At 38.3% G+C, this 72089-nt stretch overlaps 2 protein-coding genes and 1 pseudogene across 2 annotated transcripts; 1 reads left to right on the top strand and 2 right to left on the bottom strand.

Annotated features, from left to right (window-relative positions):
- Positions 1–4466: 4466 nt before the first annotated feature.
- Positions 4467–5009, bottom strand: LOC108170386 (uncharacterized). Its single transcript, XM_017325252.1, has one exon. It carries the CDS (start codon positions 5007–5009, stop codon positions 4467–4469), a length of 543 nt encoding a protein of 180 aa, XP_017180741.1.
- A 43693-nt stretch (positions 5010–48702) lies between these two features.
- Positions 48703–52331, top strand: LOC103436490 (abscisic acid 8'-hydroxylase 4). The gene is made up of 9 exons (XM_008374924.4): positions 48703–49209; positions 49352–49682; positions 50125–50274; positions 50361–50609; positions 50701–50790; positions 51005–51083; positions 51194–51300; positions 51462–51580; positions 51991–52331. Exons 1-9 carry the CDS (start codon positions 49010–49012, stop codon positions 52112–52114), a joined length of 1449 nt encoding a protein of 482 aa, XP_008373146.1. The 5' UTR covers positions 48703–49009; the 3' UTR covers positions 52115–52331.
- A 7983-nt stretch (positions 52332–60314) lies between these two features.
- On the bottom strand, positions 60315–61731 carry LOC139196097 (protein ALP1-like; annotated as a pseudogene).
- Between the last annotated feature and the right edge of the window lie 10358 nt (positions 61732–72089).

Below are 72089 nucleotides of genomic sequence, written 5' to 3'. Positions count from 1 at the left end.
TGTCCCAAAGGTTTGAGGTTCAGATTTTTGGGTTTTAGTTTGGTTGAAAATGGAGTGGGTGGTGGTGGTTTCCTTCTTGGCGTTGGAGGGATAAAAGAGAGTGTAAAGAGAGAGCGGACAGGGAAAGGGAAGAAAGAGATGACTAAGAGGGAAGATATAAGAGACTCAGAGGGAACAAAAAAAACAGGGGTGGGCCCCTTGGGCTCACCAATTAAAAACTAAAAACCATTTTTAAATAAAATGGGGGTAAGGTGTAACAATCTACCCCCTTACAGAAGTTTCTTCCTCGAAATTGCGAATTTACACGAAAAGAAAGGAATATTAGTTCCGCATTGATTCCTCTGTTTCCCAAGTAGCTTCTTCAATTGCATGGTTCCTTCATAGTACCTTCATCAAAGGCATAACTTTGTTCTGCAACACCTTATCCTGTTTGTCAAGGAGAGCCATTGGTTCTTTTATATAGCTAGCATCTGGATTTACTTCCAATGGCTATAACTGGATGATATGAGAGGGATCTGGTACATATTTTCGAAGCATGGAAACATGGAAAACATTATGGATCAGTGACAACTCCGGTGGTAGCTCCAACCTATAAGCAATTACACCAATTCTCTCAGATAAGGACCGACGTAACGAGGACTCAGTTTTCCTTGCTTACCAAAATGAACAACACCCTTCCAGGGAGACAACTTCAAGAATACAAAGTTGCCCACTGTAAACTCACGATCCTTGAAGTGTTTGTCCGCAATGCTTTTCTGTCGGTCATATGCTGCTTTCAAATTCACCTTAATTAGTTGGATATTAGCGTTGGTGGTATCCACAATCTCTGGTGCCACCAACGACCTTTCTCATGCTTCTGTCTAACATAATGGCGTCCTACACGCATTTCTGTAAAATGCTTCAAAAGGCGCCATACCAATACTCGAGTGATATCTATTATTGTAAGCAAACTCCACCAATGGTAAATAGTTATCCCAGCTACCTTTCCACTGTAACACCGACATTCTCAACATGTCCTCTAAAGTCTGAATCGTCTGCTCGGACTGACCATCAGTTTGTGGATGATAAGCAGTGCTGAACAGTAATTGAGTACCCATAGCGGCATTAAAGGTTTTCCAAAACCTGGAAGTAAATGATCTCTGTCTGACATAATGGAGATGGGTACACCATGAAGACGAACAATATTATCGACGAATAATTTCGCCAATTTCTCCAATGAATAGGTCTTTGAACTGGTAAGAAATGAGCGGTCTTGGTAAACTCATCGAGAATTACCCAAATACCATCATACCTTGACGGTGTTCTAGGCAGTCCAAAGTGGTATTGAAAGATTCTGCATAGTCCCCCAGGTCTTTGTTTGTCTGTTTTAACTTGTTGACAGATTAAACATCTACTCACATACTTTGCTACGTCCTGTTTCATCCCTTCCCAGTAATAGAAAGGATAAATGGTCCAATACAATTTAGTACTTCCTGGATGCATAGCATAAGCTGAAGTATGAGCCTCATCCAAAATTTCTTTTTTAACAGCTTCATTATCTTTAGGCACGAACAAACGGTTCCTTTTCAATAACGCTCCGTCCTTACGGATGACAAATTTCTCATTCTCCCCGTTCAACACTTGTTCCTTTAATTCGGCGCATTCCGGATCAAGTTCCTGAGCTTCTCTGACCATGTCTACAAAGATAGGTCTAATCTAAAAATGTGCTAGCCAAGCTCCGTGCTCACCTGGTTCCAAATTAACACCAGTTTCCCGAAGAGAAAATAGTAATGGAACGTGTACAGCTTGAAGTGATGCAAGCTGCTCGTGATGTTTCTGACTAAGAGCATCAGTCATGGCATTAGCATGCCCAGGATGGTACTCGATCGAACAGTCATAATCACTGATAAGCTCCATCCACATTCTTTGTCTCAAATTCATCTCCTTCGTGTGAACACATACTTAAGACTCTTATGATCCGTAAAAAATAGGACATTTCTCTCCATATATGTAGTGCCTTCAAATCTTCAAAGCAAAAATCACTGCTCCTAACTCTAAATCATGAGTAGGATAATTTCTTTCATGGGTTATGAGTTGTCTGGAAGCATAGGCGATAACTTTTCCATGTTGCATCAGTACACACCCAAAATCTGATAGAGAAGCATCAGTATACACCTCAAATTCACCACTGTAATCTAGAAGAGCAAGAACAGGGGCCTGAGTGAGACGTCGCTTAAGCTCCTGAAAACTTTGTTCACAATTTTCATCCCACATAAACTGGACACCTTTACAAGTTAATTTAGTAAGAGGTAGAGCAATTGCAAAAAAAATATAAATAAAGCTTCGATAATACCCTGCCAAACCCAGAAAACTTCTTACTTCGGTGACATTAATCGATTGTTCCTAGTTAGACACTATTGACAACTTTTGGGGATCCACACTAATTCTTTCAGCAGAAACCATGTGTCCAAGAAAACCAACCTGAGTTAACCAAAACTGGCACTTACTGAACTTGGCATAAAGCTGGTTATCCCTTAGCTGTTCTAGCATTAGTCTCAAATGCTTCTTGTGCTTATTAACACTTCTAAAATAAACTAGAATGTCATCAATGAACACAATCACAAACCAAACCAGATATGGTCTAAAGACTCTGTTCATCAAATTCATGAACGTTGCAGGTGCATTTGTTAATCCGAAAGGCATGACACGAAATTCATAATGCCCATACCTCGTACGGAAAGCAATTTTCGGGACATCATCCTCGCAAATCCTCAATTGATGGTAACCCGATCGAAGATCAATTTTGGAAAATACCTGAGCACCTTTCAATTAATCAAACAAATCATCGATCCAAGGCAGAGGGTAACGATTCTTTACCATCACCTGATTCAGTTGCCTATAATCGATACAAAGGCTCATTGATCTATCCTTCTTTCTAATAAAAAGAATAGGAGCTCCCCACGAGGATGTACTCGGCTGGATGTAACCTTTGTCTACCAATTCCTGGAGTTGGATCTTCAATTCTTTCAACTCCGCTGGCGCCATTCGATAAGGTGCCAAGGAAATAGAATTTGTACCTGGGAGTAAATCGATAGTAAACTCAATTGCCCTCGCAAGTGGCAACCCCAGTAAATCATCAGGAAACACATCGATGAAGTTCCTTACAACTGGCACCTCTTCTGGATGTAAAGAAGGTTCATCATTCACAACTACGTGGGCTAAAAGCCCTACACAACCCTTATTCAACAACCTAGTTGCTCGAATGGCAGAAATAATACTATTGGGGAGGACACGTCGTTCACCCATAAATGTAACTGATGGAAGTCCTGGTCGATTGAACGTCATAATTTTCTCCCAACATGCAACATTCTCTTGGTGCTTAGATAACCAATCCATTCCCAGAATGACATCAAACTCCGCCAGTTTGAAAGGAATTAAGTCAATCTCTAAGTTTTCCCCTTCAACAATAACTGGACAATTCCGATATTGCCATTGAGCACAAAACAATTCACCACTTATCATTTGAATTAGCATATCAAAAACTAGTGGCTGAGGTTGAGAAGGTATAACCCGAGCAAAAGATGAAGAAACAAAAGACTGTGTAGCACCCCGATCAATTAAAACTCTAGCCCAAGTATTACAGACAAGTAACATACTGGTGATAACTCGAGGATCCTGATCAACCTTCTGTTGAGTCATGGCGTTCATACGTCCATGAACCTGATATCCCACATTATTGTTCCAACCGCCACGACCTCTAGAACCACGTCTTGCTCTGTTCCCTTTATTACTATTACCAGAAGATGTTCTAGCTTACTGCTAGGTCAAAAATTGAGCATTCCGGTTGTCATTTCCTCTAAAACTTTGGCTACCTCTGCCACCAAACTGTAGACCTTTGTTACACCCGTAGTTCTGATTAGTACCGCTACCATAACTCCGACTACTATTGCCACTGCTATCATAGTTCTGTCGAGCACCAAAATTTTGAACTATCTGATATCCATTGTAGCCTGAGCTAGAGGCAAAATCACCATGTGGTGGCGCTGAAGGACAATCACGAACAAAATGCCCAGTGCCACCGCACATATGACAAAATACAGCAGTTATCCCACAACTCCCTCGATGACGTAACCCACATTGATTACAGACCAGATAACTCGAAGTGCAATGACTGAAATATCGTCTCGCCGACTCGTTGCCTGAGCTTTCATTGGACGACCCTGAACCCCGACCTGGTCGTTTAAAGGAAAAAAATGTTTGGGACCTACAGAATTGGAGTGGCCCACAGATTTTCTGGTACTCCGTGATCAGAAATTCCGACTCCTCTGATTTTGATTCCGCTATCTATTATGTCTCTAGGACTGGCTCCAAATCTGAGGTTGATCCTGCATCTCTGTATCCCACTTAGACTGTTCTATACTCAGACTTATCTCGATTACTTCTTCATAAGTTATGGGTTTCTGAGCAGCTACTAGTGTACAATACTCTTAGTTCAGTGCAAGCATCGCCTGATCTATCTGCGCTTGTGGATTATCATAAGTCCCATCATGATACTTAGCCAAGCGCCTGAAGGTACTGTCAAATTCTGTGATGCTGAGGTCACCCTGTCGAAACTCTAAATATTCATGCCTCTTCCTCAATCTGTAACTGGGGCTTAGAAAGTAAGTAATAAAACATTTCCTGAAGGCAGACCATGTCATCCAAGAACTAGGTGGACAAGATTCCTTCATTGATTTCCACCAACTCCTAGCATCACCCTTAATGAAAAAAGTTACAGTGTTTGCCCACTCATTTAGTGGACACTTTATAGCCTCCAGAGTATCTTCCATTTTCTCTAACCACTGCTTAACCTCTTCACAATTTCCCACAGATTTCAACTCAGTAACTTCATGACTTCTAACGATTTCAATATACGTCCAATTCAACCTATGACCCGAAAGAACATTCATTAATGCAGAGGTAAACTGTTGGATTCCCCCAATTATAGAAGAACAAGGTTGTTGAGGCACATTCCCACCAGGATTAGCCATGATTCTGACAAGGACAACAAGATTTAGAAAGGCTGAAATTTACCAAATTGGTGGAAAGAAACCCTAACCATGCTCTGATACCAATCTGACATGTCCCCACCTCGATATTCCCCGAATACCAAGATAGGCACGTGCTGGTCAACACCTGATGGTGACGAAAGCCATTTATTGAATACAAGAGTAATGATTAGGAGGAAATAAGCATGAATAATCATTAGAATCTAAAGGTAATAAACAAAGTTTAAGGAAATGTTTAGAGTGCACAGAAAACATCCTAATTCAAGATCACAAAAGGAAAGATCATTACAAGATATCACACAAGTGAGTGATAGACTGCTAATGGTAGGGGAATGCCTCGTACATTGTCATAGTCCTCGTTTCTAAAACCTGAATGGGGGTGCAAAACAAAGGTGAGTGGACCAAGTTCATATATACAATAATAATAAAACAGTTATCAAGATACTAACCCTCATAGTTTATATAAAGAAAACTACTAGCATAATAAGTGATTAGTTTATTGAAAACCCTAGCATGCCAAAAATATCTCAAAAGACATATCATGGAAAACAAAATATTAAACATCTCACATATCGTCTCGTAGCGCGATGTACTGCTAGTAAGATCACTGAATAAATATAACTCTAGGCCCTATGCCAGCACCGTGGTCTCTTACCAACTCCAGGCCCAATGCCTGCTCCATGTCCCTCAGCCCGTAGCTAGGGATTATTTCTCTCGGCCTATCTACCAACACCAGATCCTCGTCCTAGGCGACATAGTGTCCACTAGGTACGCATAAATAGTTACGCCTCTCATAAATAACCACTTTATAGTATAAAGTCATCCATCGTCTATATTATAAATAAGGGTTTCTAAAACATGTTCTAGCATCCTATCGTCATCCATCAGATAGTCTACCAGTTCATGGTTTTTATAGAAAAATACGATATATTAAAATATAGCTCAATATAGGCCAACAATTAATTCCTCACAAAAAACGAGACGATAAACAACATTTCAATAAACATGCTTCACATAAAATCAGTTCATAAACTCTTAAGGCATGCATTTCATTTATGCAAATAAACTATAAAATTATGCAAATTTTAGAAGGGGTCCACTCACAGATACTCCGTAGCAGCAGAGTTGTGCGGAAAATGATTAAGGAAATCCCCACTAGCAACTTCACCTTAGAACAAAAATGTACAATTTATCAAACTACCCAACTATAGAATTTCAAGAAATGGAAATGGGTCTTAGGTTTGGATCCGGATTAGGGTTTAGGTTTAGGTTAAATAAGGTTATGACCTATTGGGTTTTGGGTTTGAATAGTTAGGAACAAATGGGGTAGTTTGGGCTTCAGCCTAAACCCACAAAACACACACACACACGCTAGCACGCACACACACACACATGTATGCATGCATGCACAACACACATGCACACACATATACGCACACACAATACACTCACACACCCACACGCACGCACGGCACAACACACATATACACACGGGCACCACACACACTCACACATGCACAACACATGAACACACACATGCACAACACATACACACACGTACAACACACACATACATACACAACACAACATACACCCACACTTACGGCACCTTACACACCCATGAACATTGCATAGCACACACCCACGAACACTGCATAACACACACCCATGAACTCGCCAGAGTTCATCTTCGGAACCGAACATGCATGCACATATTCAAAACAGGGTTTAAACCCTTATATTTTTTTATATAAACACGCATCATAGGCCAGATTATAACCCACACTAATCAAGAGAGGGATTAAACCATACCTGAGATGGAGTTTGAGAGAGCTCAAGCTCTCTGCGTTAATGGCAGAGCATATAGAGGTGCTTTGATGACACCTGCAAGGCTACAGGTGGATTCGCCATGATTCGCCATGTCCCAAAGGTTTGAGGTTTAGATTTTTGGGTTTTTGGTTTGGTTGAAAATAGAATGGGTGGTGGTGGTTTCCTTTTCGGCGCTGGAGAGATAAAAGAAAGTGTAGAGAGAGGGCACAAGGAAAGGGAAGAAAAAGAGGACTGAGATGGAAGAGATAAGAGACTCGGGGGAACAAAAAAAATCAAGGGTGGGCCCCTTGGGCTCACCAATTAAAAACTAAAAACCATTTTTAAATAAAATGGGGGTAGGGTGTAACACGTCCACTGGCTTATTTTCGATCAAACATTTATTTGACTTGGTACAAACAATAAATTTGTTGTATAAGTCGAATAGGAAGGATTCATGTTCCCCTTTCCAAAGGTTTTCCTCCCCTCGACCAACAAAGTGGTGGATGAGAGTGTTGTAGTTGAAGAAGTTCTTGTGCAGCTTTTGGACTTCTTCTTTTGAGGGTTCTTGGTCTTTCTTCTTTAGGGCCTCGACGACACACTCGTCGAATAAAGATTTAAGGTCTAAGTCGAATTGATACCCAAAAAGAATGGTATTAACTGGAAAACTAGATGGAAAAGTGCTAAGGACGGCCGATATGTTGAGCACGGTTGAGCCAATAAGGTCGATGGGGAGTACTGTTGTGTTGGTGGCTGAGCACCAAAAACTCAAGGTTGCCGTGAGAAGTTCCTGGTCCATTACAATCTCAATAGTTGAGAGCTTGATATCATCATAAATGTCAAGAGTTTTCCACTCTGTGCTGAAGAATTTTTCCATTCGTTCAACCCAAGCTACTCAGGATGTAGGGGTCAAGGGCCAAGCTCCTTGAGGCCTGGCCAATTCCCACCTCAACCAATCATACCCTTGGAGCAAGGGTTATAATCAGTGAACCTTGAGCATTTCGGTGATGGCCTTTGGGACAACATCTTTGAAAAGTGGTCCCAAGATTTGGTGGGTAGCATTTGATAACACTTCGGTTGATGAAGTCCTTGCACTTGGTGCACTCCTTAGAAAGCTTGGTAATAAAGGTGTTGGAATCAAGGGATTTTCTAGGTTTGAGATTCTCTGGGTTATGAGAACAAATGGCAAGAGATTCAAGAGTTCGGAAAATGTAAAATATGAATGAAGAAGAGTCGGGTATTTATAGGCATTATGGGCAGAAGATCAACCGTTTGATTTTTAAATAGGGGGTAAAATCGACTAGTGAATCTGATAATCATGATGGGTAGTCAAAAAATCTAGGTGAAATGACCGAAGATTTCTTGGTTTAAGGATGCCTGTTTGCGTGTGATGGCAGATTTAATGGAGAAGAGACGTTTCGTTGGTCACACGTTTCGAGGGTCATTATTAAAGGAAGATGAGTAAGCTGAGGAATTGCCACATGGTAGGGCATCTCACAAAATTAAGATCTGCATCTGAGTGGATGGAATATCGAGACTTTTCGTTGTTTTTCAATGATATACTAAGGGTTTGATTTCACTTCTTCAAGGTCGAGGTTCGGCCAGGTGTTTTCTAGGTCGAAGACCTTAGAAGCGAGGGGGCAATGTTTGGACCCAAAATGTTATTTTGGGCCGAGCTCAGAAATATGCTCAGTCCAAAGGTGTGTTTAGAATCTTGTCATAGACCGGCCCTATCAAGGTTGGTCGAATCCTGATACGAAGAGGATTATTTTGAATAAAGGTGAAGTCGAGACATAGTATGATAAAGAGTCCTAGGGATGCTGGGACTTGGAAGATGAATTTGGCTCATTTAAAAGGTGGGTTCAAAGTCCTAGTTGAATTAGAATTGGCTGAGTCCTAGTTAGATTAAGTTAAGGAGTCCTAATTCGAGTGTGGTTCTAGCTCGGCCATGAGAGAGTTTATTGTTATAAATAGAGAAGGTGTGCATCATTGAAGCCCCTTCCAATTCAACACACAAACTCTCACTCTACGCGAAACCTCTCAACAACCTTGAGGTTTTTATTTTCTTTTTCCCGCCGACACATCTTCAGTTTGGATAAACAGCATTGTAAAGGCAACTAGCAATATCTTCAGTTTGGATAAACATCATTGGAGCCGTATAATCAGTCGATTAAGGAGCACCTTCAGTTTGGATAAACAACACTGCTTCTCGACCGATTGATTACCTATCCAAGTCTCGGTCGACAAGGATTTTTAAGTCCTTGTTGGTAGAGGTCATCCCATTAGCCTTCTCGGCGAAGTGAGGTTGTTACCAGGTTACTACATTCGGCACATTAAAAGCCGAATCTGATATTGAACTATCAACCTTGTCTTCAGACTTTAGAACTCGAAGGCTAAGACGTGTTCCTTCCTCGACTGCAATCATAAGACCAAGAAGTTAGGAGCGTGCTTAATGTAACATCAACACATTTTACTCCCCGACCGAGCTCAGTCGACGAGTTGGCACGCCCCGCACATAACTATAGGACGTAGTTAGTTTATTAATTACTCGGCTTGCGCGCCACGTAGGTTTGGTAGTTTTTAGAATCAACAATTACATATGCACTTTGTCGATATAGGACAAGACTACTATTTACCTTTAACTAATATGTGTGTGTGTGTGTGCGCCCGTGTGTGTGTAACTCTTAACACTTCCTATCAAGTTGGAGCGAAGATATCAAGCATGCCCAACTTGTTAAACGAGTTGGAAACACACTACTAGACACAACCTTAGTGAGCACATCATCGAGTTGATGATCAAATCCCATAAACGGAAAAGCAATAGCTCCAACATCCAATTTTTCCTTGGTGAAATGCTGATCCATCTTTGATTTTTTGTAAGATCATGTTGTATTAGATTATGAGTAATCTCAATAGTAGTCTTGTTATCACAATGGAGTTTCATAGAACTCTTGGTTTCAAACCCAAGATCTCTCAGCAATTTCTTCAACCACAATAACTCACATACACCATGAGACATACCACAAAACTCAGCTTCTCCACTTGACTTAGTAACAACTTTCTGTTTCTAGCTTCTCCAAGTAACGAGATTACCATCCACAAAAGTAAAGTATCCAAATGTGGATCGTCGATCGAAGATAGAACTTGCCTAATTTGCATCTGCATACCCTTTGTGGATACAAAAAGAATCCAAAAAATTTTGGAGCTGACACGTGAACTTTTATTGTCAACTGACTAGAATGCTCTTATTAAACTGGCAAGGTCCATATTTATTACACGATCAATTCAACCCTCTTGAAGACCTAAGTGCTCTGCTGGCCAATGGCAAGGAGATAAGACAAGGGAATTAAAGGGAGGATTAATAACTAATCCTTATCTTTAAGCTTTTCTAATTGAAGATCAACATAATCAAGTAAGAACTCATAACCATATCCAATCAAAGATACTGCATGATAATCCCCAAGTTACTATTTAATTAACAATATCTTATTTTCTCCATCCAATAGATGATATAACTTGACCAACTGAATAACGACACATGGCATGAAAAACATACACATGTGGCCGGCCTTGGCTCAAGAAAATAGTATAAAGAATAAGATTAGAGAAAATAAAGGAAAACTTTAAGGATACAATTAGGCATGAAAAACAAACGAGGAAATTATGTGACTTGCTGTTATGGAAGAGTAGACTGACTTTTAACATATACACCTTTGTATGTAGACTGCAGCTACATATAGAAGGGAAAACATTTACAGTATAATGATGGCAGATAAATTCCTAGAAACATGGACACAACCAAAGCATTAAGGGTGCGTTTGTTTGGCCTCGTTAACCCTCACTGGATTGGACTGGACTACACATTAGTGTAGTCCTGTGTTTGTTACTTACACAGACTAAGTTTAATGGGATAAAGTCAGACTCGTGTGGACTATCTCCGTTACTAGGAGGTCTTAGCGAGACCCCCTAAATACCATGGGATTGCTAAGACCTCGCCTGCTCGCTTTGCCAACATCACCTACACTCACCAACCCAGAACTGCAGAGAACCTAGAATCCAGAATCAAGTCATGTCATTTTGAATCATGGAGAACCCAGAATCGCCAGATCTTCGTCTACTCATTTCGAATTACAGAGAACCCAAAGCCCAGAACCCAGATCTTCGTCTGATGAGCTTGGCTGTTCCATTCTCTCTCTAGAAATTGACGGTTTCTCTCTCTCCCTCACCACCAACACTACCCCTTTCTTTCTTACTCGCACTCGTCTTCTTCCTTCACTTTCTTGCACAACCCAAAATTTCCCTTTGAGGCTCAAGAAATGGGTTGTTTTCAGTTCCAAGGAGGAGCCAAAGCTCGACCCTTTGGACCAAATGGAGCTCAAGTTCGTCGATTTGCAGATTCGATGATCAATGAAGCCTCTACAAATTGAAAAAAAAAAAGGGATTTTTCTGGGTTTGATTTGAAGAGAAAAGTAAATTAAAAGAAGATAAATATAGGTTTGAATTCAAGAGAAAGCAAATGAAAAGAAGAAAAAGTATGGGTTTGATTTTTTCTGGTTTGAGTTTAGCAAATCTGGACGTGAAGAACTAGAGCAAATGAAAAAAGAAAATAAAGAGACATGGGAGAGAGAGTCAAATAAAAATGGGAACTTTAACGAAAAGCACCCGGTACTGTTCACTTTAACGAAAAACCACATTTTTACACTAAAAAGTCAATCCTGGTACTATTCACTTTACCTTTTATTTTGTCCTTATCATTAAAACTCAAAGTTTTCAAGCTCTTTTCATTAGTTTTCCTAATAAAAATAGGTGTAATTTGTTTATTTTTTAAAGATAAAAAGATGTATTAATAATAGTAAAATATTTTAGTCTGTGATTTAGTCCGATAGTACATCAAACACTTCACTATTCTTATCTAGTTTAGTTCAAGTCACGATAGTCTAACTTAAACTTGAAAGTTAGTCTAATCCGAAATATTATGATGCAACAAATGTATCATAAAAATCGCCGTGAGCATCGAATCATGGATTTCAGAATTGATGATCCGCCGCCGTATGTTCCAAAAGTAGCATGTCAGGCCAAAGTGACGTGTCAACTTTGCGCACCGTTTGGCTATACTTATGTGGATACGGCAGCATCATTCTGGATAACCGGGAGAAATTTGAATAGGTTTTGCACTTGTTTTGTGGGATGATTCCAAAACATCTTGCGAGTTGGGGAATTTGATTTCCTTTCTCAGAATCTCATCAAAATCTGCCACGCTCTTTTCAACCATTACTTTGACGCTCCAAAGTGGTTCTGTGAATGCCAAATCATGCATGCATGGAAGACGGATTTAAAGATAAAAGAGAAAAGAGAAAAGATAAGTGAATCCGCTGCCTCAATATTGATTCCATGCCAGTGCCGTCTTATCATCTTTCGGCTTTCAATGGGATATTTGACTACAAGACATGAGATTGGACGTCAGTACTGTGACACGCGTATTTTCCGCACCTTTTAGTTAGCCAAGTGATCTATCACTAACTTATGCACGACTTCCTTGCTTCGTTTTGTTTATTTTCATTTCTTCTAATTTAAATAAATTGAAAAAAAATGTAAGAGATTTTATATTTCAATTTTGTAGATGACTAATTTGATATTAAATTAGATTATTTAGAAAAAATGAAAAGCAGATCACACAAATCACTTTCTTTATGTATGTGTGTGTGTGTATATATATATGATTAAACAATTAAAATATTATTCTAGTGGTTAGGCAAATATTATCCTCAGTCATGACTAAAGAGTCCACAATAAAAAGAAACAAAGGGGAGAAAAAAGAAGGTGCCAAGTTTGGGTCTCCGTACAAAAAATAAATAAATAGAAAACCTTCAACCTGAAAACCAAAGAAAAAGAGCGCATTCCACTTGCGCATACACAAAGATTGCTCAAATTCACCAATCGGCCTTGACATTTTGGGCTAAAAGAGCGAAAAAAAAAAGGCTAACCGCATTGTCTTAAATATGTGAAGCAGTAGCCCCGTCGGTCTCAATCCGGGGGCACTTTGATCTTTTTTGTTGATTACTGCAGTTACATTCTTTTAGAGAAAGATAAGGATATTAACACTAAAAATGTACCCACCTGTCCCGTTTTTATTGTGAGGGAAACAAAATCTTTGCGTTGATAAATAGATCAGTGGCTGCCTTGTAATGCTGTGAAAGTGACTAGTATTGCGACTGTGGAGGCTCTCTGAAATATCCATGTGTTATAGTCTTTATTGTTCAATCATGATCCGCACAAGGATTAGATTAAGATATTCTTTATAGTTTATCCACATAATATATTGTTGACCATTTTCCGCCTAGCTATACATGTTTAGTCGAATATAAAGAAAGTAGATGCATCTGGGGTTAGTCAATAATGAAATTAGTATCATTTACAATGTGGACTACTCATAGATGGCGTTGATAACGTGTGGTTGTTGAAAGATATGGGCATTTTTTGCTATAATACTATAAAGAACTAATAAGAACATTCAACTCAAAATCAATTTATGGTAGTTTGTAATCTTAATAATGTATCTCTATTTAAAAATATGATTTTATTTACTGTTTTTTTTTTTGGGGTAAATAAAATAGGCTTGGATTGCTGAATTGTATCCCAAGCAGAAGCAGCAGAGTAGATGCCAGACGATGGAGGAGTCCATCGAATCATATCACCCAAGCTACGATTCGGCACAATATTAGACATAGAAATTTGAATTTCCAACAACTCATGAGAATAATTATTAGGCCAACACCAATTAGAACCATTCTAAATATTGCAAACCAAAGCAGTTTTTGGAAGCCTGGCTACCCCAATTGATAACAAGAGGACCTAAAGGATGCCAATTATCATACCAAAGAGATGTTCCCCTACTGTCTTCAATTTTGTGGAAGAAGAAGACCTGAACATAATCTCTCAATCGGAGAAGCTTCCTCCAATTCCACGAGCAGTTTCGGGAGATCTTAATCTGCCAAAAGTTCATATTTCTCAAAAGATAGATTCTAAACCAGATAGACCTAATATTGTCTTCATCGGAGAGCAAGTTCCAGATGTGTTTAACCATAAACGTTTTATTTACGGTTTAGTATTGATCAACTTGTTCGAATAAAGTTTAGCACTAAAACAGTGATAATTTTGAACTTCACACAATAGTAACACATGATTAAAAATCAAAGGGAACGATAGATTCGGAATCTAACAATGGATGGGAATTTGGTAAATTACTTGTTGGAAGTGAAGAGTGTAATTACTGGGGTGGTCAGAGTCATCTGTGGAAAGTGGATCCTGAAGAATCATGCGAAAATCCAAGGGAGAGGTATGAATCAAAGCCGTACCGCAGTGGCCTTTCTCTTTGCCAAATCTAACGAAAGATTATTACAAGATATGCTATTTATACATTTTTTTTTTACTTTTTACACACTTCTTGTTAATTCTTGTTCGTTGATATTTTCCAATTCATCTAATCTGACGGTTAAAAATAAAAAGAACGTGTGAGAAGTAAAAAAAAATGTGGAAATATCATAATCCTTATTATATTATATCTGCAAGTGTGCTGAATATATGTAGATATTGCCATGATTGCTTGTTGGCATGGAGCAAAAGCTGAGTGAGGCATGTCATTCTTCAGATCACTGCTCACTAGTTACTGTACGATCAACTCATTCGGATTCCACATATCTTGATGAACGTGCTAAAAGCTATATTTTCCGTTTCTTGGCTTAAATAATTAGGTCATTTTCATGAATACCTTTAGAGCAGTTCCAGTGGAGGGCATTTTGCCCAGCACCCAGCTGAAAAACTACCCAGCACCCTGTGAAACCCCTCCACCTGACCCAATTGACTGGCATCCAGCCCAAGCTGGTCTCTAGCCTAGTCCAAAATTGATTGAGGTGTTGCCCGGTACATCTGACTCATGCTGACACTAGCCGGGTCATGCGGAGGAGGATGAGGTCCATTTTTCGAGGAGCATTGATGTGGAGCACCTCCATGGCGAGCTCCGGTGAGGAGATGACAACGAGGTGCCTGCAAGCATTTGTGTGGAGCTCCGACAAGGTCCCATCCGTTGGTGCGGACCACCTCCACGGCGAGCTCCCATTTTTGGGGGAGGAGGTCCATTTCAGGTGCATCAGCTCATTTGAAGAAGAAAACATGGAGAAAAAGGGGAAAAAAGAGAGGGTAGAGAGAAAGTGCCCTGCCGGAGATGAAATGGAAGCAGGAGAGAAAGAAATTGAATGATAAAATATTAATTGATATGAAATATTACTGTTCATTTGAGTTGATAAAAGCGCTGGGCGCTGGCATCCAATCTTAAGGGTGGAATTGCTCTTAAGGGAAATATTAAGCATGAATGTAAATTCGTACGCTTTGCTTTTAATGGAATAGCATATCTGTCTCATTTTAGCAAGCTACGGGTGTAAAATCAGCCTCCTATGGGATTTAATCATATTTTTCATTGAATCTCAGTCAACCATAAATATGGATCATATTTGTTAGCTGATGATAATTTATAAAAGAACCACCATTGGTAAGAATGATAATGAATACGAGGAAAACAAATTAATGTTGGCGCTGGTGATGGATTGAAGATTAGGCGAGTCAAGATCAGGGCCATTAATTCCTAAACGTACACTGCATTGTTCGAACCGCACAAGTCTGACATTTGGTAAACATAATTGTAATAGTAATGATATTACTAACATGATTAAAGTAAATAGAATGTTAGGGAGATCACATTATAACCACTTTTCGAATAAAAAAGGAACTACGTGTATTAGACCCTACTTTTAATCGGGAGAGGTGAAACAATGTGTACTCATAAATGTAAATGTGGTCTTTCTAATATTACTCTATAAAGAAAAGTATCATATATAATAACAATAATCCATCATCTTTAGTCTTGATGAATTTGCACCTACAAAACAATTAAACACATTTGATCAAAAGACCAAAGCAATGTGCCAGTGGAGTTGGGGGAGGGGGGAGTGTGTTTGGCCAATGGAACTCAAATATCTTTCTCTTAAAAGAGTGAGAGTTTAGGACTTAATTGTATATATACCCATGAAGAATCTTTTTCTTTGCACTTGCCGTGGTGCATTGACTAGACTAAGGTTGATAAAGTGTTATGTTGTGTTTGGAATGCCCTCTAGTCTTTATCTTGTGTATTCTTTTACCTCCATTCAAGGGTCTTAACACATTGCAACATAACGCTGAGAGAGGGTTTTTTCCTTAGTTCGAATTTCCTATGCATCCCTAGTGAATCTTAAGTGAAAGTTTTTTGGGGACTTGGTTGTCTGCATGTGAACTCCGCCTATGTCTTACATGGCCGGTCCCAAGCCCGGATAAAGGAGGAGGGGGAGGGCGTCAGGTAGTCGACAGCCGGCACTCCATGACCACGTCGAATCCTTATGAAAATGAATCCAGAACAAAATCGCGCTAAAGCTAGGGCGTCACCCGTAAGTGGCGCGCTGTGTGGCCTGAGCACAGTGATAAGTGAGCAAGGGTCGCTGTATCTCCATCGGCACCCGGATGCAGTGTTAAATGAGCAAGGGGGCCATAGAAACTTCTTTTCGAACGACTCCACTCAAAGTTGTTTGGGAGCATATGCTCCTATCAACTTTACCCGGGACACACAAAAGAAGTACTTTGATCCTATTAGACGGGGGAGGGTGAAGAAGCTAGGACAGAAGGGTAGAGTTCAAGAGAGCAAAATGCGTTTAGGAACGTGGAATATAGGAACCTTAACGGGAAAATCTATGGAAGTAGTGGAAGTTATGGTGAGGAGAAGGATAAATATTATGTGCCTACAAGAAACTAAGTGGGTTGGTAGTAAGGCAAAGGATCTAGAAAACTCAGGGTTTAAACTTTGGTATTCGGGCACAAATAGAACGAGAAACGGTGTTGGCATCATCGTGGACAAGACCTTGGTACAAGATGTTGTAGATGTCAAGAGGGTAGGAGATAGAATCATGGCAATCAAGATTGTAATAGGACAAGAACTTATCAATGTGATTAGTGCGTACGCACCTCAAGTAGGGTTGGATACGAGTTCGAAGGAGAAATTTTGGGAAGATCTTGGAGACTTGGTGCAAGGAATTGCTCAGACGGAGAAGTTATTTATAGGAGGAGATTTAAATGGACACGTGGGCAGGGAGACAGGCAACTATGGAGGTTTTCATGGTGGCCATGGTTTTGGGGAGAGAAACGAGGATGGGGAAGCTATCTTGGATTTTGCAATGGCATATGATCTCTTCTTAGCCAACACCTTCTTTAAGAAGAGAGAAGAACATGTGATCACCTACAAGAGTGGGTCGTCAAAAACACAAATAGATTTTCTTCTAATGAGGAAAGGGGATCGTATAACTTGTAAGGATTGCAAAGTTATACCAGGAGAGAGCGTGGCTAATCAACATCGCTTGTTGGTGATGGATGTACATATCAAAAGAGTAAGACAAAAGAACAAGACTTGGAAGTGCCCAAGGACTAGATGGTGGAATCTAAAAGAAGAAAAACAAGCCATTTTCAAAGAGAAGGTAATCACCCAATGTGTGTGGGATAGAGAGGGGGAAGCTAGCCAAATGTGGGATTCCATGGCTAGTTGTATCCGAAAAGTAGCAAAAGAGGTATTAGGAGAGTCCAAGGGCTTTGCCCCACACCAAAAGGAATCTTGGTGGTGGAATGAGGAGGTACAAACAAAGGTGAAAGCTAAGAAGGAATGTTGTAAAGCCTTATACAAGGAGAGGACTGATGAAAATGGTGAAAGGTATAGAAAAGCGAAGCAAGAGGCGAAGAAAGCTGTCAGAGAAGCTAAGTTAGCGGCTTACGACGATATGTATAAACGACTAGATACCAAAGAAGGAGAGTTGGATATCTATAAACTATCTAGAGCAAGGGAAAAGAAGACAAGGGACCTAAACCAAGTGAGGTGCATCAAGGATGAGGATGGAAAAGTTCTTGCTACAGAGAACGCGGTTAAAGACAGATGGAGAGGTTATTTTCATAATCTTTTCAATGAAGGACATGAAGTGAGTGCTTCTTTAGGGGAGTTGAGTAACTCAGAAGAGTGTAGAAACTACTCTTTTTATCGTCGAATCCGGAAGGAAGAAGTGGTTGTAGCTTTGAAGAAGATGAAGCATAAAAAAGCAATAGGCCCAGACGATATACCAATCGAAGTGTGGAAACTTTTGGGAGAGACAGGTATAACATGGCTCACTGACCTTTTCAATAGGATTTTGAAAACGAAGAAGATGCCAAATGAGTGGCGAATGAGCACTTTGGTGCCTATCTACAAGAATAAGGGCGACGTACAAAATTGCATGAACTATAGGGGTATTAAGCTAATGAGTCATACAATGAAGCTCTGGGAGAGAGTCATTGAGCATAGATTGAGGCAAGAGACACGGGTTTCGGACAACCAATTCGGGTTCATGCCAGGGCGCTCAACCATGGAGGCAATCTATCTCTTACGAAGATTGATGGAAAGATATAGAGATGGGAAAAAGGATTTACACATGGTCTTTATAGATTTGGAAAAAGCGTATGATAGGGTCCCAAGAGACATTCTTTGGAGGATTTTAGAGAAGAAAGGAGTACGAGTAGCATATATCCAAGCTATAAAGGATATGTATGAAGGAGCAAAGACTGCCGTAAGAACCCATGAAGGACAAACCGAAAGCTTTCCCATAACTGTAGGATTACATCAAGGCTCATCCTTAAGTCCTTACCTTTTTGCGTTGGTAATGGATGAGTTAACACGACATATTCAAGATGATATTCCTTGGTGTATGCTTTTCGCAGACGATATAGTGTTGATAGATGAAACTCAGGAAGGGGTAAATGCAAAGCTTAACCTTTGGAGAGAAGTGTTGGAATCTAAAGGTCTTCGCCTAAGCCGATCAAAGACAGAATATATGGAGTGCAAGTTCAGTGCAAATGGAGGCCAAAACGAGTTAGGGGTGAGGATCGGAGATCAAGAAATACCAAAGAGCGACCGTTTTCGTTACCTAGGATCTATCTTGCAAAAGAACGGAGAATTAGATGGAGATCTCAACCATAGAATACAAGCTGGATGGATGAAGTGGAAGAGTGCATCCGGTGTGTTGTGTGACCGCCGTATGCCACTGAAGCTCAAGGGAAAATTTTATAGGACGGCAATAAGGCCGGCGATGCTGTATGGCACAGAATGTTGGGCGGTGAAACATCAACACGTACACAAAATGGGTGTAGCGGAGATGAGGATGCTTCGTTGGATGTGTGGGCACACGAGAAAGGATAAGATTAGGAATGAGGATATCCGGGGTAAAGTAGGAGTAGCCGAAATTGAAGGAAAGATGAGAGAAAATCGGTTACGGTGGTTTGGACATGTGCAAAGAAGGCCTACTGACGTTCCGATTAGAAGATGCGACTATGGGACAGAGGTTCAGGGCCGAAGGGGTAGAGGAAGACCTAGGAAAACTTTGGAAGAGACTCTAAGAAAAGACTTAGAGTACTTGGATCTAACGAAGGACATGACACAGGATCGAGCACAATGGCGTTCTAAGATTCATATAGCCGATCCCACTCAGTGACTTGGATTTTCCAAGTCTCCAACCGAGAAGTTTTCCTCACTCGGGAAATTAAGGGAACACTACCCCAACCTACATGCTCCACTCAGAAAGCTTCAACATACAAGCTTTAACAAAAGAAAATTCAAAGAACTTAGCGAAGAAGGCTTTGGTGTATTTAACACAATACGTTGAAATGAAGGAAAGCTTATTTATTGATATCCCCAATAAGCTACAAATATGTACATATACATGAGTCAAAATAAGCACACAAGAGGGAGCCTTCACAAAGGTTGCTTAGGAGAAGTCTCAGCAGTCGGTAGAGCCCCAGAAAGAGAAGGCACCGGAGGGGGATCATTTGGAGCCTCAGTACTGGACAGAACCCTAGAAGGAGGAGGCATCAGAGGTTGATCATTTGGAGCTTCATTACGCGGTACAGCCCCAGAAGACGAAGGCAATAAATGCCTTTGGAACAAACCCACAAATCTCTGATGATCAAGTAAAACCTGACCATCAGTTTCCTTCATCTGGTCAAGCTTCCTCTTCATGTTTGTAGCATAGTCATGTGCGAGCCGGTGCAACTGTTTATTCTCATGCTTGAGCCCTCTAATCTCCTGTTTGAGACTCATCACTTCAGCCGCCAATGATTCAACTTGGCGGGTTCGAGCAAATAGGCGTTGTGCCATATTAGACACAGAACCTGCACACTGAACACTGAGAGCCAGCGAATCCTTAACAGCTAACTCATCAGACCGTTTGGAAAGTAGTCTGTTATCTTTGGGAGTGAGAAGGTTCCTGGCCACCACCGCAGCGGTCATATCATTCTTCATCACGGAATCCCCAACGGTAAGAGGACCAGTAGGGGAGACGAAGGATGGGCGCCATATGTTGTCTGGAGAAGGCGGGGCTGCCTCTTCAACAAGGTTCAAGTCAAAACGACGGTCGGAGGGGCCAGACATTTTCAAAGGTGTTGAAGAGAGAAGAGGTCGGACAAATCAAGATCTTAGAAGTGCAAGAATGAAGCTTCTACTGGTGGAGATTCAAGTGTGCTTTGGAACTTAATGCCAGCCCCTATAAAAATCTGCACTCGACGAAGCTTCAGAAATCGAAGAGGCGCCTGCTCAGAAATCGAAGAGGCGTTTGCTTTCTCAAAAGCTGGGCTGCTTAGAGATCACGAGGGTTGATCTCAGAAATCGAAGAGGCGTTTGCTTTCTCAAAAGTTGGGCTGCTCAAATACCACGAAGGCCGATCTCAAAAATCGAAGAGGCGCTCGCTTTCTCAAAAGCTGGGCTCCCCAGAGACCACGAGGGCCGATCTTAGAAATCGAAGAGGCACCTACTTTTCCAGCCTTTTCCAGCCTTGTCAGCACCTGTCACACGCACACTCAGTTTTGCGGAAATTATGGGCATTCTGTCAAAGACTTCTGGGGAAGTAGAAAACACATGAATCTTACTGTTCAATCACCCACTTCCCATACGCAACAATAGCTCATGGGTACCACAAATAACTTTGCCAAAGTTCTCTGCCAAAGTTGAGCACGTGAAGCTTGCAGCTCCCACTACATCGCTCTGACCAAGAAGGGTAAAAGAATAGCAAAGAAACAGCACTAACAAAGTTTAGACCCATAAATTTTGACGGTCTAGCTACCATATTATTACCCACAAGGGTAAAGGAACAGTACCACTGCTGGATAATTGGAAAGTCCCTGTGTGTCAACCTCTGTGCTTCGTGGCAAGGTAGACTAGCAAACATGCCCAACCTTTACTCACATTCGAGAAAACACTCCCAATAAGATTGCTTGCTCCAAAATCGAAGAGGCACCGTCCTCCGAATCTCGAGAGCCAGACTCCCAACATGACTACTTTCTTAAAAATCGAAGAGAGGGTAAAGGAACAGTACCATTGCTGGATAATTGGAAAGTCCCTGTGTGTCAACCTCTGTGCTTCGTGGCAAGGTAGACTAGCAAACATGCCCAACCTTTACTCACATTCGAGAAAACACTCCCAACAAGATTGCTTGCTCCAAAATCGAAGAGGCACCGCCTTCCGAATCTCGAGAGCCAGACTCCCAACATGATTACTTTCTCAAAAATCGAAGAGACACTGCTCCCCGAATCTCGAGAGCCAGACCCCCAGCATGATTGCTTTCTCAAAAATCGATGAGGCATCGTTCTCCGAATCAATCGAAGAGGCGCTCGCTTTCTCAAAAGCTGGGCTGCTCAGAGACCACGAGGGCCGATCTCAGAAATCGAAGAGGCACCTACTTTTCTAGCCTTGTCAGCACCTGTCACACGCACACTCAGCTTTGCAGAAATTATGGGCATTCTGTCGAAGACTTCTGGTGAAGTAGAAAGCACATGAATCTTACTGTTCAATCACCCACTTCCCACACGCAACAATAGCTCATGGGTACCACAAATAACTTTGCCAAAGTTCTCTGCCAAAGTTGAGCACGTGAAGCTTGCAGCTCCCACTACATCGCTCTGACCAAGAAAGGTAAAAGAATAGCAAAGAAACAGCACTAACAAAAGTTTAGACACATAAATTTTGAAGGTCTAGCTACCATATTATTACCCACAACTGTAAAGGAACAGTACCACTGCTGGATAATTGGAAAGTCCCTGTGTGTCAACCTCTGTGCTTCGTGGCAAGGTAGACTAGCAAACATGCCCAACCTTTACTCACATTCGAGAAAACACTCCCAATAAGATTGCTTGCTCCAAAATCGAAGAGGCACCGTCCTCCGAATCTCGAGAGCCAGACTCCCAACATGACTACTTTATCAAAATCGAAGAGAGGGTAAAGGAACAGTACCATTGCTGGATAATTGGAAAGTCCCTGTGTGTCAACCTTTGTGCTTCGTGGCAAGGTAGACTAGCAAACATGCCCAACCTTTACTCACATTCGAGACAACACTCCCAACAAGATTGCTTGCTCCAAAATCGAAGAGGCACCGTCCTCCGAATCTCGAGAGCCAGACTCCCAACATGATTACTTCCTCAAAAATCGAAGAGACACTGCTCTCCGAATCTCGAGAGTCATACCCCCATCATGATTGCTTTCTCAAAAATCGAAGAGGCATCGTTCTCCGAATCTCGAGAGCCAGATACCACAGACCACTTTTTCAAAGTGCTCTGACAGAGTTAAAACATGTGAAACAGGCAGCTCCCACTACCGTGCTATGACCAAGCAGGGTAAAGGAATAGCATTACTACTTGTTGTTAGGGAGACTCCTATATATGTCGACCTCCATCCCCAACGGACAGGCAGACCTGCAAAAATGCTCAACCCTTCATCATATCTGAGAGGGCACTCCCAACGAAGCCTTTCGAAATATTCAGCTTTCTTTCCCCCCGATAATACCTCTGCAAACAAGCTATACTAGAGCAAGAATATCTCATATCATCAGGGTTAAAAGCAAGAGTATCCCATATCATGCTTTTTCCCTGTCTTTTCTTTTGGCCTTGTTTTTACCTGCAAGACAAGGAGAAAGAGAGCAATCAGTCAGCACTTGGAATCAAGCTTCCAGCCAGGAACTGACTGCCTGGAACCCCTTACCTGATTACTTACCTGGCATTGCTCTCGAGTACTCATCTTCAACATCTTATGTTTCCAGGGAAGATTCCGCATCTGCTTGAGGAACAGATAGGGCAAGTGCGAAGGATACAAGGAAGCATGTGGAGACAAGCGTAACAGCACACGTGCCGATACATTCATTACTCTGTCAAAAGCAAAAGTATCCCATATCAGCAGGGTGGAACGTACTCTAGATTTGATGGACTTGTTTTGACCCTCAAATTCTTCAGTCGGCCTTATACTCTGGAGGAAACCAGAAAACCCTCCAGCTCAGTTCAAGAATAAGCCTGTGGAAAGTTACTTCTTCAAAAGCAAAAGTATCTCATATCATCTCTTCTCATTTTTCTTCTCTTTATCCTTCATGCTGCTGCAAGATGGGGAGAAGGTGAACAATCAGTCGGAGCTCTGATTGCTTACCTTGTCTGTCACCTCTTTCAGCAGACCCCCTAGCTCGGCGACTTGGGGGACTCCTACTACATGGTTTGTATCGCGCTTGACCAAGCCTGAAACTACAAGTAAGCTTCAAGTGAAATTGATACATTACCTTGTGCATCTCCACCAGTTAAAGATACCACCCCTGGATGGAGGAAGAGTACTTCCAGAGAAGATGCCACATCTACCTATGAGACAGATAAGGCAAGTCAAGACGACACCACACTCCGATACTTAGAAGTTTCGTGATTACGAGATCATTCTCCCACAATATTTCCTAATGTCATTTGTACTAAATCATTCACTTGTACTCACTAAATGAGAGCTTGAACCTATGTACTTGTGTAAACCCTTCACAATTAATGAGAACTCTTCTATTCCGTGGACGTAGCCAATCTGGGTGAACCACGTACATCTTGTGTTTGCTTTCCTATCTCTATCCATTTATATACTTATCCACACTAATGACCGGAGCAATCTAGCGAAGATCACAAAAAGCGATCGTTTTCGCTACCTAGGATCTATCTTGCAAGAGAACGGAGAATTAGATGGAGATCTCAACCATAGAATACGAGCTGGATGGAAAGAGTGCATCCGGCGTGTTGTGTGACCGTCGTAGGCCACTGAAGCTCAAGGGAAAATTTTATAGGACGGCAATAAGGCTAGCGATGTTGTATGGCACAGAATGTTGGGTGGTGAAGCATCAACACGTACACAAAATGGGTGTAGCGGAGATGAGGATGCTTCGTGGGATGTGTGGGCACACGAGAAAGGATAAGATTGGGAATGAGGATATCCGAGGTAAAGTAGGAGTAGCCGAAATTGTAGGAAATATGAGAGAAAATCGGCTCCGGTGATTTTGAACATGTGCAAAGAAGGCCGACTGACGCTCCGGTTCGAAGATGTGACTACGCGACAGAGGTTCAGGGCCGAAGGGGTAGAGGAAGACCTAGGACAACTTTGGAAGAGACTCTAAGAAAAGACTTAGAGTACTTGGATCTAACGGAGGACATGACACAAAACCGAGCGCAATGGCGTTCTAGGATTCATATAGCCGACCCCACTTAGTGGGAAAAGGCTTTGTTGTTGTTGTTGTTGTTGGTTGTCTGCATGTGGGTCGAAAGTACCTTTGAAATTCTTTTGTCAAACCCTATGTGTCAGACATAAGTGTTTTCGACCAAACTACCATGGCTGACTTGGCCAAAGAATTTTCGTGAATCAGAGCTCCGTTGGAATAAAATTCCTCGTGGGGATTACCTAGTTTGGATGCCCTCTTCAGATCTGCTGACCACATGGTGTTGCAGAACATACTTAGCTTAATATGTTAGTCTGGGATATAAGTAGTTGTATTTGGGGTAGGCTTTCAGAGTCACCCTTGAATGATTTTTGGGTTACCCTTTCGACTATTCCCTCAAATGGCATAGAGTTTGGGTTTAAATGTTATAACCCACAACCTTACTAATTGTATAAACGTTATGCAGGCCAAACATTGCATTAGACTTCCCAGTCAGGGTGTCATGTGCCCTTTGCCAATCGATCGTAACCGCGCTTATTACGGCTCAAGTCTCTTAAGTTGCTAAAAGAATAATATGGAATGGGCTAAAAGAGACTCATCTGGCAGTTTTATTTGAACTTTTAAACCTGCGATCGTGCAAAGTTTCAAATTTATGTTGTGCTTAAGTGGTTAGGGTGTTCCTTGCATCACCGAATAACATAGTTCGTAAACTAAACAAACTTTGAATTTTCTTTATTGATAAGGAAAGTAGGATTGTTTGATAAGGGTGTGTGATTGAATCTTAGAAGGATTGCTTTCATATCTCCTGGAAGGAGAATCAAATCACTAGTATAGTTTTAAGAAAATATGATATAACGTAAGAATTACATCAAGGATCATCTTTGATCACCAGATTGAGGTGGGGCATTAAGGAGATAAGTACTCCATGAACTTGTCTTCACGCATATGGCAGCATTGCGATTGAGTCTGGAATGACGACCTACACATCCTGGGAATGGCATCAAACTACGTGTAGTTTGAATATGGATTGTTTAAGTGATTTGAAGGTGTCTGTGAGGAACCTGTCTCTTAGTGGTGAGGGCTTCCTTTCTTGGCTTCGATCCTCCAACTTCCCAATTTTCTCTATTGTTGCGCCTTCTGTAAATTTTAATAGAAGTTGGATAACGAAGTGGTTGGTGGTTGATTGGGGAAGGGGTGGTTCCCATGTTGTGCAACCAGTTTCAGCTAATAATGACATTGTAAAGATATGGATAATCCATGACATAGAAGCTCACCAGACGATTACATGGTTTAGCTTAGACTGTTAAACCCCGTTTGTGATTGCTTTTTTTTTTCCACCAAAAAACTACTTCACTTTAAAGTGAAGTACCAAAACCTATTTGGTAAGTATTTAAAGGCCTGCTTATTTTTAAAGTTTGGGCCTAAAAAGACTAGCTTTCAAAAGCATCAATTAAGTTGCTTTTTAAAGTTCTTTATTTTTTTTTATTTTTATGTTTTTATGCAAGGAACAAAAAAAACACAGAGGTTTAATGAAAAATTTCCTAGGCCTAGAATACCCCCTTTAATTTTGCTTCACAATTATATAAGGAGGCATGCCCAATGTGATACTCATTTTGACAACATGAAGGATGACTTGGATGATGGCTTAAGATCGGATGAAGAATAAGAAGAACATCATATTACCGAAGGACCTAGAGCACAAGAAATAGAGACATTGAGGAACAACATTGCTGCAAGTTTGACGCATTCCTAATTTTGTTTATGTATGTTTATTTAATCATATTATTGTTTGAAGACATTGAAGAATATCTTATTTATTTATATTTGTTGTTTTTTTTAAATAACTTTTGGCAATGCAACTGCATATGTTAAAATAATTGAAGGAACAAAGATTAGTATACTTGAGAGTCATCTTTTTAACAAAGAAGTTAATAGAAAAATATTTCCTTTGTTAAAAAAAAAAGAAGAAAGAAAAGTATTTCCACATTATGCCTATCTTTGTCATTAAATAGAGTTACAAAACTTTTACGTTAGTATTTACCAAATGTTTTTATACTGCTTTTTATACTCACAACAGTTTTAAAAATATATTTTACCAAACAATCAACTGCTTTAATTTACAACTGATTATTCTTAAGGCACGGTATAAGCAATTTTAAAAATAAGCACAACAATCCCAAACTGGCCCTTAGTATCATCGTCCTTAGAGTCCGTACTGTGGCACCATTGACTTTGTGGAGGGCATATCTCTTATTGTTGATGTCATTGAGAATACCCATTCTTTCAACTGCTCCTTTAAAGAGGACACTGACTCTTGATTCGTTATCTATCAAGACTCAACTAGCCATAGCAAATTTTCAACCTAACAATAAGGGTGTCGTTGCTGGTGGAACAAGCAGTTTCCAAACCTCAATCGGAGAATATTTGGGGCTTAGGATCGATAAGGGTGGTTCGGTTATCGAAGCCACCATCCGAGGTTTCTTGCATGTTGCCTTATCCTCCTTCCACGTTATTCTCCTGCGTCTATGGTTTCTGCCTATGCGATTGATTCGAAGAATAGCCTTTTTCCCAAGCATCGGGTTAGGAGAAGGTTCTTGGCCCATTTGGGCTTCCAGCGTTGCGTTTTAGGAGTGATTCCTTAGGACTTAGCATCTTGGCTTAGAGCAACAGTTCCTGTTGGAGTCTGGGTAGGCATCCGGACGGTTGGCTCTTAAAAGCGAGAGACGGTGTCCTTTACTTGTGCCTCGAGTTTGGCGAGTCTCGCCCATTCTTTGGCCTTTGAACTTCTTGAAGGTCTTTTACAGACGTGCATATTTCAACACGTTATCCTACACTTGATCAATAAAGAATGTGTCTTCATCAAACTAGCCAATGGCATGTTCAATGTGTTATTGCCTGGGAAAAGTTTCTATCAAGGTAAAGTTATTTGGTTAGGAGGAATAAAAATTTTCTCTTAATGAAAGCACCAATTGTTGGAACCCAATTCGCGGACTGCCGCAAGTGGTGAATATGCACAAATCCGAGTAACTTGTAAAACAAAAAACAACCGTGAATAAGCCTCAGAACGGGAGGGGGTGTCTGTGCTAGCCAAAGGCTCTTCCACTGTCAAGTTAGTAAGCAAGTATAAGACTCAGGCAGTGGCTAGAGAATTAAAATGTAGAGATTCTGTTACCAGAGACGAAACCTAGAGGGTTGTATTTATACCAGTCGAGAGGGAGACATTTTTAGGATAAAATCCTTGTTTTAAGCTAGAAAATCCTAAAGGATATCTAGAAATAAATATTTAACCCTCTTAGAAATTGTGGTTACTTGTAACATATACCAATTCCTAGATTGTGGCAACTGCAAGACGTATCAAGATTTGCCTAATTCTATACCTGGAGCAGATCTCATGTCTTACGGAACAAGCATAGTCATTCTAGTAAAGTCGTTTGAACTTCACCCACTATCCCAGAACAAGGTGATGGTGGTACCGCTGTTCAGTTAGTCCACCTCTACTCAGAGCTATCGAGTCCATAACCGAACTTCTGAGGTAGCTACATTCCGATCAGCCTTACTCTGGTCCTAGAAAATCTTGATCCTATAATACTAAAGTCTGTCTATTGCAAATTCTTCTTGATTCATCTGGTAATAGTACTAGTACTCCAAATCCAACATTTGAGATCTAGTATGAGAAAGATCAATTTTACATTCTCATCTGGCTTAATTCAACATTTTCTGAATATATCATTCCTTTTTACAATTGATTTGTGTTATCTCGAGAGTTATGGCTAAATTTTGAACATCGTTTTGGAGGTGTCTCTGCTGCACACATTCACCAGCTTCGTACTCATCTTCATTCAGTTCAAAAGGCAATCTTGCTATCTCTGAATATATTCAACGAATTAAGAGCATTTCAAATGCTTTAATAGCTATTGATGCACCAGTCTCAGTTCTATTCTTGGTTAAATTTTGTTGTGAGTGCTTCCTTGTGTTCGTGCACCGACATGACATGAACCTAAGGGTGAAAATATCTACAATCCCTTTAAGAAGAAGAATTGTTACCGTTGTTGTGAAAGAATATTAAGAAAAAATTCGAAAAAAAAAAACGATGGAGAAAAGAGATGAAGAAGTTGTATTTTTGTTCATGGCAGGATGAGAAAAAGAAAAAGAAAAAAAAAGGAGGATGAGAAAAAGAGATAAGAAAAGATAAAAAGAAAAGAGATATGGTTGTTTTCTTTCAAAAAGGTTCGTGTTTGTTCCAACAGCTAAGAGATTTACTAGAGCTTTCAAAAAGGTCCGCGATAGTTCCACCATGTCAAGATTTATTTGATAAGGTTAATTCCTATTATGTAATCATTATCAAACTTGTCCTTATCATTGAGATGCTTTAGCATTCATATCAGAATAGGTAACTTTTTTACATAAGGACTTCTTTATCTATGAAATTTGTCTAAATGGATATGAGACCATGTTTTCAGAGACGGAGTAAGATGGATCGGAATACGAATACCTCGGAAGTCCCGTCATGGACTCAACAACTCTAGATTCAGTAGAGACGGTTCATCGATTCCACCGTCATCCTGTTCCGGATAAGTGGGTGAAGTTTGTTGGCTTCATTGAGATTGACCATTCATGTCCCGAAAGATACAAAAACCTAATCTGATACGAAATCAGCAAGTTTTCTATATTCTTAGAGATTCCTACAATCTATAAATTGGCGTGCGCAGCAAGTAATCACACTCCTAAGAGATGTGATATCTACTCCTAGATATCCTATGAGGTTCTCTCGGTTTAATATGGATTCTATATCTTAAAAGGTCTCTCTCTCAACTGTAATAATACATCTTTTTGGGTTCATCTCTGGTAACGCAATTATTGCATACTGTATTCTCTTGGCCACTCCTCAAGTCTTAAACTACTTACTAAGTTGACTGTCAGAGAGCTTTTGGTCGGCACTGCATTGGTCCTAAAGTAGGCTTATAGTTGTTTTTTGTTTTATTAGTAGTCAAGTTTGTGCATCTTCTTCATACACAGTGTGAGCAAATTTGATCCCAACAATACACTCTTTAATTAATTTATTAGTATAGTTTACCCTAATCTCTCGTAGTTCCAAACCTTCAGCACGTGGGAACAAATGTGTAGCTCTATTAAGACTTATATTGTATTGACATTCACATTCGCATTAGTATTGAGACTAAAACATCTGGTTACATATACGCAAGTATAATAGAACGTGTATTCAGCTCCCATGAGGAGTACAGACTGTCTCATCCTATGTTGCAGGTTTCCAGTGTCCCACATCCACACGGAATCAGATATTTCTCATCTACTCCCGAACACTCTCGATCTTAACCATCCAGATTCGCCCACGTGTCGGGTCTATCTAAGCTTCGATGCTGATTGGCTGCAACTTGCAGTTGATCAGCCTTTCGGTATGGATATTCGCGTTGTCACGCGTATGGACCCTCCTGCCATCGGCAAGCTTCCACGTCGGCAATCTGTGTTGGACGTACACATCACCGCCGAAAGGGGTCCATTGACAGGCTAGCCTTCTGAGGGAGATCCTAACAGCTCGATATATGAGTTGCAATGCACCGTCGTACTACTATGTCCCAACTCAATGTGGAACCCAATCACTGCCGTCGGCGAAAGCTATTCGCTTTGGAGGCTTTCCATTCTTTTACTTAGTAAATTGTAGTTATAGTCCTTTAATTTTAATTCAATTGAAGTAATGATTTTTTAATTAAAAATTCATTACCAATGGTCCATAAACTCATTAAAACATATAGTTATGATCATTTTCATCAATTTCGTTAGAACTTCCGTCAAAATGAGTCACATATTATGCACGTGAAACTAAATCAAGAGACAAATATAGAAAATCAAATAAGAAAAAATGTATCATTGGTCCTCAACTTTAAACCAACTGGAGAAAAGGTCCTCAACTTTAACTCAATTATAGAAAATGGTCTCTCAACTTTAACATAATTGTAGCAATTGTCCTTCTAACATAACTTATTTTGACAAAAATCTGACATAGTTGATGAAAATGACTATAGCTAAACATTTTGATGAGTTGAGAGACTAATGGTAATGAATTTTTAGTTGAGAAACCATTGCTCCAATTTGATTAAAATTGAGGGATCATTGCTACAATTTACTTTTTTACTTGTATTCTTTTCCATACCATGAGTCACCCTCTATCTGCATCTCATCGTTCACCTAGTTGTCATTAACATATTTTTGCTATATAGATGGTATAATCTAAAGTTTACTTATTACAAAAGGATGATGTTAGGGAGGCAAAATGTGTAGACTAAATATTGTAAACTAAATGACATGAAAGTTTATTATGGATTATTAGGGAGGCAAAATGTGTAGACTATATATTGTAAACTAAATAACATGAAAGTTGATTATGGATTATAACTTAAATGTTTATCATCGTGCTTATTTCTTATTGATAACACATCATTTAGTATGCAAATTTAGTCTACCTAGCATTACTTTTGTAATAATCATTCAAATACAATCTATGTGAAAAAAATTAAAGTGCAAATCGTTAAGTTATTTTTATGTGTCAAATAATGAACATGTAGACATTGAAATTTCGGTGAAATAAACGTTCACCAACGCATTAAAGTTTCGATAGGCCAGAGCATACGTGGCCTGCGCCATGTGTCTCACAAAATCATACACATGGATATGACTCATCAAAATCGAACGAGTCATCAAGAATAACATATGTCAACATTTGGTGGAAATGAATTATTTGATTTTAATTTGGTTAAATCAAATGTTAATTGATGGAGTCAAATCACGAACCGGCCCACAAATAGAGTCCAGGTTCTTTCGTCAATTAATCAAGCCCACAATCAAGGCCAAATCCATCCTTAGTCAAGGCTTGGAAAGTCTATAAATAGGAGGCTCTAAGACAAAGAAAGGGGTACAGAAAATCATTCACGCCCAAACGCTATAACTTTGAAACTCTGAAGCTTTGAAGCACTGAAGCACTCAAACCCCCCAAACACTCAAACACTCAAGAAGTACCACTAAGCACCCTTACACATGCTGATTCCTCCATTGCCAAGAGCCAAAACCTTGCGGCATCTGTTCATCCAAGATCAAGTCATTGTGACCCTTGGATCAACAACACTACACACCATACATTTTGGAGATTGAATCAGAGGATCAAGTTGTAAAGAGATTGTAACCCTAAATTACATTAATACAAACATTTACTTTGTACACATGTTCTTGTCTCATTTGTCGCAGGAAATTCTTGTTTACAGAACGGTTCAACATCCATATGTTTCCAAATTAATTGAACCTTTTGCATAAATGATATGATTAAGAAAAAAAAAATTATGATCAATGGAATACATTCATCACAATTGGGTGGAAAGAGGAGCACGAATACAAGGGATGGGCATTGGATGGGTTGGTAGGGTTAGACTTCAACCTGTTGGCCAACCCAGTTGACTCAGGTTGATATTATTGAAACACATTTTCACCCAAGAAAATGGGTAAACTAACCCACATAAACCATTTTAAGGTGGGTTGAGTTGGGCGGGTTCAACGGGTTGGATTTTTACTTTCTTTCTTATTTGTAAAGTGAGTACGACTTACAAATAATCTAAAATACATGCAATATTAAACATAAATCTTGTGAGTTCGCTATTTAATATTTAAATTTCATCATTTAACTAAAGTATAAATAAACAAGTGTGTTTAGTAACTATTCAATTTTATGTACGTGTATGTAATATACATGTGCATTTAAGAATTGTTGGTATTCTAGTGGGTGGGTTTTAATGAGGTTAATAATACTTCAACTTAATCCAACCCACCTATTGAGCGAGTGGTTGGATTTCTACCAAAAAATAATATTTTGAAGTTTACAACCCAAACCAACCTAACGAAATTCGGTTGGGTTGGTCTATAGACCCACTATGAATAAGGTGATCTAATTATTATCCCTAAAAGGCTAAAAACACATGTATGTATTTTTCACATCATGTGACGATAGTACGCATCATTAAAAAAATATTATATTTTACCTCCCCAAAGTAGATCAGATGGCGAAATGGGTCGAAAATTAAGTTGAGGCGCAAATCCCTTACAAGAATAAAGTTTTGCATATAGGGATTCTGGTGACCGATTTGGGCCAAGGACTCACAATTTCAAAAAGAACGGTGTCATGGATCAAAATTATAGTTTTATTGTGATATATCATATATGAGTTTTTTTGGCCTAATATATGGTCTACAGTGGTTTATATATTAAGGTTATGTTGTAGAACAGTGGATGTCCACTCAAAGAATTAAATAATGGGCCATTCCATTGTCCGCTGAAGCTTGCTGCACACTACTCCTATTTTCTATATAAATACAAACCACACACAACATCAAAGGGAGAAGTTCACGGAAGAGGAAGAGAGAAAAAAGAGGAACATGAGAGGAGAGAATAGAGAGAGTTATTTTTGTACTCCTATTATTCTAAATTATAATGAAAGCACCACTACTGCCCCGATGACATACTCCAGTCATACTGACTATAGAGGAACCTTATAAATTTCGTGTCTTATTTCATTTATTCCACTACAAACATTGTCAATTTTACAACACGTTATCAGCACGAGAAGTTCTCATGTCAGTGGAAAGCACAACGCCATAAATCCGGTGAAGCATTACCTACCTCTCACCTCTACTAGCCAAAATCTCACAAAATAAATGGTATGTCCATTTTTTGTCTCTCCCACTGCGCCTGAAGCACCCCACCGAATTCCGGTGAGAATTGAAATTTACAACGACCTGAAGTCGTCACGAGCTGAGAAATCTCGTACTTGACAACTTGTTTCCAAAGATCCAGAAGAATTTCATCAAACTTGAAAACCTGTATCGCGTCGTTTTTTACGGATCTCGAGAACTCCCATGAATACTCTGTTGTCTGAGATGGTGATGGCAAGATTGACTCCACTTAAGCCTTATTCTCTTGTGCCTCCGTCAACCCCACTGTCATCTATGTCTGTAGGGAGGTTCTTGCTTTGCGATGTCATGTTCTCAGGGCCATGCAAGAACAACGCCAGTCTCTGGTAGCCTTTTTGGATTGAATTGGTTTTGTGTGACCTCCATAACAACCCAGCTAGTCCTGGGTTTCGAGATTGGTAGAGACAGATAAAGAAAGAAAAAGGAGGAAGTTTATGGAATATGCATGGGACCATCTGAAAAAGGCAATAATGCATGGCACCATTTGAAAAAGCAAGAAATAAAAAAAAATGGAAAAGGCAGAATGATACATCTACACCATTTGAATGAAAAATAATAATGGGGCCAAAGTTTTTGGAATGTTGCAGCATGTGAATGAATAAGAATAATAAAAAAAAAAGTAAAGGCTTTTGGATGGTGTTGCACCATTTGAAAAGAAAGAAGAAAAAAATATATATTTATTTATGTGAATGGTGTTGGCTTAAAACACTTTCACAAGTTCTATTTACTTTAAAACAATTTATTTATCATGGACGGTTTTACTGCCTGCTGCTTTAAGTTTTGATTTATGTGAATGGTGCTGAATTAAAGCCCTTGTCACAAGCTTTATTTACTTAAATGCAATTTATTCATGACTGGAATTACCGCTTATTACTTTAATTTACTTATTGTACTTCTCTTTTGTTACGATGAGTATAACAAGGACCCGAAGTTTCTTGAACAGATCAGAACTTGTAGTTTCTTGATCCTCATCATATAAAAATGAGTGGACCCGAAGTTCCATCATACAAAAAAATTGGGCATCAAGTCTTTTGATCCTCAAGATCAGGACATGAAGTTACTTGATGAGCACTGTAAGTTTGAAGTGTCACAGTGCCTCAACTTAATTGTAATAAAGGCCATAAGAGTCTCAATCTGCAGACTATTAAATAAGGACCAAAAGTTCCTTATGTCCATACTCAAAATGGTTTAACAGAAGCCTTTATTAAGCAGATGAAATTGATTACCCGCGGTCTGCTCATGAAAACAAAACTGCTAGTTTTTACATGGGTACATGCTACTTTACATGATGCATTATTAATTCGGTTGAGACATGTTACCAACCGTTAATACTTCTTAGTACAACTCGTGTTTGGGAATCAGCCAAACATTATACATTTACGAGTTTTTGGTTGTGTTATCCATGTGCCTATTGTACTGCCACAACGTACTGAAATGAGACATCATCGCCGATTGGGCATTGATGTTGAACACTATCTATCATTCAATATTTGGAACCCTTGACTGGGGATATGTTTACCGCATGGTTTGCGGACTGTCATTTTGATAAGACAATTTTCCTGCTGTTAGGGGGAGAAAATAACATTGTTCCAGAAAAACAATGAGAAAATATCATTCTAGAAGAAGGATGAGAAAACACCATTGGAGAAGAAGCATGGCAGACCCTCATAATCAAAAAAGATTCAGTCTTCAGAAAGAGAAAGAATATGGCACTCCTAAACAATTGCATTCCCAAAGCATAATTGTTGCATGCTAGAAGCATGACAGTCGCCGCATGGATATATGACAATCCGTGGACATGGGAATGTTAATGTCTCATGCATGAAGCATGATAGACGTATAGGATCAAAATGACTCAACTACCGGAAGTGGAGATTAAAATCCAAGCTCTATAACACTCTAGAGGAGGTTATGATCCACATTCTCTAAATTATGACTATCCTGGAAGTGATAATGTAATGCCCTTAAAGAGGCAATGGATATCCAAAAGAAATGAAAAGTTTTTATGCATGCACATGCATATAAGAATATGGGATCACGGATTGATGATAACCAATGGTAATTTTGGTTTTTATAAGTAGCTACTAAATTCATTAATGAGCTATGTTGATATTGAGTCTCGTTCTTTTCAACGAAAAAAAAATGGAGAAAGGCAATTCCATTACAATTTTGTAAGAACGTGGAAAAATGGACCTATATATTTGAATATAATACAAATAGCCAAAAGATGTTGAACCAAGGAGGTTACATTGGGCATTTGTAATACAGTGAAATACACTCACATGATATGACACAAGGTTGTAAACAAGTTCATATGAATGGAGAATTATATATGAAGGGTTGTGAGTTGTCCACATCATATTTGCATAAGTAAATCCCTCAATTATACATGGGAGCAAGTTGCTTTGTATAAATTCCAAGGGAAAATGTGTCATGAAGTGTAGAAAATCCCTGAATGATTCAAATTGCTTGAAGTAAGGCCCAGAAGGGTAAAGCATAAATTATGTACTCAATACCAATGGATGGTATAAATTGCCTTAGTGAGTACTATCATTATGATATTGTTGCAACATACTAAAATCTCTTACAAGAGTCAATGACATTAAATTAGAACTCTTGAAGAGTTGATGATATTAAATTGAAACTCTCGAAGAGTCTAGAAAGAATATAAAGTGTTGAGAGAAATATTGTCTCGAATTGCAGATCGAACAATATGCCAACACGAATCTTATCCATGATGTTTATGATATTAAAGAACCATATGAATTAAAGATTATGAGTTAAATACTCAAATAATGTCTACACTAAGAATGATCATTTATCTTTGTGAGGGTAAAGATAAATTGATATTTGGTCCAGAAGTACCACATCTTAGTGAAGTATAAGCTTTATTGTATTTAGCACAATACATTGAATGAAATAAAGCTTATCTATTAATATCTTCGAGAAATTACAGATATGTGCATACACATGAGTTAAAACAAACAAACAGGATGAAGCCTTCACAAAGATTGCTCATGTGAAGTCTTAGTGCTTAGCAGTACCCAAGAAGGGGGAGGTATTGGAGATTGATCATGTGGCACCCCAATACTTGGCAAAACACCAGAAGGGGAAGGTATCAATTGCTTTCGGAATCTAGCAACGAACCTCTGGTGATCACTTTGAATCCGACTTTCGGATTCTTGCAGCTGGTCGAGCTTTCTTTTCATGCTCGTTGAGTAATTATTTACAAGCACGTGTAACACTTTATTCTCATGCTTGAACCTTCTGATATCTTATTTAAGACTTGCCACCTCAGCCATTAATGATTCAACTTGGCGAGTTTGAGCAAGTAGGCGTTGGCCCATATTGGATACAAAACCCACACATTGAACACTGAGAGCCAATGAGTCTTGAACAACCGACTCATCAGATCGTTGTAAAAGGATTATGTTATCCTTTGGAGTGAAAAGATTCCTAGCTACCACAGTAGCGGTTATGTTATTCTTTATCAAAGAGTCCCCAACTGTAAGAGGACCATTAGAAGATAAGAAGGACGGACGCTATATATTATCCTGACGATGCTTGTCTGTATCAACCCTAAGACTTAAATCTAAGTAAATGTTAGATGGATAAGCCATTTTCAAAAATGATAAAGGAAAATTGAGGTCAAATAAAATCTCAGAAGTACAAGAAGGGGAAAATTTCTGCAGGCAGCAACTTTCGGAGCATACTCTTGAACACGATTGATGTCTCTATAAATGAAGAGGCAATAAAGCCACTTGTTCAGAGATCGAAGAGGCATCGCTCTTCAAATTTCAAAAGCCAAATTTTCCTGAAGAAAGTTTGTTGGCATTTTTCAGAAGCAATCTCTGCTTTTTTGGATATCACGTGCAACTTTGTCGAAGATCTTTGACAAAGTTGAAAACGCGTAAATCTTACTATTTTAATTGCACCACAGTTGTTGACAAGAGTAACGGCACATCACCACTATTTTCTATTGAAAAATCTCTATATATGTCAACCTCCGTTCTCCATAACAAGGCAGACCTATAAGAATGTCTAACTTTTCCTCATCTCCGAGAATGCATCTTCAACACAGCATCTCAAAGTACTTATTTTTCTTCCTCTCCGAGAATACCTCTTCAAAACAAGTCACACCAAAGCAAAAGTATCTCATACCATCAGGGTTGAAAACAAGAGTATCTCATATCATGCTTTCTCCCTGTCCTTTCCTTTGTCATTGTTCTTACCTACAAAGACAAGGATAAACAAAGCAATATGTTGGAACCTCCAATCAAACTTCTGGTGAAGAACTAACTGCCTGGAACCTTTTCTTGGTTGCTCACCTTGAATTACTCTCGAGTACTCATCTTCAACTGTTGATATGATGTTGGCTATTTACACTGAAACTGCCACACATGGATGAGTCACCAAGAGGTGATAAACCATTCAAATGCAAGAGTTGCATTCCACTCCTGCATCAGTGGACAAATACTACAAGAGAAGATGCCACACATGCATGGGGGAAAACCAGGGAAAATACCACTTCTGCAATGGGAACAGATAAGGCAAGCAAAAATGATACATTGAAGCATGTGGAGACAAGCGCAACAAACACGTGCTGATTCATCCCCGACAAAGCCGAAAATCACTTGCCACGTGAATCTCCTCATGGTCCAATTTCATTCAAGATCAAGCCTCTAAGGTCCTTGAAGAAATCACAAGTCTGATTCAAGATCAAGTGTCCACCATCCTGGAATAAAATTTAGCTCCAGATAAATGAAGTAAATTCAAACTTTTGGAGGAAATCAGAAGACCTCCAGCGCATTTCAAGAACAAGCCTATGGAAAGTTAACAACAAGTAAAGCACCTTTTTCGGTAACTGTTCTTGCTAAGACTTTGAAGCAGAATGATCAATGATCAGCCTAAATGATTTGAAATCAGGGGGAGATACTCATCAGGGGGAGCATCCAAAACAGATCAAGATTTTAACAAGTCAATTGAAGACTTGTGGCCATCCAAGGGGGAGTGTTGTAGAATAGTGGATGTCCACTCAAAGAATTAAATAATGGGCCCTTCCATTGTCTGCTGAAGCTTGCTGCACACTACTCCTATTTTCTATATAAATACAAACCCCACACAACATCAAAGGGAGAAGTTCATGGAAGAGGAAGAGAGAAAAGAGAGGAAAATGAGAGAAGATAATAGAGAGAGTTATTTTTGTACTCCTATTATTCTAAATTATAATAAAAGCACCATTGTTGCCCCGATGATGTACTCCAGTCATACTGACTGTAAAGGAACCTCGTAAATTTTGTGTCTTGTTTCATTTATTCCACTGCACACACTGTCGATTTTACATCAGGTTCTCAGTTTTAGGAACGTTTTTGGTATATTATTTTTAGTTGAATTCTTTTCTAATTTGACTCCTGAAGTTTCTAGGACTAATATGAATTAGGAATAGGATTATATCATTAGAAATATCTTAACCATACAAGAGATCCAAAGGCATCAAGGACACTAAGAAATAAATCCAACATAGAAAACTACCCATATTATAATATTTAAACAAGATCGAAAATCAAACTCATACAACCTACATTATCCAAATCCCTAATTTAACCCATACCCTAAACTTTTACTGTCACCACAAATTGAATCTCCGCCACTATAGAATTCCTTGCATCTCGCCATAAAGAACTTGTAGAACAATTGAGGTATTTGTGAACCCAAACTAAATCTCAAACTACAGAGCTGCGTATAAGTGCAAAGAATATTCTTGATTTGACTTGGTCAAGGTTCTAAAAGGTGCTAGATGCTAGTCAGGTTGCTGGTTAGGGCCTAGCACTTAGGCAGAGCTTAGGCGGGGGCCTAGGCAGATTTAAGTAAATAAAATGCTTATTTATACTTTAAAAAATACACATAATCATATTGGGATACATAAATTGCAAAATAAAATGACATATAAATTATAAAGTATTAGAACATATTGAAAATATGGGGAGCAAGCATATAATGAGTGTTCATCCAAGTATTCAACAAATCTCTTACATTTTATTGAAAATTAAAATGCAAAATGAAAGTTACTGATTTTTTGTCTAAGTCAAAGTTGTGACTTAGGCAAGTTTAGACGGGTTAGGCGGGCACTTAGGTGGGATAGGCGGACTCCTAAGGGGGTCTAAGCCCATTTTCTTAATTTTCAAACATCTAGGGGCTAATTGAGGCAGTGGCTAGCTGCCTAGTGCCTAGATGGGGCCTAGGCAATGCTAGGCAAGGATTTTTAGAACATTGGACTTAGTAGGCAATAAGCACATGAGCATATTGTAATAAAGTCCTTCAAATATGTTATGCATCAAAAGTATGGCAAAAATTAGAGATATTATAGAGAGGATATTATATGATACACCCCAACTCAGAATGTCTACATGTACACCTAGATCAAAATGTGATGGCTAATAGTGGAGGGGTGACAAAGCCTTAAAGTGTAGTTGATGTGGAAAATGTGAATAAATTAATACTTAAATTAAATAAAACAAGAATGCGCAAGTGAGTGGGTTGGAACCCTTATTATAGAATAACAAGGTCAGAGCATAGTGCAGTAAAAGTAGAAAGCATTCACATCCTCGAAAGGATGGATATTGTTACATAAAATAAAGACTGCCTACTTTGACCGAAGTACAAGTCAGCTAAAGTGAAGATTATGCATCATCAAACACTCAACCTCGAGGTCAAGAAGGGGCGAAAAAGAAAGGTGAGTGGGCCTAAAAAGTAAATTTTTGTCAAATTGTCGTTTTGTGAAAGTTACAACCCCTCGCTATAAATCAAGTATAGTTTCCAACATAAAGTACTACTAAAGTATATCGTACAGTACCAGACATAATAATAGTTCAAAGAATACGAGTTACGTGTACAATAGTTATAATAAAGTATAAGCAATGGTCATTAAACTATGTAAGCACACAAGTCATGCAGAAAGTAGCTACATTAATAGGCGGAGTATAAATTTACATTTTAGTACTACAATTTTGTGAAGCTGGTGCTAAGTGCTCACATACGAGTTCTAGTTGTCTAATGCAAACAGGACAGGCTGGCATCTACTTGGGATCTAAAGTAAAAGTATACAGTGCATGTAAACATACATATAAAGCTGGTTCTTAGCTTAGACAATGTAACTATTGGAGACACTGAGCATACATTTGATAATGAGCAGATAAAGCACAAGTATGTACATGCCATAACTTATACTCGCAAAATAATAATATAATAATAAAGTGAAGACAATTATTATTTTCTAAGTGAACAATAACATATCACACTAATAGGCACAAGCATAAGCATGGAAACTGTACAATATAATACTTGAAAGAAAATACCCAATCACTGGTAAGTAGTAAGGTTGTAGCCGCCTTGCCTAACTTGCCTACATAATGCCTCCGGATAGTTTTCTCATACATGGGAAATAACTACACTAATCATTACACTAATAACATTACTGTAAGAAAAACCTAATTTCCCTTCTTTTGCTAAAAAAATGATTGAAATTGCTCAAAAAATGATTCATATGCCGCCACTACCTGGAGCCGTCACGCACTACCATGCACCAGCAGAAGTTTACTAGAGCCATCACACGACGACTTGAAGCCAACAAGAGTTGTCATGCATCGTTCTGTTAATCTAACTGAAGGGTTAATGACGTTACTTGACGCTGTCAGAATATTCTATCAGACAAAGAAATTTTCGATCTTCTTCTCTTACAAGTCTATCGCTGGCCCAGCCGCTCACCATTGTCCTCCAACCAGAGTTTAGCTGAATTCTGCAGTTTTTCTCAGAATTTTTCAAAAAATCATATCTTAGTCAAATCACGTCCAAATTTCACATAATTTATATCCAAATGAAGTTGGGAAAGAAGAGATTCAATTTATACTTATGTTGACGCCAAAACTGGTAAAGGTGCTAGCAAAAAGGCTCAAATGCTTGAGCCAAATTTGTACTCGTTAAAGTCGAGGCATATTCGAGCATGCATGCTTGAATTTAATTCTTGGGTGTTGTGGGGATTCGAAAGATCGTCTGAAACACTACCAAGTCGACGCGATTAGGCTGATTTATTGGTTGAGAAAGTTTGCAACTTGTGAAAAAAATTTAAACGGTTAATGGTTGTATGAGCTTCAATAAGTGATGGCCAAAACTCACATGCAAAGCTACAATCAAACTTAGAACAACATCCCACAAATGTTGAGGGTGAAGTCGAAACATCAATTTATAGGCCAACACTGCATTTGAAATATTGATAAACAAATGGGCCACTTGCTCAAGTTGCACCTGCAAGTAGACCAAAATAATGGTGCTCTTTGAAATCTGAACCAAAGCTGAAAGCCTTGCAATTTTCCTAAACGGTTGCCAATTTTCGAGGCACAAATTACAATTTTTCCTTTGAACCAACACAATGGTGTTCGGCAAGGTTTACCATACAACGCCTCGAATGGTGCCATACCGATACTTGAGGACCTAAGCATGTCCTTAATCTTTTGGATGGTTCTCTCAGATTGTCTGGGGTCTGAGGATGGTAAGCAGTATTATAAAGTAGATGCGAACCTAAAACTCTGTGTAAAGCTTTCAAGAATTTAAGAGTTAAACCTGGGGTCCATATCAGAGCTGATGCTGACCAAAACACCATGGTATATCGCAACCTTATAGTTGAAAAGCTTTGCAAGCGATCTAAGGTGTAGTTTTTACGAATTGGAAAAAAATGTGCAAATTTGGTGAGTCAATCGATAATCACCCAAATACCATCATATCCTCCACGTGTATGAGGTAGCTTGACAGAAAGTCCATGATGACATTTTTCCATTTCCACTAAGGTACGAGAAGTGACTGTAGTAACTCAAATGGTTTCTTCCTCTCTACTTTGATCTGCTAACAAATCAGGCATTTGCTCACATACTTGGTGATCTCCTTTTTCATCCTAGACCAGTAGTAGAAACGTCAGTGCCTCATTAAGGATCTTTTTTTTCAATTCTTCACTATTCAACACATGCATCTGGTCACCTTACATGAGTAGTCCATCTGTCCTACAGTTTCAAGTCTTCTCTTTTGCTGTTAACAATTGCTTACATCACTTCCAAGCACTCTGGACCGTTGAACTGAGCAATTCAAAATTGATCAATTAAGACTGGTCGGACTTGGAAATTGGCTAGTAAAGCTCCTTTACGGTTGGTATCCAATGCCACACCTGTACTCCTATGTTTTGTCAGAATTGGGAAGTGAGTAGCTTGAAGAATGTTCACTCTTCATAGGTTTTTTTTCTGTGAGACTTTGCTACTATGCTAGCAGAACTAGGGTGGTACTTGATGGTGGGAGATTGTTGGAAATATGCCCTGAAAGTCAATCTTTGGAAGAAACCTTTCAAGACAAATGAATGGATGTATAGATGATTCTTATACATCAAATGGCAAAGATACTAATTAGGACTATCTCAATAAACAATATATGTCCTAAATAGTGAATCCATGGACAATGGATCGATTGAAGAAGTAATCTAATGATGTTAGACTACAGAAACCTTCTTCACATAACCATAATGTCCAAAAAGGTTCCTGGTCATTGGATTGTCGGAGGGATACTGACAATGCTTAGACCGGTACATACTGTGTCTGCTTCAAATGGAAGGATGGAAAGTCTCATCCCATTCGTGTGGTGACACTAAGACAAGTATGTAGGTGCTCATTAAGGGAATGAGTTCACTGAACACAATCGAACGAGAGTACTTGCATGGAGGTCTACTCACATGTCAAGCAAGTAACTCTAATGGTTGGAATAATGTAAGTAGTTCTTTGACCTGAGGCATCGTCGTTGTCTTGTGGCTAAGTACTTAATCTTTGATTATGTCAAAGTCACCCCATTCGTGGGTATCCACGGCATAATTGGGGTTAAGCCACTTAGTCATGAAGGCAAGTGAATGCGCAACAAGGAATCTCTAATCCTCGATAAGAGAGGAAGAATATTCTAAGATATGATTCGGGAATCTTCGGCCGAAGTATCGAGCGTAATAAAGGAAAGCGTTCCTATACGACTCAATTGAATCATATAAGAAGGAATAATCACATTAGGGGTTTGACATAATATATCCATACCCTAGTAATGTGATTGAGAGTATTGTTTTAGAGAAGGATCGAATTACATTGTAATTCCAACTGAATAGGTTCTCCGAACAACTTCTACATTAGCTTGGGTAGCTATGATATATGGTTAGATGTCACTCATAGCTTGTGAGTTCTTCTAGATGATTAAATGTAGTCATCAAAGAAGAAGGTGAATTAAAAGGAAGTTTTAATTCACTAAGTGATTGAATTAAATATAATCAATTGGATTGATGTCAATCACCTCACTACCTTGCTAATTAGAACCTAAAATGATTGTACACCGATACACTCTTATGGTGAGTAATTAATGGATGATGGAAATAATTAATTGGATTAATTAAGTGTTGTGATTAATTTAGAAAGTCTAAAGAAATCATAAAAGCGATAAAAGATCATTTTGGGCTTAAAGAAACGTTCGGGTTTAATTGGGCCCATTGGGCCTAAACCCATTGGGCTTTTATTCAAGCATTGGATGACTAGAAATAAATAAAAGCCCAAAGCCCAAACCAACACAAAGGGGCCGGCCATTTAAAGTGGAGAGGGAAAGATATTAAGTCAAGTTGTTGACTAGGTTTCTTTTTGTCTATATAAGGAACTTTATAGATATTTATTCCTTAGGGTTTTTGTGTGTTTAAAACAACAAAGAGGCAAAAGAAATATCTCTCTAAAACTACACAAAGGCCGGCCACCTTAAGGGTGATTTAGCTAATCCTTTTTCACTCTTTTGGTTATTCCTCCATCCATCTCACTACACTAGTGGGTGTGGATCTTTAGAGGTCTTCTCCTTTGGAGACTAAAGGAGAACCTAGGAGCACTCTTACCAACAAAGTGGAGGAGGCAAGGAGGGTGGCTAGGCTCAAGGAGTTCAAGGAGCAAAGGGCTTGGAGATGGTCCATCCTTGGTCTAAAATATAGATCAAGAGGTATAGATCTATTCCTTCACTTTGTTCTTAACTTAAATGTTTTAGATGCATTATATATAAACCTATGAACCTTGAAGGGGATTTGCATGACTATAGCTTTGATATTATTTGATAACATGCTTCCGTTGCTTATGTATATTATTTTTTAATTGTATATGCATGCTAGTCATTTCGAAATCCCATATTAATCTCTAAGATTTCCCTTCAGTTATAGTCACTGATTAGCTCCATCCATCGCCGCTACCTGAGGTTCAACTCATTCTACGTGAATATCTTCTTAAGGGTTTTGTGGTTAAATGAAATTAATAACATAATTAAAACATGTTGTTATTATATGTTTTTATTTTTTATATTTTTTTCTCCAACAAATTTATCAATTGAGAGATTCTAGGAAACTTCAAAGGTATTGAGAGTGCAAACTTCAAAGGTCCCCGACAATTTTATTCCAAAAATTTCAATGCTTTCAATCAATGATAAAATCTGGGAGAGCTCAAAAGCCAGGACATATGGTTGAATATGTTGCTGGATTGGAGAATTTAGTTTTTAACAATATGCCCAATTGATTCTAATGAAGAATATCATCTGAACCCAAGGGTTCAGATCTAAGAAATACCAAATCATACTGCTCAACCCCAAAATATGCCAACTCTATATGTGGTCAATACTTAGGATTTAGAAGATGAGGGTAAGGAAGACGGTAAGGAAAGGGTTGAGGAACTTGGAGGCGATTGATGTAATACAAAAAACGTTTGCTTAATTTTTCATAAGAATGATATATCATAATGCGGGGAATCCATTACCCAACATGTTCGGTTACGGGGAATCCATGTTCAGAGATTCTTGAAGGAAATTTTGTGAAAAACATGTTCATTTAAATAACATCTATAGCATGCAATTAACAATTAAAAGGCGGAATGATGCTTGTATGCACTCAAAAACAAAACATTACCCATGAAATTCAAAGCCTACTAGATTGGTGAACCTTGACTCAACTTAAAACAACATTTGTTAGTTGAGAAATTATACCTTTGTAGATTCCTCTTTGCATAAGCAAAGGCTAATCACCCAAAGAGAGGGCCTTCATTCCTTGCATCTTAGATCTATGGATTTGGATGGATGAAATGGTTCTCCAAGTTCCCAAAATTGAGAACCTCTAAGTCTCTTCACCAAGGTTAGATTGGAGAAGAAATGAGTGACCTTGGAGTAGTAGGATTGCTAGCTAAACCCTCCAAGGAGGCCGGCCACTTTAGAGAGAAATGAGAGCTTATGTTCTCATCCTTTCCCCAAAAGAAAAACCCTTAATGAATTTTGGCTATTAAGTCATATTTATACCTTAATTCATTGGAGTGGCAAACTTGTAAATAAGTCCAAAACTCACTCCATCTCTAAATGGCCGGCCTTAGGGTATTATTGGGCTAATTGGGCCTTTGTGAATCATTATTCATTAAGTTGTCATACAACTTAAGTCAATGGGCTTGACGTTCGAAGCCCATTGGGCCTTAAGGTCCAAAACTATTCTGAGGTCTTTAACGAACTTATTCGTTTGATTAATTAACATATTAATTAATCCTTGCCATAAATAATTAAACCATTTAATTATTTTTACTCATCTCCATTGTTTCTTTAATCTCCACCTTACACGGTGTACGATCCATTAGGTTCCTTTTAGCGAGGCAGTGGGCGATTAAAACCATTTCAAATCGATTGTGAATTGAAACTTACTTTCAATTCTCCCTTTAGTGATTATACACGTTTAGGGCTTCCACAAACCATAAGTGACACCTAGCAGCATATCATGGTTACCCAAGCTAATCAGAAGAGGTGGAGAACCTATTCAGTTTAGGATTACAAATGCAATACGGTATTTCTCTAATACAATACTCTTGACCACATTGTTTGGTTTGATAGTTTATTCATGTCTACTAACCAATGTGATTCGTGTGCTTATATGATTACCTTGAATGTGATTTGGAACGACTTCCTAAATCTCATTCATACTCTGGCCAGAGATTCTTAATCATATCATAGAGTATTCTCCCCCAAACGGTTGAAAGGTTAGAGATCCCTTGTTGCGCATTCACTTGCCTCCATGGCTAAGTGGCTTAACCCTGACGATGCTGTGGACACCCGCGGATGGGATGACTTTGACATAATCAAAGATCAAGTACCTAACCACAAGACAACTATGGTGCCTCAGGTCAAAGGACTACTTTGCATTATCCCAACCATGAGTTCTCATGTGACATGAATATGAGAACTCTTCGTTGATCGTGTTCAGTGAACTCATTCTCTATTGAGCACCTACGTACTTGTCTTGATGTCACACACACCAATGGTTTGAAACTAGTCACTCTCCCTGAGAGAAGACACATCACGTACTGATCTTAATGGACTGTCAATGCCCAATTGGCAATCCTATGATCAGGAACGTTTAGGATGTGTCTACGAAAGAATGGTCTCATGAATCTAACTTCTTTAGATCGCATTCTCCCAATCACATATTCCTTGGACTTATCGTTTAAGCGTATAACATTTATATGAGACGGCTCAAACAATAATCTTTGCCCTTGATATTAAACTAGATTAGTTTAACATGTGAAATGTCCGTAAAGTATCATCATATGATTGGTTTTATGGCACATTTCCAACAATTCTATGGTTTCGAGTTTGGAAAAACTAAACGAGCTAGGTTATGGGGATTGCACATTAGAACCCAATTCGCCCCTTGCCATCTCTACATGTGTGAAACGGCCACCCAATTTGTGTTGTCCACATGTTAGACTTGAAAATTCCACACGCGAGGGCGCATGTTGAGGGTACGAATCTCACACGAGATAAAGGAGGGAACTTCCATGTACTTATAAGTAATTATGTTACTCCCCATATTGCCAATTGGTTTTTGTTGGAACCTCAACTTTCTTCCTAGTATCAAAGTAGGTTGGCCCATGTATGAAGTTCAACAACCACACATGCTCCACGTCACCCTATTCATGTTGTCCACGTGTTTAGTTGGCAATTCACCACATGTGAGGATGTGAACGTAAATGAGTCTTACTTCGATGAAAGGAAAAACTTTGCAAGGGCTTATAAGAGATTTGACTACTCCCCATATAGCTAATTGGTTTTATCGTGAAACCTCATTTCTTAACCAAGACAACCCTGGTTAGCTGCCATGCTTAACAGATGGAAAAGGAATCATAGCTCAGTCATGTAAAAATTTCATCTTAAACCTCTAGTTGAAGGTTACATTTCTTAGCATGCGAATCCCAGTGTTCCTAAACTCAGGCTTGACGACCGCCTAGAAGGCGCCTAGGCGCTCGATGGTGGCCCACCGCCCTGATTATACCAAAATTGTTCAATAAGTTGGTCAGACTATTAAGTGGCACTTAGAAGGCCGCCTAGCCTTCCCAGGCGGCCTTGACGGTCTCTGGATGGTTCTGCAACTTAAGAATTATTGCTAGAAAGGTTGTGCATCTCGGCCGTCTTGCTGCAATTTCATCGTGTCCTCGCGTTTTGTTCCCTCTCTACGTGTGTAGAAGAGGAGTTGCATAGAACATTTAACGAGAGGGAGCTCTGTAAAATTGCAATCGGCAGAGAAGAAAAATGCGACGGTGCAGAGCTCTGTAAAATTGCAATTAGCGGAGGAGAAGGATGAGACGGCACATAGGTTATGTTGTTGGCTAGGGTTAGAGAAAGGATTTCAAGTGGCTGACATTCCTTTTAAAATTAGAGAATAAAATATATTTATTTATTTAATATGAAAACAAGGCCCAATCCTTTTTGAAATGAAAAGTAAGGCCCAATGATTAAAACATAAGATTTAGAAAAAGCTTTACAAAACCAAGAGAGAAAAAACCCCATAATTTTAGATATATACTCATATTTTATAATAATAATATATGCATATATAATAAATTAACCTATATGTCATTTTACTTTGTAATTTATGTATCTCAATACAATTTTATATTTTTTAAGTATACAGAGACACTTATTTATACAATTTTACTTAAATTCGCCTAGTCCGCCTAGGCGCCTGCCTAGACCCTGCCTAGCCGCCTAGATGCTAGGCCCTAGTCCACCGTCCGACTAGCGCCTAACGTCTTTTAGAACCTTGGCGAATACATAAAATCATTTGAAGTAACATCCATGGATTATTATATAAATCACCTAACAGCAAGGACTATTAGATCTTTAGTATACAACTTATATCCTCAACCAAAAATTAGTGATAAACCTATAACTGTCCAATTTAAACACCATTTCTTTCACTGAAACCAAAAAAAGGAAAGGAAACATTTTCTAGCTCTCAGAAGTTTACATTAGATGACTATGGCAATCCAATTTGAAAGCTACCTCGTATAAAAAATTTCCTATTTCATTGAAAAAATTAAAAAATTTGTAAGATGATGCATTAATTCCCATATATTCTGAGTGCTGACATGCTCTTATCCTAAAGCACCATAGTATAGGAGCAGCTGTTATTCACAAGTCAGAACATTGAATCTCATGGCAAGAGTAATTTCTAGTACCCACCATTAATTTCACTCTTAATTTTTAAACCCAAATCAAATTTTGTCTGTTGCGGTTGCAGGCCACCTCTCCCTTCACTCTATATATACCCCAACCCACCTCATCTCTTCTCATTGACTTCATACATGATCTCCTCAGCCATCATCCATCTTTTTCTTCATATACACACTCATCTAATTATTCAGCTGAAACCCTACTAGTATTCACAGACACAGAGAGAGAGAGAGAGAGAGAGAGAGAGAGAGAGAGAGAGAGGTGCTACATTTGTATGGAGATTGCTTCTATTTTAATATGCATATTCCTCTTCCTCTCAACTCTTTTCTCATACTACTTGATACAGAGACAAAAGAGAAATTCTATGCACAAAGCTAAACTCCCCCCAGGCTCAATGGGGTGGCCTTACATAGGAGAGACTCTCCAAATGTACTCTATGGACCCAAACATATTCTTTGCTACAAAGCAGAAAAGGTTCTAATCTAATCCAATCAATATTACCAAACCCTAATTGCTATATATATATATATATATATATATATATATATATATGTTTCTTCTCCATGAATTTGATCTTAATTTGGTGTATTTTTCCCTTCTGTTTTGTGTTCATCAGGTATGGAGATGTATTCAAAACCCACATACTTGGATGCCCTTGCGTCATGCTGGCAAGCCCTGAGGCCACAAAGTTTGTGCTGGTGACTCATGCCCACTTGTTCAAACCCACATACCCAAAGAGCAAGGAGAAGTTGATTGGTCCTTCTGCTCTCTTCTTTCACCAAGGAGATTACCATATTAGCCTTAGGAAGCTCATTCAGAACTCTCTGTCCCCCAATCCCAACACTATTCAGAAACTAGTTCCTGGCATTGAAGCATTGGTCATTTCTGCCTTGGACTCATGGGCTGAAGGACGAAAAGTCATCAACACGTATCATGAGATGAAAAAGGTTAGTAGTGTATATTTAATTTGACTCCAAAAACACTCCTCTTTTCTCTTATAACTTTTATTTTTTTTTCCAAAGTCTTTGGAATGAATAAATCAAAGAAGAATTTAAAAAAAATGACTGCAGAAGGAAAAAGCGGAAATGTGATAATCACAATCCAAATTTTTTTTTTTACCAACATGTTGGCTAATTAATTAGAGGCTAACTACTTTTTAAACTAGTCCTTCGCTCTAATTAACCCCATGTTGCTTACGTCTTTTTGGTAGGTAGGTTTGTTCTAAAATGCTTCTTATGTGTTTGTCTATAGCTTACACACATAAGCACGTCATTGATGTGTTTTTTAATTTTTTATTGTTTATTTATTTTACAAGTTATTTCCTTCAGTTTTGTTTGGAACAAGTTAATATTATTCTAATTATATGGATTTCATTTTGTCCCTTTACAGTTCTCCTTTGATGTTGGCTTTCTGGCAATCTTTGGTCAGTTGGATGAGACTTACAGAGAAAAGCTCAAGGAGAATTACTGCATAGTAGATAAGGGTTACAATTCCTTTCCAACAAAAATACCTGGAACTGCATATCAGAAAGCTCTCTTGGTAAGCAACACTTGTCTAATTCTATATTTAAATTTAACATATTATGTATGACTTTTTTAACTGACAGTACCCTTTTTATTTCGAAGGCAAGGAAAAGGCTCGGTGAGATTTTGAGTCAGATAATTTGTGAGAGGAAGGAAAAGAAAACCATGCAGAATGATTTATTGGGTCATCTGCTGAATTTCCAAGATGAAAATGGGCAAACTTTAACTGAGGATCAAATTTCTGATAACATCATTGGAGTTCTGTTTGCAGCCCAAGACACTACAGCTAGTGCTCTAACATGGGTTCTCAAGTACCTCCACGATAACCCGAAAATTCTTGAAGCTGTGGAGGTAAAACTTTCGTGCTACAAAGTTTGCAAATTTTACACAAATTGTACAAGTGAAAAATTGGGTTATGTTGAGCTGTGATATATTATTGCAGGCTGAGCAAAAGACCACATATGAAGCAAATGATGTATGTAAGAAGACCTTGAGTTGGGCACAGATTAAGAATATGCCACTCACATATAGGGTAAGCCAACTCACACTAGCCATCCAAATATTCAAAAGCGAAGTGATTTTTGTACGCATTTTCTCCTCTGTCCTCTCCGGCCGTTGAATAAATCAAAGGAGCATTAATGTACAGAATTAATAGGAGAGTGCAGAGTAAGAAAATGAGCCTGAAAATCACTATTTTTTTTTAAATGGGAAAAATGTTACTGAGCTGGATATGTATGAAATTTCAGGTTATATTGGAGAGCTTGAGGATGGCAAGTATAATATCTTTCACATTTAGGGAAGCTGTGGTTGATTTAGAATACAAAGGTGAGGAATTTAAGTTCATTTTTGTGACATTTAAGTAGAAAAATACAAGTACTTAAAGAGGTTTTATTTCCATAAATATCGTTTCAAAGTTGATCAAAATAATATTGCAGGATATCTTATACCAAAGGGTTGGAAGGTTATGCCATTGTTTAGGAACATACATCATAGTCCAGAATTCTTCTCAGACCCTCAAAATTTTGATCCATCGAGGTTTGAGGTACGTAGAGACACTGATATCAGCTGGATTTTGTCATTTTTTTTGCTTTTTTCTTTTTTTCCCTTCTCTCTCTCCTCAAACAAAAACAAATTATATGGAAATGATCAAACTTGATTTCTCTTTTTCCTTATATCTTATTTTTGTGGTTGTGGGCAAAATAGGTTGGTCCAAAGCCTAACACTTTCATGCCATTTGGGAAAGGAGTGCATGCTTGTCCAGGAAATGAGCTTGCCAAGTTGGAAATGCTCAGTTTGGTCCACCACCTTGTGACCAAATTCAGGTACACAATTCAAATATGCAAATATCATTTTTTTTTTCATTTCTACATTATATCCTTAGGTTCTTAAAAAAAAATTAATGTGTTTAAAATTTGATGAAACTTACTATTGTTTCTGCATCTAAATTTTTTTTTTCTCGAACAAACTTTCATTAGAGTGATGATCCTCTAGGGATCTTAACAAAAATACAATCATAGTACATGTAACATGTAACAAAACGAGAAGAGTGTGAAAACCAAACTAAATTATTATGATATTAATATTCAAGTTCAGCTATTGCATCCACTGTATCTAAAACCATGTTGGCAAAACAATCATGTTAAAACATTATCACTAAAATGTGTGAAGATTGTGTGCTGATCCCAAATTAGAAGGCTCTTGTTGTTGATATTTTGATGATTTGTGATTGCAGGTGGGAAGTGGTGGGATCACAAAGTGGGATTCAGTATGGTCCATTTCCAATTCCTCAGCATGGACTACCAGCCAGATTTTGGAAAGAATCCAACCAATCTCAAACACAACTTGGGGGCCACTAATTGATCGCCTTCCCCAACCAACTTAATTACTCATGTTAATAACCTCCCTAAAACCCAATTAATTTACACTAGTCCTCTTGTTTTTCAGATGGGGTCTCTGTCTTTCTATGTCTTTTAGTAGTAGTCTATCATTTATCTGCTCCGTGTAATTTTGAAGTGTGATTTTGATTATCTCTATGAGAAACTTCAATGATTAAGGGGTAAGCCTTTTATATTACCCTATGAGCGGATTTGTTATTGCCTATTATTGTAACTTTGGACTAAGCTAATCAAATGTAGGTAGTGATAACAAAACATGTTCAAGCTATAGTTTATATAAAAAAAAAACATTACTTTATTCACTAGTTGTCGTCAATGACGAAATTTAAATTCAAAACATCCAACAAATTGATATTGAATATCATTAAACCAAATAGTCATTGGCACTATTATATCAAGAAGGTAAGGCTCTAAGCTAGATGTGCCTTCTCAGTACAAATATACAACATGATTGAAAACGCTTTTAAAAAAACTAATTTTGGGTTCCAAAAACTCTTCAAGTTGGTACTTCTAACATAATGAACACTGATTAAATTACTACACACTTGGCCTCTTCGATCAATAAGGTGGAGATCAATAGCTAAGCTTTGTTTATGATATCTCACACTGTTTATGACAGATTGAGAATCAGATTCCAACATGATGGAAGAGAAGCCAACCTTTAATTGTCATACATGAAGGTGACATCCATTAACATGACAAGACAACAAAAATGAAGGGACCATAATATAACTCAAAACGCCTAAACCAAGCAATTGAATGGTCATGCTTCATGTTAATAGATAAAATTTCCACAATACAATAAAAGACGTATATAAGATAGAAAAAAATTTAGGCCAAATAATACAACAAAGGCAACGAACGAAACAAATGCCGCACAAACAACTATGAAGTCCACATCTCTCTGGTCAAATCCACAAAGCTCTAAACAACCCATGAGCCTAAATGTGTCACCACGTAGAGCAATATTTGCCATCAAACGCCGCATCTAGCCAAGAAGAGATTGGATAACGTCTAGTCTATTCTAGGAGCATCTCCAATTTGGTTATACCGAAAATGCTCATAACTACCCTATTATGAACTACTTTAAAACATAAATTGCTTTTACAAATGTGTTGTCGTTTTACTTTAATCAACTCTTCTAACTTTGCAATTTATTACTTTAATTTCTAATTAAGGGCATGTTCACTTAGCAGAAATGAAAAATTGAAAGAATCAAGAGTTTAAAAGTAGGAGAAGTAACGAAGGGGAATCAAATCAATTAGCGCCCCCTAGTTGATCTGATTTTTTATTTTTACATATTTGATTACAGACAGCTAATTTCCTTACGTGTCACAAAAATAAACGTAAAGGAAAATTTAAGAGTGAAAAGATTCACTTACCCATTACTTTAGTAAACACATGAAACTCAAGAATCAAAAGTATCAACTTACATTTCTTGTAATTAAACATGGATGTATGGAAAATATTTCCAGAGACGTCAATTTGCTATATTCGTTCTTCCACAATAAATTTGCTTTATCCAAATGAGTTTACAAAAGTTTGCTACCTCATTTTATGCATTGGTCTGGAAGTGGATCCACTATAATAAGCACTAGTACAGACGTTAAACCTCACATTTTATACCATGTATTTTCTCTCCCATACTCTTCTCTCTTTCTCTCTTCTCATTTCAACTTCCATCGTACTGCAATAACATTTGTTGCACATTCAATTCTAATGTATACTATACGGAAATACACACACGCAATACATTTTCTTTAAATTGTGTTTTGGTTAATATTTAACTTTGGGCTTAAAGGAAAGAAAGTTCAAAAGAGCTCAATAAATGAGATTTTGCCCGAAGCCCAGCACTGAGTCCAGATACCCATCTCAAGGCAAGATGATGGCTCCCAATTTAATGCAAAGGTTAGGTGCTTACAAGAGAAGTGACAACCGATGGAAATCCACTTACTCCCGGCCCAAAAACACTTTTTGAGAGGCAGAACATGTAAAAATGTTGATGACTCACTACCCTTTAGTTGCTTTTGGGCAAGAGCAAAAACAGTATCGTCGGGTTAATTTGCCTATAAATAGGGGAAGAGGCCCCAAAGATAAGGACACTCAACCAATCAAACAAACATACAACTTGCCTTTCAGTCAAACGAATATCTAGAAAGCTGTGCTTTGTTCAGATTCTGCACCCTTTTAGCCTTAGACTTCCTTTAGAAAGACATCTTTTTGTCTATGTAAAAGCTCTGCTACCTTCTCCAAATATTGTAGTATCGATTCTCTTGTGTAAACCCATTTACTTTTCATCCCTCTTTCAGTACCTAATCCTTTAGAACTACAACAAAGAAGATATTGCAAGACGTTTAATCTTGCCCGACTCTTTGTTTTGTCTTTCAATTAATAGATTTGTTGTTATAATGTATTCCCCGGTACATATTCAAGTCATTTCCAGTCTTTTGATGATCCAAAGTTCCATCAGTTCTTAGATCTGGTTCACTTAGTTTAGTGGTTTTATTGTCATAAGAAGATTAAAATTGATTAAAACTGATGACTTGATCAGATCTTGATCTCCACCCTTTAAGCATACAAGAAGAATGTAGACTTAACCTATCTACGACAATCCTTTGATAACAAGAAGTCAAAGTAACTTAGGGCGCAAGTAATCGGCTTACATACACTTATTCTACATTTGCTTTACAGAGATGGCAGTGACACGCCTTAGCACTTAGTTTTGATTGTGAGCCTTAAGGCCTACACCTAAGGCCACAAAGACACATTTCAGAATTAACTTTGTCCTCCTCTTGCAGCATCTTGGCAAGCCGGAGCCCGACAATCAACCAAAGTGCCAATTCTTTAGGGAGCTGTGTGCTCGAGCTAGAGACCTCTCCCTGCGAGATTTCCTACCTGAACAAATTGACTGTGGACGTAAAAATTTGTTGATTTTCTTGAAAACAACCGTTTCATAACAACATTTCGAAAAATACTTCCGTGTGACGGGAGTGATAGGCAAGGTTTTTTATTTATCCGGAAAAATTGTTCCACATATCTCATGAGATTGGCATTGTTGGGAACTTGCATATTGCTTCACGTGGGGGGCCTTTAGCAGTGGCCACGAAAGAGCCAATTGTCACGAATTCGCTTGGCCGAGAAATAGCATAGGTGCCGTTGATTGGACGCAAAAAAGAAAGGCAGGTGCCCACAACAAGGGCAAAGAGGTTGAATGATTCGTGAGGGTGAGAGCTTGGCAGGCCTAGAAAACTACACATTGATTTCCCTATTTTGCACGGGTGGCATTAGACCGACCAAACCGACTGATCCGAATCATATTAGTTGGTTTGGTTTTTTCACCAAGAAAAAGTTCAAATAATTTAAAAATCAAACCGAACCCATTCACATTTTGATTTGGTTCGATTTTGATACTTTTGAAAATGATCAAAATCAAACCGAAGCAATTATGTATTTTTTAGCTATTAACTTATTTATTTTACATGTATCAACTTATTATAGCTTATTTGGAGGTCTTAGCGTATATTATAAGTTATAGTGATTATTAACAATTAGGAGATTTAAATGTATCTTATACTTATGTGAGGTTATAATTAATAAATCGTTTGCTAATAGGAGATTTTATTTGATTGAAACTTAGTTCTATTTGACTTGATGAACTTTTTATGTTCGGAAAAAACTTAATCTTTCAATTGAGTTGAAATGTATGAGATGTGTGGATGTTTAGAAGATTAAAACTCCTGAAATATTGAACGTTTTTTATTTATTGTTGAATAAGCTCAAACCTACCGAATCAAACCGATTAATAATGGCTTCATTTGGTTCAGTTTCAATGGTGGTATGGGTCAAAACTAAACCAAAACGAACCATTAAATATTAGTTAGTTCAGTTATATTGTTAGTGTCAACCCGATCCGCACCCGCTCCTACTATTTTGCTTACAAATTGTGAAGCAAATGTGCTTTTGCCGGTGGTCCCTTTTGGCCCCAAATTTGATATTTCAGTTAAAAGACAAACATGGATAAAAAACGAAAGGGTTAAAACGACAAACAAAATTGTCCTAAGATAGGGCACCCCCACCCTAGTTTGAAATTGGAATTACCCTAAATTATTATTGTCCGAAAGATTCCTACCAATATGCCCTCCACCTTCACTGCCCCCCACTTCTACATGCTTCCATTATCTCAATTAGCTCTAATATCTTTTTATTTTTGGAATTTTAACGAAAAATCCGCAGTACTATTCACTTTAACGAAAAATCATATTTTTACACTAAAAGGTCAAATATTATACTATTCACTTTACCCTTTATTTTGTCATTATCTTTAAAACTTAAAGTTTTCAAATCATTTTCATTAATTTTTCTTTTTATTTTTTGGTCCGACTAGCTCTAAATATACGGAAATTCTTGGGCACAGACAACCTGACCATGTGGTCATCCAACCGCGCACACACAACACAAAACACCCCACCCCTAGTATTGGGCCCCGACAACCTCACCACGTGGCCATTTGACCGCACAAATAAAACACCCTTACCCCCCCCTCCCGCCTCTCGCCACGTGTACCGACCGAAGAACATCTCCTAATGTGAGTCAGCACTAACTAGAGACCAAACGCATAGCAAGCATAAGATTTTTGAGAACATTCAACAAATACTATCAACTGGGTAGTATGATTGTTGATTTAAGCCACAAGGACAACTGACAGACCTTAAAGATGTGTGTTGGCTCTGGAAATAAAGATTTCCACCACCGAATATTTTGTGAGTAAACTATACCGGAATCACTGAACCAACCTGAGCAGACAAGGCTTCCTTGAGTTAAATTCAAAACGCAGCATGTTCGGTGAAATGCAGCATGTCAGTCAAGAACAAGAAATTAATAATTTTCCATAAAAGAAAAGAATCATGTATAATGTAGGCAGCTGGAACTGGATTGTGCAGCCCAATCTAGTTATTACTGCAGTACTAGCTAGTATTAAGCAGATATGTCTACACTCCATTATCCAAGTAACTGAAATAGATATGGCTAAACATGTCATTTTTTTTTATCAGAATCAACCCCATAGGTACTACATTTTGTAGCTCTTTGCTGGGTTGACATGATTTCAAGCGGATTGGGACGTGCTTGCCCACCACCAGCTTAGAGTACCATTTCCAGATCAGAGAAAATGACTCAAGATTATCACATCATTTTCCCATGTCGTGGACATCAGAATCGTCTCATCATCACTACAAAATAATGTCACAAATATTGTCTCATCATAACTACAAAATAATGTCACAAATAACACTAGAAAAAAGCTTTATTATTTTTCAAAAGACACCCTTTCTCTCCACCGTGAGAGTCCGCCAGAGTGCAAGTCTCCTTCTCCCTCTTGTGAATCTGTGGGTTCCAATCGGTGAATCCTCATCCTTAACCCCCTTAGAGCACCTCCAGCGGGGGAGGTTGCTCGGGGGCTAGTGGATCAAACAGTAGCAAATTGCTGGGGGGATGACCTCCAGCGTAGGGAAGCCCGAGCGACAGGCGAGGCCCGAGGAGCAGGCCCGTCGAGGATTGCCAGCCCGAGGGCTACGTCAGGCGCGTGCGTTTCACGCGCGCGTGGGCACGAGTCGTCCGACAAAAAAACAGGGCTGGGGCCCGCGAATTCAATTCTGAAAAGTTACCGTTGGGGAAGCCACGTGGCTTCCCCATGTCCGTTCGATTGAAACGGTCCTATTTTATGGACCGTTGGATTTCCAACGGTTAAAAACATTTAAATATCTCATTTAATTTCATCCGTTTGATCTAAGATCAACGGTACGTTATTAGGCTTTGTAAATTAAAAAAAAAAGAAAAAACAGTTTAAAAATCTAAAATGTTACCGTTGTGACACGTGGCACAATCTGGAGTGTTGGAATTTAAAATTTTTTAAATCCAACGGCAGAGATTAATTAGGTGAATAAAAATTAAAAAAAAATGTAAAAAATCCGAAAAAAATCAGAAAAAAAATTATGAAAAATTATAAAAAATTTTGATTTTACTTTTCTATAAATACCTTCTCATTATCTTCTACCCTACACCACAATTTCATATTTTCTCAACTACTTTCAACCACATTCCTATCTTTCTCTCAAAGTTTCAATCCAATTTTTTTCCAACAAAATGACTACTCAAGCAGGTACGAATTGGACGCTTTTTGAAGATGTTGTGTTGTGTACTAGTTGGGTTCAAGTTACTCATAATTCGATTACGGGTGATGAGATGCAGTTGCGAGAAATGTGGAGTCTTATTCATACCAATTATCTTGAGAAAATGGGTGGGCAAAGAACTAAAGAATCGATGTCCAGTCGTTGGAAATTACTTAGTCAATCGTTTAGTACGTGGAGAGACGCCTTGGCACAAGCTAGTGGTAATATTCGAAGTGGGGAAAATTTAGCGGATCAGATAACAATATATTATTTATTTGTTTGTATTATTTGTTAGCTACTTTCATTATATTTATTTGTTTGTATTATTTATTTGTTAGCTACTTTCATTATAATTATTTGTTAGCTACTTTCATTATATTTATTTGTTTGTATTATTTGTTACCTACTTTCATTATAATTATTTGTTAGCTACTTTCATTATAATTATTTGTTAGCTACTTTCATTATAATTATTTGTTTGTATTATTTATTTGTTACTTACTTTCATTATAATTATTTGTTTGTATTATTTATTTGTTAGCTACTTTCATTATAATTATTTGTTAGCTACTTTCATTATAATTATTTGTTAGCTACTTTCATTATATTTATTTGTTTGTATTATTTGTTACATACTTTCATTATAATTATTTGTTAGCTACTTTCATTATAATTATTTGTTTGTATTATTTATTTGTTACTTACATTCATTATAATTATTTGTTTGTATTATTTATTTGTTAGCTACTTTCATTATAATTATTTGTTTGTATTATTTATTTGTTACATACTTTCATTATAATTATTTGTTTGTATTAATTATTTGTTACCTATTCTCATTATAATTATTTATTCTCCCACATTGTGTAGGAACTTCAAGCACAAGCTTGGTATGGTGCCAAAACCAAAAGCAAAAACAAAACATTCACCCGGTTTGAATGTTGGAATATTGTCAAAGATTGTCCTAAATTTAGAGTTGTGCATGTCGGTCTAGAAGTTTTCATGAACAGCACCCCTCTACACTCTACACCCGAGCATGCCTCGCATGATCATGATGAAGATGATGATGAAGAAGTGCCTGGAACGCCCCCTGTTGAACAAGCGTCGGGGTCGACCCATTTTCCAATTAGGCCTCAAGGTAAGAAGGCTTCAAAGAGAAAAGGTAATGCTTCCAAGAATGGTTATGCAAAGTATATGGAAGATCTTGCCCGCCAAGGTGAATTGAATTTGGCCCGGGAAATGGCTAAATTTGAGGCTGATAAGGCTAGAGAGGATGCAAAAGCTGCAGCTTTTGAGAAAAAATTTGAAGCTGATGAGAGAGAAAGAGAACTACTTCGGCAAGAAAGGGAACATAGAAGAGAAGAAAGAATGGCTGAACGAGATCGTGACATTATGAAGGAGCCTTTAGAAGGGAAGTCTCCAGACTCTAAATATTTTTGGAAGTCGGAGAAAGCAGACGTGGTGCGAAGGAGGTGTGCAAGAGAAGCGAGAGCAAGAGGAGATGGTCCTAGCACGACAAGAGAAGATCATCCTAGCATGACAAGAGAAGATTATCCTAGCACCACAAATTGGTTAGGTGATGGTTATCATCCATTCACGAGCCCATAATTTTCCAATCAATTCGGGTTGTAATTTCTTATTCATTGAATATAGTACTTTATGTTGTTTCCAATTTATTGAATTTAGTACTTTATTTAAACTAAAAGTATATTTATTTCATTTGGTAATTTATTGAATTTAGTACTTTATTCAAAACACATTTAAACACACCAAATAAAATAACATCAACACACCAAAAAAACACACCAAATAAAATAAAATTACATTTCAACTCACTAAATGAACTAAAAAAATCACACCACATAAAATAAAATAAACACACCAAATAAAAACAAACACCAAATAAAATTACATTTCAACTCACTAAATGAACTAAAAAAACACACCACATAAAATAAAATAAACACACCAAATAAAAACAAACACTAATGAACTTAAGTATCTTCAGCACCCCTAAATTCCCACTGGTGCTCTATCAAGTCAAGTTGGCGGGCATTGTGCATATATGACCTTTGAAGTGCAGTATATCGTTGAATGATCCTTTCATTGTAACGTCCATCCCTTTCTAATGGCTCATGTTGCACGGGCTCATCGGTGACGTCATGAGCACAATATATACATGTTCTTGAATTGTTCATCGTGTCTGGCTCATATTCATCAACGGCTTCATAATCGTACTCATCTTCCACAATCATGTTGTGAAGAATGATGCACGTCATCATGATGGATGGAAGCGACTCTACATCAAACAATCTGGCAGCACCCCTGATGATCGCCCAGCGAGCTTGGAGGATACCGAAACAACGCTCCACATCCTTCCTGCAACCCTCTTGACATCTTGCAAAGTGTTTTTCCTTTGCACTTCGCGGACGTGGCACTGTTTTGACAAATGTTGACCACCTTGGGTAAATGCCATCAGCTAGGTAGTATGGCCCGTCGTACATACGTCCGTTGACCTCATACGTGACTTTTGGTGCCTTTCCCTTGCAGGACATCGTTGAACACTGGGGATTGGGCAAGGACGTTGACGTCATTTTGAGCTCCCGGAACCCCAAAAAAGGCGTGCCAAATCCATGTATCAAAAGATGCCACCGCCTCCAAAATGATACTTTTTGATCCTTTTCTGTCCCCATAAGCGCCTTGCCATGCACTTGGACAGTTTTTCCAAGTCCAGTGCATACAATCAATGCTTCCAATCATCCCTGGAAAACCTCGCATCTCGCCTTTCTTCAGAAGCCTTTGCAAGTCCATATGAGTAGGTCTCCGGAGGTACTCTGCGGTGTAGATAGATTCGATTGCCGAACAAAACCTCATGAGGGACTCAAGAATGGTTGATTTTCCCATCCTTGTTATCTCGTCCACTTGGTCTGCAGCTGCTCCATATGCAAGCATCCGCAAGGCAACAGTAATTTTTTGCTGAGGCAGGAGACCCATAACACCAAAAGCATCCGACTTTTGCACAAAGTAAGAATCATGGTTGCAAACAGCGCCCATGATTTTGTTGAACAAATGTCGTTCCATTCTAAAACGACGTCGGAAGTATGTATCAGGGAATGCACTGTTACGGACAAAATAATCGTCCAAGAGCTCCTAACCTCGTCGTTACCTGTTTCTATCAATGTTTACAGCACGGTTGGGCCTGCAGATATGAGCCACAACTTGGACGACTCGACGGGATTGTGAGGCTCCTGCCATTCTTGATTCGTCATCTCTCCGTCTACGCTCGTCATCCTCTTCCATCTCATTTTGGGCCCAATCCCCAACATTGAACATTCCTTGTGATTGGTTAAACAATTCTTCCTCTTCTTGCTCGATTTCCCACATCATCTTTGAAGAAGAAGAAGAAGACATTGTAAGAAAGAAGCAGAAACTATGAATAATGATAGGGATTTTGGTGAAGAAGGAAGCAAAAACTATGAATAATGATAGGGATTTTGGCGAAGAAGGAAGCATAAACTATGAATAATGATAGAGATCTTGAGAAAATTGGTGTGAGATTTATGAGGATGGATGGTGGATTATATGGAGGATTCAGAAGGGATTAGGTTGTAGATAATGCCACATGGCATGCCGTCATTCGTTAAAAATCTGGTGGAAATCTATCCTCAAAGATTGTAATCGGATTGTGACACGTGGCACAACGTGATTGGTTAAAAATCTTATCAGAAATCCATCACCAATAATTGTCTTTTCAGATAATGACACGTGCCTTGACACAACGATTAAAAATCTTATCGGAAATCCATCACCAATAATTGTCTTTGCGGATAATGACACGTGGCGCAACGAGAACGATTAAAAATCTTATCCGAAATAACAAATATAATTATTTTGAATTATTTTATAAATACAAAAATACAAAATTTTTATTGCTATTGGCTTTTCGGATAATGACATGTGGCGCAACAAGAACGATTAAAAATCTTATCCGAAATTACAAATAAAATTATTATGTATTATTTTATAAATAAAAAAATACTAATATTTTATTGCCAATTGCCAAGGCTATTCAGTGCAGGGGTGGAGATGCAAAAGGCAATTGCCAGGGGAATGCACTATTCATTAAGGGCAGTTACTGTTCACTAGGTGGATTAAATAGTGAATTGCCTGGGGGGAAGGCTCCTACACTGGAGTTGCTCTTATGAACATGTGGATTCCCACCCTCTTTCAAAGCTAAATCCGTCATTCCAGCAATCAATCTTCTTTCTAGCCCTCGGATTTGACTCGGCCCTGTGTATGCAGACTAATTACTCCCCCCGCCCCCAACCCCTACCTTACTCCACCCGTTTTGAATTTCTTCCTACCACCCACCATAAATCCCTAACCACCAGATATAACTATCAGATCTGAATCAAGTAAGCCGGATCCTCAGGATAGGTGGGGTCTAAACTTTGGCAGCTGACCAGATGTTGGAAAGCGACATAATGGAGAGCTGCATATCTACAAAAACTGGCAAAAAGATGGGGAATAAGTGGCCCCAAACAATTATGGCAATAAACGAGGGAAAAGAGGAGATAACTACCTACGTTTCAACAATTAAAATTTTTAGGAATTTAATTTCCACTAGATACATGTACTTTCAACCAACAACTTTTGTTGTGATGCTTGTATACTTATAACAGACACAACTGAACGGATCTGGGAGAAAAAAGAAGATCATTTGCCCAACTTTAATCTTAGGGAGGGCTTTTACTGTTTATCTATCGTACACATCTATGCGAACAAGTCAACCTACAAGGCACGCCAGGAGACAAATGGCACCCCAAGAAGTGGATGAGCTAAGTTACAATGATGTCAGAATGAAGGGAAGAACAAAGAGCATTATATCCCATTCACCAAGAAAGATTATGCCTGACTCGGGCTGAGCCCACATGAACTCACTAAAAGTCCCCACTGCCTCGAAAACCTATAAAAATGTGAAGTCTAAGAAAGAAGCAAAAAGGAGGTATAAAAGGCAAATAGCAAGACTGAGGGGGAAGGAGACCATGTCCCACAAAGCCCTCACCTTGGGAAGTACAGAATCCTAAGGAAAGCTTAAAATGACATGGTAAAGATATGAACACCAAGATGAAGCTCGAAGAAAATATGTTTTGGTCCTATCTCTCCTGAGAGAAGAATGCCCCAATCATTATTGGTTGATACTCTCTGTGAGAATCTAGTGCAGGCACAGAACCTTGGCATAACTCGGAAAGAAAGGTTGCCCGAGCTGATGTTGCCAAAAGAAGCACAGGCCTGGTTAGATGAATTCATGGACCACATTGGGGGCAAGAATGAAGACTTACCTAAACCTAGCAACTTCTATGTAAACACGACATTTGTTCTATCTGCCATGTTTTGTCCCAAACATGATCAACATGCCACAATGGAGGGTGATTACTTGGTAACATAACATATGATTGCACATGTTAGTATTGAAGAAGCAGGAAAAAATGAGTCGAGCAGAATAGGTTTCCCCGAGCTCACAAAAAAAGCCCGAGAGAGTGTACTCAGACAAAATGGTCTTCAGTCGCTCGAGTTTGACCCTAGCCAACCATCTTAATCCTATTTATGTAACTGCTCATCTGGAGGGAGTGTCCTTCAAAGGGGTTTTGATTGATGGAGGAGATGCGGTCAATGTGTTACCATATAAGCAAATGAAAAGGGTGTGTAGAAGTGAAGAGGATCTCATCCTCACGGATCTAACAGTTTCCAGTTTCTCTAGAGCCATCACTATAACTCATGAGATATTGCCCTTGGAGGTTGACTTGGGCTCCAAGCAAATCATGGTAGCCTTCTTCGTTGTGGATAATACTTCCACCTATGGAGCTTTACTAAGCCGAGATTGGATTCATCAGAGTCTCTCAGTGCCTTTCACCCTACACCAACAAGTAGCAGTTTACCATGAGGAAGAAGTTGTGGGACCAGGATTTTGGGAGATGGTGGAGGCCGAGTCACGACCATTCCTCCCCACTGCCAATGTGGCAGAAGCTAGCTTTTATAATCCTAGTATTGGGATTCTCCAGTGCTTAAGAGCTGATAAGAACGGCCGCTCGACTATGGTGACGGCCCAAAAGCTTCTAGAACAAGGATTATTCATTACCAAGGAAGAATGGGATAGGCCTCATATTGTCCTAACTCCCCAATACCAGTGATGTCAGAACAAAGAAGAAATGACCAAGTAGTTGCAGTCAGGTCTTTAATCAAAAGACTGTCGGTGTATAGAAGAGAGATGAAGCAGGAAAAAGAGAACGTGGAAAAAGAACAAAAGGAATAAGCTTCAAGCAACCAGAAGAAAAGTGAAAAAGAGTTTTTTGGAAAGGAGTTGGAAGCGGCTATCCAAATGCCTGAATGTATATATGACCTAGATGAGGTAGAAGACTTGCCCGAGAGTTCAGAGTTAGTCAAATTTTTGTGTACAAAGCCTGACAAGCCACCACCAGAGGTACAATACCCCTTAGAAACCATTGATTTGAGGACTAAGGAAGATCCAATGCCTATACAGATCAGTGGCTTATTAGAAGTTGAAGTTTGGGCAAAGATAGTTAGTCTTTTGCATAAGTTTAAAGACTGTTTCACTTGGCATTACACTTGTTGGAAATGTGCCCTAAAACCAATCACACGATGATACTTTACGGACATTTTACATGTTAAACTAATATAGTTTAATTTAAAGGGCAAAGATTATTGTTTGAAGCCGTCTCATATAAATGTTATAAGCTTAAACGATAAGTCCAAGGAATATGTAATTGGGAGAATGCAATCTAAAGAAGTTAGATTTATGAGACCATTCTCTTTCGTATACATATCCTAAACGTTCCTGATCATAGGATTGCCAATTGGGCATTGACAGTCCGTTAAGATCAGTACGTGTTATGTCTTCTCTTAGAGAGAGTGACTGGTCTCGAGTCATTGGTGTGACTGACACCAAGACAAGTACGTAGGTGCTCAATAGAGAATGAGTTCACTGAATGCGATCAACAAGGAGTTCTCATACTCATGTCACATGAGAACTCATGATTGGGATAATGCAAAGTAGTCCTTTGACCTAAGGCATCATAGTTGTCTTGTGGTTAGGTCCTTAATCTTTGACTATGTCAAAGTCACTCCATCCGAGGGTGTCCACGACATAGTTGGGGTTAAGCCACTTAACCATGGAGGCAAGTGAATGCGCAACAAGGGATCTCTAACTTTCAAACTGTTTGAGGGAGAATACTCTATGATATGATTAAGAATCTCTGGCCAGAGTATGAATGAGATTTAGGAAATCGTTCCAAATCACATTCAAGGTAATCATATAAGTAAGAGAATCACATTGGATGGTAGACATGAATAAACTATCAAACCAAACAATGTGGTCAAGAGTATTGTATTAGAGAAAGACCGTATTGCATTGTAATCCTAAACTGAATAGCTTCTCCACCTCTTCTGATTCGCTTGGGTAACCATGACATACTGCTAGGTGTCACTCATGGTTTGTGGAAGCCCTAAACGTGTATAATCACTAAAGGGAGAATTGAAAGTAAGTTTCAATTCACAATCGATTTGAAAGAGTTCTAATCGCCCACTAACTCGCTAAAATGAACCTAATGGATCGTACACCGTGTAAGGTAGAGATTGAATAAACAACGAAGATGAGTAAGGATAATTAAATGGTTTAATTATTTATGGCAAGGATGATTTAATATGTTAATTAATCAAACAAATAAAGTTCGTTAAAGACCTCGGGTTAGTTTTGGGCCTCAAGGCCCAATGAGCTTCGAATGTCAAGCCCATTAACTTAAGTTGTATGACAACGTAATGACTAATAATTCATAAAGGCCCAAACAGCCCAATAAAACCCTATGTCCAACCATATTGATAAAGGAGTGGGTTTTAGACTTATTACAAGTTTGCCACTCCAATGAAGGTATGTATAAATGTGACTTTATAGCCTTTTTTTCATCAGGGTTTCTTTTGGAGAAAATTGGATGAGAACATGTCTCTCCCTTTTCTCTCTAAGAGGCCGGCCACCCTAGAGGATTTTAGCTAGCAATCGTACTTCCTCTAGGTCACTCATCTCTTCTTCAAGTCCTTCCTCGGTGTGGAGACTTAGAGGTTCTCAACTTTGGGAACTTGGAGAATCCTTTCAACCATCCTCATTCAAGAAATCCATGGAGCTAAGAAGCAAGGAATGAAGGCCCTCTCCTTGGGTGATTAGCCTTTGCTTATGCAAAGAGGAATCAACAAAGGTATAAGATTTCTCAACTCACTTTGTTCTTGAATTGAGTCTTGGTTCACCCTTCTACTCGACTTTGAATTTCATGGGTAATGTTTTGTTTTTTAGTGCATACAAGCATGATTCCGCCTTTAAATGTTAATTGCATGCCATAGATGTTGCTCAAATGAACATGTTTTTCACAAAATTTCCTTCAAGTGGTATCAGAGCCTAGGTCTAGTAGTTGGTGAATGCTTTTGGGTTTTGTGTTTTCATAGTTTATGATTTGAATGTTGCAATGGTTACAAGCTTTATTCGTGCTTCTTTGAATGTAAATTTTGTTAGAAAATTTGCCATCTCACATGTTGTAGATGTATTTCATATGAGCATGAATTTTGGAGCTAAAATTTGGTGCCATGTTTTTGGGGAAATTCGGCCAAATCCAAAGGGTGGATTTTAGGGTTCATGTTTGTCTTGTTAAAAGTGTTTTAAAGTGACATTAGGAACCCCTAAGTACCCTAGTATGGTAATATATTTTTTCCCTTAAGTTTGAGAGTTTTTGGGGTGTCTTTGGGTGAAAAATGTTCATGGAGCTCTTATGGGTTTTCATGGATGTTCTTCATTGTTCTTGTTATGTTTTTGGCAAGAACAAAAAGGTTGGGTATTTTGATTCAAATTTTTTGGTTGTTTACATAAAGTTTTTGTTTGTGATGGATGGTTTGAATTTTCAATCAATACCCATACCAATCACTTACACTTTTTTCTTGTTTCAAGGAACCATGTTTTATGGAAACCTACTTTTTCAAACCAACCCATCACCTTTTCAACCCATCACCTTTCACTTTGTTGAAAAATTTCAAAAGTTTTATGACAAAACTCTCACCAAAACTAGCCACCCTAAAAGTAGGGTACTTTTGGGGCTTTTATGCAATTACATAAAGTTTTGATACTTTTGTGTATTTGTACTTTGACCCGAAAGTTTACGTTTTTACGTAAAGGCCCAAAATCACTAAAGGACAAATTGTTTTGCTCCTTTAATGAAGTTTTTGCATTTGTTGAAATTTTTGGGTTCTAGTTGTAATTACATGAAGTAGTGGACTTTTGTGTTTTTACAAAGGGACCTCAAAAGTTTATGTTTCGCAATATAGCCCAATGGTTGAGGTTATTGCTTTTCGGCCCAAATTAGTTGAGAACAAAATAGTTTTGTATCTTTAAATGAGAATTGGATTTTCATTTCATTTTAGCTCCATTTAAATCAATTTTATGGATACAAAAACCAAATGAAAAATGTTGCATTCAAGTTTAATTAGTTAAAGCGTTAATTAATTAAAGAAAATGGTGATTATGAACCTAAACCTACGATAATTGAGCTATGTGAAAGGCCGTCTCAAATTTGTTTGAACCATGGGAATGTGTAGATTAGATTTTGGTTGTAATTTGATATGATCAAATATTGTAAAAGAGCATAAGCTCTTCTTTACTTTAAAGTAATTTGTTTTGATCAAATGTTGTAAAAGAGCATAAGCTCTTCTTTACTTTGAAGTACTCCTTTCTTGTTTTATTTGATACGCATGAAATTGGAGTAGTTGGGTCCAACGCCCAATAGGAAAAACACACCTTAATATGATTAAACGCATAACTAAAATCAATCACCATCCCTAGACTGAGATCAAACACTAGGCTCGTGTTGGATCTAATCAAAGGTTTATAGTCATCCTAAGGCCCTAAGGCAACTATATAGTCCATCAATGAATGTAAACCTTATGTTAGTAGTACCATATACTCTTGCTTTAAAAACCGTTTTACAAGCATAGTGGGAGTATTATATACAACTAAATCAATCACATGGACCAATAGTTGTAATAGGACCAAATTGTTTTAATAAGATTAAAATGCATGCTTATATGTGATGAGACCTAAAATCCTCAACCAAACCATTATTAAGTTGATAAGCGTGAGAGTGCTTTGAACACTCTTTCGTGGCCTTCCACCGTAGTAGGATCCGATCGTTTGTGACTCGTACACCAACTTCACCCTATCATGGGGGAGTACAAAGTGCGTGCCTACACTCAGGCGGAGTTCTATATGCATACATGATGTTGTGAAGGTAGGCAACGAGAATGATCAACATCATATCATTGTGAGGTTGTTCTTGAACCCTACTTGAACTTGCATGGTGGGAATGAGTTAACTAAGTGCAATGGAGCCAAGATCATATCATTGTGAGGCTTTATTCTCTAGAGGCCAAATAAGATGGGTACTTGCAAGAGATGCAAATGAGTAAGCGTACTCTCTCATGCTAGCCAACATCATATTAATGATGAGTCTCCCATACCCTACTAAGAGTTTCCTCCAAAACTCTCGAATTCCAATGAGGGATATGGAATTTGCCAAAAATAGTGGGTGGTGCTATTTGATTTAAAGACCCAGATCAAATGGCTTAAAATAAATCAATTTATATTCGTTATGTATTTATTTACCAATATATTTGCAAACGCTATCCATAACTTGACAAAGAAAAGACGAAAGCTTTAGTTTCCGGACTTGGTACTACAATCCCATAGATTGACTTTAATGGCTTGTATATGTACCTAAGTAGTCTCATCCTCGCAATCTTCCTATTGATAATGTATCATTGGAAGAACATGTTAGATAAGTCTATCATAAAGAGGACAACACTTTTAATGTCATAATTCTTCAATTACAAATTGTTGTATGAAGAAGTAAGAGTTGCTTTGAACAACCCTTAGTTAATGCAAACACTAGTGCTTGTTTCTTTGTTAAATGAACAAAGAACTTGAGAAGTAAGCACAAGGGCATGGACACTTTATGTGCCATGATTCTTCACTTACAAATTGTTGTATGAAGAAATGAGAGTTGTCTTGAACAACTCTTGAAAGTTTGTAATTATGTTTAGAACATAATGGTTGGTTGACAAAAATAGTCCATTAACATGGAGTTATGATGATTTTGAATCATTGAGTGTTGAAGTGTTAAACCACTTCACGAGACAGAAACTAGGCAAGGACTTCACTTTTGTGTCCCTATCCAAATGGTTCACTAAGTTTATTGTAAACTATATAGTGAACAATAAACACACGCTCTCCAAATTGTTTGATGTATATAACACAATTGAAATAAGTTTCAAGAGAGATAGTGGGAGTTTAGGGACCATGACTATTGTAGTCAAAGGAGAAGTCAAATGAAGAAGGCGAAATAACTCCAAGGGAACAAACTTTCTTTATGAAAGGATGGACATTGGAAGGGGTATTTGCAAGAAATGTCTTGCAAGTGTCAAGAACACACCTTTCGAAGGTGTTGTAAATTGTTCTTGAATAATTCAAAACAGTTGGTTCTTCTACTTAAATGCTTGATTCCGTATTAGTAACTATGTTTTACAATCGTTGTAAAAGTGTGGCTAATAAGAAGTAGAAGATTAATGAGAGAAGAGAAAGTACTTCACATTCAGAACGTGAATCAAATGTAGATCTTTGTGAAAGCAGGTAGTACTTACTTCCTCATATGACCTACCAAAGAAAATGGAAAAATAAAGATTGTCTTTACATTCCAATTGAATAAAGGAACTTAATTCCGTATGAGAAATGGATGAATGTTTTGTTTGACAAGACATTGTTCTTTATTAATGAATGATTAGATTATTGTAATCTAATTGATTATCTCTATAGGAGAGATTATGGTAGTGTTAACGGTTTAGAATATAACGATGCTTAAAACCCAAAAGGTTGCAAGGTAGTGATTAATCCCAACTGAGTTTTGATACCTCTAGAACATAAATTATGAGTTGGCCATAGATGGATGCTTTGGATCGTTAGATCCGGATCCAATGCCTTCTTGTTAAAATTGCATAAAGGCAAAATGTTTGAATCTTTATTCTTTTGGAAAGGAAGAAAGAATCACAAAGTTGTTGAGGTTAATTCACTTAGATATTAGTGGCACTTGTTCACCACATAATACTACTCATGTTGTATGATATTCACCGAAGATCGCTCTCGGTTGGACTATCGTTTATTTTGAATAAACACAAGTCCGAATACTTTGCAAAAGGTTTCAAAGAATTCAAGAATGTAAGTTGATGAGTAAGACGTCTAAAGTATTTACCTCCTTAGATTTGATCCAAGGAAATGTAACACTTTAGAACAGTTTCCTTGAAAGATATCAAGGAAAGAAGCATCATAAGATAATGGATTTCTCCATTAGGAGAAGAACGAACTTGAGTAAGATTTAGTTCGTTGGATGTTATCAATTTACCCATATATAGGATATATACTTCTAAGACAATATGATTGTCAATTAGAAGATCTTCCAAAATTTTCATGACTCCATAGGATGTAGTTGGAAAGAAAGATAAGTCTTAATCGTGTTAAGATTTAGGGTTGTGTGCTAATAAGCAATATTTGTTTTAGAACAATCTTGTGGGATATCCTTAAATTAACTTTTGGATATCACTTCTATAAACCAACTAACAGATGTTGATTGTTGGATAGTTCATTATAATCCTACCATAGGATTTGCCTAAGATAGAGCAAATGAGCGAGGGATAGAACTCAAAGAATGGGTTCTTTGAGAGACAAGATGGTAATCAACAAATATAACAACCTAGTTCCTACACCACAAGCTCCATGGTAGTCGAGAAGGATCTATAAACCGTCTCAATTGAATGGTTTGAACATGGGATGGAAATCTATAATGATAGATTTCAGGATATAATTGGATTATATCAAGCCCTAATGATAGACAAAATATACTAGGAAGTTTCTCATATGATGATAAACTTCAATCAGAAGAACAACTCTAGTAAGACTAGGACGTAGCTCTTCTCAAAGGGAACGTACCCTTTGACTCCCAAAGAAATAATGCGTAAATAGAATCCTTTATGTATACGCAGAAATGTGATTTATGTATTTCATATTGTATGAAAAACATTGATATGAGTTGCACCAAGATCGGTACAAGATGATATCAATGCAAGCCCAGGATCAGAACCATGGCAACTGTCAAGTGAATCCTTAAGTATTTGAGAAATAATAAAGGATGGATTCCTCAAGAATGAGGAAGAATTAGAGTAACGTAATGGAAGTGTAAATGTATTAGATTATGAATCTAATCCATCATTGGATGCTTCTTCATTATCAAATGAAGAGATAATCAGATATCTTTTTATTATGACTAAAGAGATATTTGGATGGAAACATTAAAAGTAATGACTTTAGTGTGTTCCATTGTGAATGCAAAATATATTGCCATATAGAAGTTTACAACAATGTTGTTTGGATGAGAAAGTTCATTCATGAGCTCTCTATTCGGTTCCAACCAGAAAGTGTTTATAGTGTACCAACACTACGACACTAATGGGGCGATAGCTCAAGCCAGGGAATCAAGGTCTCATCATGATCCAAACTCAAATAAGGGACTAAACCACATGAATAAGAATCATGTATAATGGTGACGTCGTTATTCTCAAGGTTGCTTCTATGGATAACATATAGATATCCATTGTCTAGGTCTACTACTCAGC

This window comes from Malus domestica, chromosome 05, assembly GCF_042453785.1.
Source record: "Malus domestica chromosome 05, GDT2T_hap1".
NCBI classification, from domain to species: Eukaryota; Viridiplantae; Streptophyta; class Magnoliopsida; order Rosales; family Rosaceae; genus Malus; species Malus domestica.
This window is presented reverse-complemented; position numbering and strand designations above follow the sequence as displayed.

What these genes read in the sequence shown, in the direction of transcription:
- LOC103436490 (XM_008374924.4), top strand. Translation starts at nt 49,010, where the DNA reads ATGGAGATTGCTTCTATTTTAATATGCATATTCCTCTTCCTCTCAACT. An exon ending in AAATTCTTGAAGCTGTGGAG is followed by an intron (nt 50,610 to 50,700) that starts GTAAAACTTTCG and finishes ATATTATTGCAG; the next exon opens with GCTGAGCAAAAGACCACATA. An exon ending in ATATGCCACTCACATATAGG is followed by an intron (nt 50,791 to 51,004) that starts GTAAGCCAACTC and finishes ATGAAATTTCAG; the next exon opens with GTTATATTGGAGAGCTTGAG.
- LOC108170386 (XM_017325252.1), bottom strand. Translation starts at nt 5,009, where the DNA reads ATGGCTAATCCTGGTGGGAATGTGCCTCAACAACCTTGTTCTTCTATA.